At 35.5% G+C, this 72,089-nt stretch overlaps 1 protein-coding gene and 1 long non-coding RNA gene across 2 annotated transcripts; both read left to right on the forward strand.

The window, feature by feature from the left end:
* The first annotated feature begins 35,605 nt into the window (after window positions 1-35,605).
* Window positions 35,606-36,067, forward strand: LOC128169823 (uncharacterized). The gene has a single exon (XM_052835882.1). It carries the CDS (start codon window positions 35,606-35,608, stop codon window positions 36,065-36,067), a length of 462 nt encoding a protein of 153 aa, XP_052691842.1.
* A 5,890-nt stretch (window positions 36,068-41,957) lies between these two features.
* Window positions 41,958-44,436, forward strand: LOC128169821 (uncharacterized). Its single transcript, XR_008241604.1, has 3 exons — window positions 41,958-42,084; window positions 42,422-42,554; window positions 44,226-44,436. It is a non-coding gene; the product is annotated as an uncharacterized LOC128169821 (long non-coding RNA).
* Window positions 44,437-72,089: the final 27,653 nt, after the last annotated feature.

Below are 72,089 nucleotides of genomic sequence, written 5' to 3' on the forward strand. Positions count from 1 at the left end.
GGTAGAATTACAAAAAATAGGTCTTTGAACCATCCACCCCACTCCCAGAAAACAAATTCAAATATGATGCATCCCATATATACTCTCTCTCTCTCTCTCTCTCTCTCTCTCTCTCTCTCTCTCTCTCTCTCTCTCTCTCTCTCTCTCTGCAACCACTATTGAAATAATTATTTCCATTACAGATGAAAATGAATTTCATTATAAGTATCACTTTTGAACCACTATTCATAGGTGCTAGGCCTCCGACCGTTACTGCAGTAGCCGTCATTCAATATGGCGATGACCACAAAAAGCATAACATTTTCAAGACGATAACTTGCTAAGCAGAAATATTAGAACACGTTTTTCGCCGTTGACGAATTGAAAATATGAAGTGATGACAGGTCATTAGTACTTACATATTGAGTTTTATCGACGTTTAAAATGTGACGATGGCAGAAACTATACCATTTGATGACGGTAACTACTGATTGATTAACAAAAGGATTGTTTGCAACTGCCTAAATGATTGTATTGATACCATTATTGTTGCAGTTGAATATATATTTTTTATTGGAGATAAAGTTACATTACATCAATTATTATTATTGATATTCAATTTCAATACGGGGAGCAATTGTGATACATCAAGTAAAATTAAGCAGACAGCCGCTATAGTAATATATTACATAAAGGAACAATAATAGAGTTCAAGTCTTATTATAAGCGCTTTTATAATAGTTTACATTTTCTTTAAACACATTAGCACACTGTATGTTTAAACCCCATCCCCCTCACCAACCAAACCGATGGAAACATTATGCATATGTATTGGAATTCAATAAATATGTTTTACATGTATGTCAATTTTTCAACTTTGAATTCAATTATGTTGAGTAAACTACTAGTATATATACTTTACACAGCAGAAATGCAACCGCCGGTATTGGGAAAAATCAAGGGCAAAAATAATAAAATGAGAGAGGAAAAGTAAATTTTATATGTTTTACATTTTTTGTCAATGAACGTTATTATTAGGAATATTGAATAACCTATTGAAGATATACCTAAATAGTATCATATAAAGGAATATAGTTTGAAGTTTCATCTAACATCCGTTACTTTATCTTTTCATTTTGCATCACTCAGACGTATATATGTTTCTCACATTAAAGTAACAATCTTTGAAATGGGTCTTTGTATGTAAGCAAATTTGCTTCAATTTCCATGCGTGCTGGGCATTCAATTTTTTTGCAGTTTTATAAAAAGTGTCCTCGGTTTTAAAAGTTTTAGCAAAAGACTGCTCTATAATTTGAAAGATATATAGAATTAGTGAATTTTTAAACTATTTATTTTTTTATTGCTGAAAAAAACCACAGCTTTTATAAGATTAACATCCGTTACTGTGATTTCACCCCCACACCCCACACCCCCAATGCAAAGAATCTGAGCTAGATTTGTAAATAAAAAAAATTATGTGGGGAATATTTTAAGAAATAGTATCATAGATGATGTTCTTTTGAAAAACCAAATTATTAAAACAATCTGGCAAACTTACTTTCTTAACAACGTAACCAGTGTAATGGAGTAGCAATTCTGAGAATGACTGTTATACGTTTTGTAAAAAAAGTGTGTCCCTTTTTGTATTTAAATTTTATCTCCCATTTCAAAAATCAGCAAGGCTTGGTCACCTTATTTAGAATCCAAATCCTCCGAGACCCGAGACAGAGTTTCAAAACCTCCTACAAGTAATGATAACATACACATTGAAACTCTTGTAACTTTATATATTATATTATATTATATGCCGATCAGGTATAATTCGCCGCATATTATTATTTTAATAAAATACAAATTACAAAAACGGCTCATTTAGATCTACATGTAAATATATAAGATGGAAACCTTTCTTGAAATATAGAAAACGGATTTTATACTCAAAGGATATAACATGAGCCATGTGTGGATTGGCGGAGAATCACATATTCAGTTTAATGAAAATAGGCCTCGCACCCTCCCGAAAAGCAAATGTAAATATTATTAGATATTATCCCTGGTTACCAACCACCCTCCTCCCGCAAATATTTCCGCATATATTCCATTCATATGTTGTTTGTATTATATTTAGACTCAAATACAAGTAAAGAAAAATGTATACATGTAGGTAGGTGTATTCAGTGAACCCATCAACTGTATCTCCCAATAACATCCAAATGCATGTACATCTAGATTTATTGTTTGTGTGCTTATTTATATCCCAAAGTACTATGACATGATGTATATATTAGTTCATCTTAGTTTTGGAAGTGCTGGTTCACAATCTACATATTTACTGTTGAGTTTATTGAGAATAAGATAGCTGGTGGGATGTCTTAAATAAAGTGGATTAAATATAAAGGTTTACTGTTGAGTTTATTGAGAATAAGATAGCTGGTGGGATGTCTTAAATAAAGTGGATTAAATATAAAGGTTTACATAATATTTTGTTCTGATATACGACGCAAAAAAGCACTTTTCCTGAATTAATGCCTAAATGTATAAACTGTTACTGCATTATTTATCTTAATGCAGTTTACATTTCTACACAGATTTGATTTGAACATATTTTATTGTGTAATTACACAAGAGGATTGGAAACAAGTTCTTACAGTTCTACTCTGCTGATTGCAACAATATAATTTTTGCTATTTCTTGTGTGATATTTTGAAACATTTTTGGTTACAGGAGGAATAATGTTGCTCAAGTACTCAGGTACTTGATTTGTTTGAATTTTAAACATGGTTATTAATTTAGCCTTATTACGTCGACTGACAAGAGGTTCCCAGCCAGTTTTTGTGTAGGGAGATTCTGTAGGTGCTAAAATGGGTAACCCAGTAACTATCCTTGAAGCACTTAACTGAACTTTTTCTAATCTCTCCATGTCAAACATATTACAACCGCCCCATACTACAGAAGAATATTCAAGAACTGGTCTAATGAATGTGATATACATTTTTTAATAAATTTGTTCTACCTTATAAAGTAAACTTTAGTTTTTTCTACACAGGAAATAAATGTCAAAGTTAAAACTCTTTGTTAAAAATATGATTGTACTTTTTATAAATGATTTTACTAATGCTTATTTACTTATTCATTAAACCTTCATTTGATTTAATTATTCAATTTATTCAAATTATAGTAGCTGACACCAGTCTTCGAAGTAACTGACATCTTTTTCTTAACTTCGTGTTAGTATTCAACATCGTCCACTTATAAACACCGCTTGCATTGGATTTAAGTTAAATGTAAGAACATGCTATCGCTTCATATTTCACTAAAAATGTGTCCTTTCTGATATATTTCATTTTATCAAATAAAATATACAACATGACTACTTCAGAATATATCAGAAAGGACAAATTTATGTACAAAAAGAACGAAAATAACTAGAAAGCAATAAAAATATCAATAACTAGCAAATTATCAACATGAGAACTTCGTGTCTTTTTGTTCATCGTCATGTTGGAAGACGGTAGCTGTAGTAACGGTCAGTCCTCAATACCAGTAACTATTAAATTTCACAACCTGTGTTGTCTATAGTTCAATTTTAAAATTCATGAGAAGTGTTTTTTTTTCTTACAAACTTACTTATTTCAGTTTGGTATAAATATCTTTATAACAAGCTAATTATTTTGTGTTAATAGAGGCTAAATATCTTTTATACAAGTTATCTATTTAGTTTTGATCAAGCACTCACTTCATGTCAGCCTAAATAACCAGTTCGGTCACACATTTGTCAATTCTTTTCCATCCTGTTTGATGACTGCCTCAAACATCTATGCTAGTCTTTTTAATTTTGAATTTTTAGTTTGTCGGTATTGTATCATATTTTGAAAGAATAATTACGAGGGTTGATCCAAAAGTAATGTCACAGATGCAATAAAATCGTGAAAAATCGACAAAAAACTTGTGCTTTAAGATATCTACCTAATTCAGTTCAGATCTAAAAAAAAAATTACTGCATTATGATAAATATTTCTGAAGCAACTAATTACTCTTTTTGTAATCGATGGGGTAATATGATGGATATTATTTAATGTGCGATCAGTTTGTCGATCTCTCTTCAAGAAGTCATGAACGAAGCTTTATGATACAGCTCATAACGTAAGAACCTAATTTTAACTTTCCTTCAGAGCGAATACCTTCTTTCTATTAACGTGACATATGCTTTTATTAAATATTGGAACCACTTTAAGGGAACCCTTTTCATTCGCTCTCAATTTTAGATTGATATGTCAGTTCCAGTACATTTTCTAATGATTTCTATCCATCGAAGCAAAGAATGCCTCGTATCACTATTCACATGTCGAGTATTTTTATTCCCTGATATAGAGACAAAGGACATTGTGTATATGTCCGAAATGGACGGTAACGGTCCTTAAATTTTTAAAACAGTTAGGAAAAGTATATGATATATCTGTTTCAAAATATTGTGTTGTTTTTGGTCTTTTTCAAATTTTGGAAGCATGTAGTTTATGCATAAATACAAACCTTAAAAAATACGTAAATTCATGACGCGTCGATGTCACGTATATATCATCCTACAAAGTGTTAAGTGTTCAATGAAATTTAATCAAAATTTTACTTTAAATCAGAATTTTGATAAGGAAAGTTTTGATGTATCATTTTATACAATACAGCGCCAGCGCGAAACGTGGTGCATAGTGTCACGGTGTGAAATTCAATCTTTCGGACTATATTGAATTATTGTGTAAATTAACTTTTTCGGACTTTGTGTTAATTGCTACAAAAACTTTTTATCTATTTCGACAACTGTTTTATAAACGTTATAAATTCCGCGCAGCATTAATCCCACCTGAGGCACAATCAGTGATGGACAGCTAATCTTTTAATTGACTTCTGTTTATGTTTATTGACACTTAAGATTCTTTCATCTTATTAATCCTTTTATGTACATGCTGCTAAAATGTCCCGAGTTACTCAATACTGTGGTTTCATCAATATTCGCTGAATACCAATTTTCGTGGATTTCGTTGTTAAGTTGATCCACGAAATTAAATGTTCATTGAAGTTGAATTTCAACTAACATTTTGTATTGATATGACCATTGGCCACGAAATTACGTATCCTTGAAACTGAAGTTTTCAGAAAATCCACGAAAATTGATACCCACGAAAATTAATGAAACCACAGTAGCTGTTTGATAATTGATTTACTTACATCTGTACTTATTATGTTAATCCTTCATTGTGTTGTTCCATTGTTCATTATATATTATTATGAATTGTAAAATATGGTCAGTTGGAATCGGACCTTCGGTGCTGATGCATACCAAACTCACGTAAAAGTATATTTCATGTAAAGTTTATATAAAAGTCTAAATCTAAAACGCGTGTTGGCTTCTCTGAGGTTTCATGAGGCAGGGTCCAACAACAAGAGAAAAAGCTCACGGTTGGCCCAGTGTTAGTCCTGTACGGGAGAGAGCGCCCCGTAATATAGCGTAGTATGACATTACTTTTGGATCAACCCTTGTTCATATGGAAATGGACGTATCATCTTATACAATACAGCGTCAGCGTGAAACGTGGTGCATAGTATGACATTACTTTTGGCTCATTTCTTGTACATATGGAAATCTATAAATATACAGAAAAAACATTCTTAAAAGTTAGCACGTCATTATGGTCTTTCATGGTAATTCACATATTTTATATCAAAGTCCAGGCTTTTTAACATCATCGATGGCTGGTTTTTCAAGAAAAGTGGATCACGTAGATTTATTACCTTGTCACATCGGTCATTTGCAAAATTGTTTTGTTTAAAACCATTCGGATTGTGTATATAAGTACTCTGAAGTGGATATTAAAAAGATGCTTGAGTTTCTGAAAGACAACATCTATGTAGTTTTTGGAAATCAAGTCTTCCAACAATCTGTTTGAATTCCCATGGGTACTAATTTCGCCCTATTGTTAGCAGACCTATTTTTGTATTCATATGAAGCAGAATTTATTCAAAAACGTGTACGTGGAAAAATAAAACACTCACCGCGGTCTTCAACTCAGCATTCAGGTATATCGACAATTAGTTGTCATATCAGTTGTTACTTCCATACTTGCATCGACTCGATATATTCCAAAGATTTTGAAACAAAAGATACCACAGAGTTTGCATCACCTGTTTCATAATTGGATATTTTACTGGAAAAGGACATTTAATTGATGGTAACCTAACAACAAAACTTAATGATAAACGTGATGTCTTCAATTTTTCTATAGTCATGCAACTTTCCTTACTTATTATGAACAGTTTCTAAGGCGAGGCAAGATACTGACAAACAAGTTGATAACACATGGCTATCAACAATCTCGTTTGAAGTCATCTTTTCGTAAGTTCTATGGTCGATACAACGACCTTGTCAGCAAATACAATCTTCCACTTGGTTGCAGGCTGACTGACGTTTTTCATACTTTTGTTAGGCCATAATTGAAAAACCTTTCAACGGATTTTTCTGTTTTTCTCGATTGCAACAAAAAGCAACCGGTGGGTGTGATCGGTCAGAAGAGGATGCTCACTCCTCCATTGTACCTGACACTACCTCTATTTTTTAAGACTTCCGTGTTTCCTCTGCTCCTGTCTTGTACTTTTCCTTTGAACTTTTGATTTTGAACATTGTTCGTTATCACCACATGTCATTTCTTAGGTATAAAGCAATGAGTCTACATTTTCAAGTATTGTTATTTATTAACGTGAAAATAACATGTTTTCCATATATATGGTGTTTATTTGTTCATGTTTTGGACAGTGAGTGGTTCGCATGCCATAAACACAGCTTGGAAAAAATATGACCTAACAATTTATTAACGATCCTAACTTTTCCTACACGATCTATGCAGCCGGCATGGACAATACAAGGTCCAGTCTCCAACTGATGATGAATGTGAATAACGACCACTTTATAGGCAAGACATACATGAGTGAATAAAGAGAGTTACTCTTGCCATAATAGATAATTAATTAAAAGGATTACTAAGGATTTAGTATTGCTTTCACAACAGGTGGCACGTTAATGTCTGGCGGTCAAGGTCTAAGTGATCAAGATGAAACTTTTCAATCACCAATTATTAAACATCATCAAAACGACTTCCTCCAAATCATATACCACATTCCAATCAACACTATATAGCTGAAAGGTCTTTTCATTTCTAAAGAACAACAGTTTTGTTGAATTTCACAAATCAATAACAAAAAGGTCCTGTTTTCAACACATTGAATTGTGTGTTAAGGTCGGTCGCGCGTTTGAAATGTTGAGCCCCCTACGCAGGATATTGCTCATTACTGTCGTAAAACGCAATAGCAGAGTAAAGTGTGCAAATATACGGTTATCATGCAACGTTTTTATTTTAAAAAGATTGCTTATCATAATTTTTTTTTAGTGAAATGAATCCTTAGAATAATGTTCAGGGTCCGGTTTTTCGAAAGGTAGTTAAATTTAACACTGTGTGAAGGATAACAACGTGATAAATCCTAATCAAATGATTAGCTATCGCAGTGGTTAAATTCTGTTGATCAAAAGAAATTTAACGCATTGGTTAGCTAACGCTGTGTTAACTGAGTTAACCACTTGGCAATCACTTGGTTACCCATCATTCAATTTTACTGCCTATATATGAAGAAAAAGATTTTGCTTTGGGATTTCAATAAGTTTGAATTTAGTGAAATATTATTAATATAATTATATGTTGAACATCTATATCATTTCAGGGTTCCATCCTATAAAGTCTGCAATTTTCCAAATCCTTTCTTTTCTTGTTGTCTATATAACACTGTTAAAGTACAATGTAATAGCTTCAAAATACCATTATAAATTCCTTTCAATATGTAAATTAATAATTAAGGTACAAGTATCATAAAACACAGTCCAAGGCTAAAAAAATGTTTCTGATAAATTTATAGGTTTTACCTTACACTAACATTCTATGAAAAGACATCCTGTCTCAGAATAAGAAAGCTTATGCAATTCTTAAAAAAAGTATACCCCATATTGCCAATTCCATTGAGGTTTAAGAAATATATATATGGTCATTTAAGTGAATCCACCATTTCCACTTTACTCTATTTAACGTAGATTCATATTGTTCTTCTTTAGCAAAACATATTTACTTAATCTTTTAGAGGTCAATTGTTGTTCAATCTCTTGTAATAAGAAACCTTATTCAGTACTGCATGTATCTACATGATATTTTCATTATAAAAGCACCACATCACTTAGAAATACCTTTGCATGTATACCATTCCTTCCATGTATTGTTTTTCATTAAAAGCAGTGGGTTGACATCTTTCACCTAATATTATGAAACTTGTGGCAAATTCCTTGTGTCAGTTCTCAGACATATCTAAAAACAATTATCACAGACACTAAAAATTGACCTATTTTGATAAATTGGATGAATTGAAGCATTTTTAGTGACAAATATACATGCCGATCTGCATGTAATTTCTTGTTTTTATAAAAAATTAAGCTTAACAATCATATTTCATGAAAATCTTATCTAATATTCTGGTTTCTAATTCTCCTCCCTTTTCAGCCATTAAAAAAAAATTAAGACTTACCAGTGTGATGCCTGCCTTTAATAAAAAAAAAATCAAACACACCGGGGTAGCTGGAGACGGATAAGAAATCAACGAAAAATGTTAAAATTTTACATGTTTTCCTACTTATTTGATGCATAAATACAATACAAAGGTAAAAATAGTGTTGCTTCTTGTTCATTTCAAAAGTAGTTAATTTAGCAGATGTTATTTTAATTTATGTAAAATGTACATTACATATCCTACATATAATGTAAATTGAGACAATTGGAAGGAGTGGGTGATTTTTCAACTATGTAAATATATATATAAAATTTCATTTGGACAGGAAGGAGCTAAAAAATTGGATTTTTTTTTTTTTTTTTTTTTTACATTTTTGTATTATAACAGAGGCTTACTAGTATTAATGCAAATTTTTATACAAGGACATTATAGACAAAACATAAAAAATAAATGTATTAAATATTTAATCTAACATGGGTAATTAAAGACTACTCTTTGTTGTTAAAAAAACCACAACAATATAACATTTACACCTAAAACTGTGATAAACAAAAATTGAGTCATCTATATGTAACATTCTGTATATACTTTAGTTTATTTATTGAGTATTTCATATTTGGATGAAAATCTCAACTTTTATATTATAAAAGTACAAATATAAACTAACCAACAAACAAGACAGAGAGAGAGAGAGAGAGAGAGAGAGAGAGAGAGAGAGAGAGAGTGTGTGCAAAGGCGTATATTCGTATTGTTTTACATACTTTAATGATTATCATTTCCAGTTTATGGTACTTTAAACAATTTCATAATAAGAACATGTTAGACATGTTAATAGCCCACTTTCTTTTGCAAAGTTAGACCTAACCATTAGGCACATAGCGTTAGGGAGGGTCCAACCCCCCAACCCCGCCCCCCCCCCCTCCACCCCCACTTTTTCTTGCAGCAAACAAATTGTTCCTAAATTAACCTTAAGGTATCTCACTCCTCATATTTTGATTTCATTGCGCAGATGATCATTATATTTAAAATGAATATGATTTTATTTATTTAATCATCACAGATAGATTATTTTTTCATAATTACACAACATTCATAAAGAAAATCCATTTGAATTCAAGAAACAAACAAGTTTTTTGGGAAACTATTTTTTCGTGCAGAAGGTTTTTTAGACGAAAATGACAGAAACAAGCAATTTTATGAATTTTCAATATACTTTTCTTTTTATTATACTTTAATCATTATTCACATTTTTAACATTTGATAGGTTTGTAACATATTTTATAGGTTCTGTGTGACATGTACAAAATCAAATCTTGAGAATGTGATAGCCGTTTAGCATAAAATCATGCATATATATAGAACATGTCTGAATTTTTTTAGGCCAAATTTTGCGAGAATTTTACCTTTGAAGCCCTATATCTAAAATTTGACATCACTGACCCCCATGTTATATTATGTCAAAATGATACTGAATACATATTTAGGCAAACTGGATTAATCTTATAAAATTCTTGATATTCAAAAAGTTTTTATTTCAAATCCAATTGTAACTATTAAAGAAATTGTCTATTTTAAGTGCAAAAAGGTCACAAAAAAATTAATTCAGCTTATTACAATTTTTTTTCTCGTAATCCCTCTATTCAGTGTGACCATTGTGCATAATTAAAAACAATATTTGAAGAAATAAGTTTGCTTAATCAAAAATACTGACAACAACTCCTAATCAGGCTGAAATTGCATTTTAGGTGCAAAAAGGTCAAATTAAATGGGCCATAACTCAGAGGGGTGGATATTGATCCCCAATTATCTTTGTATTTTTAAAGTTTGTTTTGTCTACAGATTTCAATGATATACTTCTCAAGAAAATCTTGATACAACAACAGTGAGGAGTGGGATACCTTAAAAGATTGAAATATTAATCATTTATATACCAGCTCCCCTTCCCCCTCCCTGGATTTGGGGGGAATTTTACAGGTGAGATTTTTTTTTTATTTTTAGAGTACTAGGCATACTGGCCCCCCCCCCCCCCCCCCACCCACCCACCACCACCACCACACATACACACACGGATTAGGATTTTCATAATTTTGGGAAATAGGTGTCTTTGTTTTTTTTTTTTTTTTTTTTTTTTTTTTGCTTGTCAAGATTTTTGATGATTAGTCTAGCCCCCCCCCCCCTCCCCCCTTTCAATTTGTTTCCCTTTTAAGTTAACCTTTTACTGGAAAAAATATAGGACAAGGTATAATTGAAACATTCTCCCTGAGACTAACGATTAACTACCCTATTGATGTGTTCCATTCCATAAACACATCTTAAAAAAATATCTCATACACTGCCAGTTTCCATGTACTATCCGTGTCCTCCTCATAAGCAGATGGGAGTTTAGACTTAGAGGGAAAATGTTAAAATCCTATCTGATTCAAATTAAATTTTAAGTTTTTTGGTCAATTTTCATTTCTAATAAGCACAATTTCTCTGCATTGGAAAAGTGATCAAGATGACCTTACTTTACATTACCAACTATTACACATCATCAAAATTTATTCCTCAAAAAAGACATCACATTCCAATCAACACTAGATAGCTGGCAGGTCTCTTCATTAATCCTAAAAGGAACTGTGTCTATCAAATTATACAATTTAATCATTACAAACTCATCTGATTAAGATGAATAACACAAATCGACTATCAAATATCATTATATTATATCACATTGAATTGTATGTTAAGGACCATTTAATTAATGGCTTTTTTCTTATAAATGGCATGCAAAATCCCATTTTGAATTTATATTGGTTTACAGGCGATTCACACACAGAGTGTTGCATTCTTTTAATGAACACATTTTGGAAACTATATCATACACTGCCTATTGCCATGCACTAGCCATGTGCGCACGTGCAGATGGGAGCTTGGAGGGAAAATAAACGTTTAAGTCCCATCAGATTCAACGTTTTCAGTTTTTTTAGTCAAATCTTTCAGATTCTTTATTTCTTATAAGCACAATTTCTCTGCATTGGAAATGTGATGAAGATGACATTTTACATTTACCAATCATTACACATCATCAAAATTTCTTCTTCTAAACCAGATACCAAAGAAAATTGTGTCTATAATGTTATAACGAAGATTTAATCATTACAAACTCATCAGAATAAGATGAATTTCACAATGTGACTATAAAAATATCATATTTTATCACATTGGATCATTCTCTCCTGTTTTTTTTTCTTCATAAAAATGACATGCAAAATCCCATTTTGTGTTCATGTTTTAGTGATGAATGGTTTTCAGGCGATTAACTATACCCAGAGTGATTAATTCCATGAACACATCTTGGTGGAAACTACATGTATCTCATACACTGATTTTTTAAATGCTATATCTGTGTGCTCATGTGCAGATGGGAGTTTGCAGGAAAAATGATTAAGTCCTTTAGAGTTTTGGGGTAATTCTTTCATATTCCTTATTTCTAATAAGCACTATTCCTCTGCTATTGCAAAAGTGATCAAGAACACTTTACATTCATCAATCATTACACATCATCGAAATTTATTCTTTAAAATCACATACCACATTGTGATCAACACTAAATAGCTGGCATGTCTCTTCATTAATCCTAAAGGGAACTGTGTCTATCAAATTATGGGATTTAATCATTACAAACCCATAACAATAAGATGAATTTTTCAAATCACCAATAAAAAAAGTCATGTTTTAACACATAAGATTGAGTGTTAAGGATCAATTTCTAATATGTTTTTTCATATATGGAATGGCATAACAGATCCCATCTTGAATTCATATTTTAACAATGAGTAGTTTTGGGCTATTAACTACCCTAAGTGCATTCCATTCCATAAACACATCATAGAAAATATCTCATACACTGCCTGTTTCCATGCACTATCCATGCATGTGCTCAGAGAGAGAGAGAGAGAGAGAGAGAGAGAGAGAGAGAGAGAGAGAGAGAGAGATAGAACACGAGAGAGAGAGAGAGAGAGATACATGCACTTATATTTATAAAAATAATGAGATATATAAACAGTGATAAATTAGGTTATATTTTGATTCTGTTTAGGTGTGTTAATAAACCTGAATGGTACGTCTTTATTTTTTTAGTTTCTTGTTCTTAATGATATATTAATCCGAGATTCCATATGACCTTGATTGCTAATTTAATTCAGTCAGGATAAATCAAATGCAGATTAATTAATGGTTATATATACACATGTATTTATTCATTTTCATTAAATAATATATGTACTACATCATTATTTTTTTTAACTTGATCCTTTGTCATATTTTACAATAGTTTTCTTTGAACTTTCATTTCATTTTGAACAGATCTATTTTATAATGTAACATGAAATTTCTTTATGTAATAGCTAGCTGAATAAATTCGGAGAAGGGGGGGGGGGGGGTGGTCCATGAACTCTCTGGTGTGATAGCAAGCCTAGTTGGGGAGTTAAAACCACATTGGAATGTCATGCCAGAGCTGAGTCAGATTAGAAATATGATACTCCAGTGAAACACATATGCAGCATTTATCAAGCCTGGGACAGAGAAACAAGTGAAGAAAAGGGGCCCAAGAGAGGATGAGGTTAAATTAAAAATCACATGAAATGAAAAAATATAAAGAGAGAGAGATCAAATCAGACAGAATAAATTTTAAAAAAGTCATTTAAAGCTTTTTTTACACAGGGTTAAGACATTATACAGACATGTACTGAGAGAGATAGAGAGAGAGAGAGAGATAAAGACATGTAAATAAAAAAGAGATATATATATATATATATATATAAATACAGAGTGAGATAGAGAGAGAATGAGAATTTTAAAGAAAGGGGAATAAAATAAGTGATAAAAAGTTAAAAGATACAGATAAATAACATTGACAGAAACATCTGTCAAAGAAAAAGATATGATAAACTGTCAGATTAACAGACATTTAGCAAGAAAACAATGGAGAGAGAGAGAGAGAGAGAGAGAGAGAGAGAGAGAGAGAGAGAGAGAGAGAGAGAATGAGAATGAGAGATATTGATTGGAGACCAAAAAAAGCTCATGCAGAAGCTCAGAAAGAGAGATAGAGTGATAGAGAATGAAACACAGAGATAAAGAGAGAGAGAGAAAGCGAATAAGAGAGAGAAAGAGAGAGAAGTTATAAAAATAGAAAAAAATATGAAAGTCAGAGAGACAGAAAGATCAGACAGATGAAAAGCAGATAGAGAGCGGTTTTTATATGTATATACATAAGGAGAGAGAGAGAGAGAGAGAGACAGACAGACAGACAGACAATGAGAGAGACAGAAAATTAGAGATTGATTGGAGACCAAAAAAAGCAGATACAGGGCCCATGAGAGAGAATGAAAGAGAGAGATAGAAAAAGAGAGAGAGAGAGAGAGAGAGAGAGAGAGAGAGAGAGATATTATAGAAATAGGAAAAATATGAAAAACATAGAGACAGAAAGATCAAACAAAAGCAGAGCAGTATTAAAAAATAGAGAGAGAGGTTTTGAGATAAATGTATATAAATTAGTAGAGGAGAGACAGCTTTTCATTACAGACAGGGGGACTTGAACCAATTCATGCCTAATTTTAATCAAAATTAAATTTACATCCTGTGGTATTGAATACATCAATATACTTATGAAATAATTAAAAAAACAAGTCTGGATAGATGCATTTAAAGCATGGGTTGACCTGCATAATACAATAGAGTCTGGTGTACCTGCAGACTCACCTTTATTTTATTTAACCCTTTGATCCATATTGGAGGGAAATCTTTTTTTAATAAACAACTACTATTTGACAATAATATTAGTTTAGATATATATCAATGATATCATTGAAGAAGATGGTACTTTTTTAGTTTTGATAAGTTTTGTGATATTTATACAGATGTAAAGGTCAACTTTTTAGAATAGAAAATTGGGCAAAAACCAAACTTTAAGAAAATTAGCAAACCCGCTTATTAGAGAAAACAATATATATACAGTTATGAAATGTAAAAAGTCAAAGTTCTTCTATCATGATATTTTACACAGTAATATCTCTGTGACAACAGGTAAAAGAAGGTGCCTGGAATGAATTATTGGATATAAAGGACATGGATTGGAAAATAATCAATAAACTACTACATCTGTACCTTTCACAACAACAAAAGACTGTAAACTTCAATGGTTCCAAAACAGAATAATTAACAAAATTTTAGCAACAAACTCTTTTTTTCAAAATTAAAAAAGTTAACTCTAAAATGGGTACCTTTTGTCACCTGAAGAAGAGGAAACATATAATACATATATTGTATAATCGTGATTGTGTTCAATCTTTTTTAGAGAATTTTAAACATTATTTAGAAGAAAAAATCAATTTTCAGGAGTGACATTTACCCCAAAAAACTTTTATTCTAGGCATCCTTGGTAAAAGCAAAAATATCCTTAATATCATTTTTCTTTGGTTAAAGTACTATATTTACAAAACAAGGTGTGCTGAGAAACAGTTGAGTGTTTCTTATGCATATTGTCATCTTCAAAGCACTTCTATGAAAAACAGAAATTTATTTTTTTATAAAAATGGTAAAAATGAGATTTTTGATACTCATTGGAACATCTGGAATCCAATTTTTACTCTTCTCTCTCTCTCTCTCTCTCTCATAAATATGCATTGTATCTCAGAGAGAGAGAGAGAGAGAGAGAGAGAGATAGATTTTATTTTATGTAATGATTGGTTGAGTGGTCACCTCATTTGAAATTCGTGAAAAAAAATATGTTTTAGACTACACAATAGATATAAAAAATATTACATTCACATTGATAATGACAAGTTTTTTGGTATGAAACTTTAATTAGATCGGGCTCGTAAACCGGAAGTCTTCAAGAAATCCGTGTCGATGGCGGGGAAGCTGAACGTAGACCATGGTAGACGTCGTATACTATTGGGCCTATTGAATCGAAAAGTAATCCAAGCTAAGGCATTGAAGGTAATAAGTATTTCGTAGGCACTACTATGCATGCTTGTATTTATTTTTTGTTGGTATGGTTCATAAGGTTTCATTTATCGATCGAATTTTGCATCTTCAAGTTGATTTCTTCATTGACGCCACCGGTGGACATGCAGTCTGATATGAGAACCTATTCCGAATCCGATCACTATTCCATCGTGTTTTGGGTTGCATATTACGAACTTCTTGACAAATTATTTTGGCAAGATGGTGAAGGGTTGAATTTGAGCTGTGATCTTATTGACATGATAACTTTACATTTGAGTTGTGATCTTATTCATAATTGACATGATGACTTTATCACCTGGGTTTTACACTAACTTGATTTTTTTGCTAGCCATGTGGGCTACTAATCTTCATCATTCCAGGGACCCACATCAAAATTTACTTGCCCACACTTTTATTTTAAAAAAAGAAAGAAAAATATTTTTAATCTCATTTAATTATCACCGAGTACCCAAACTCCGTCACCATAAGCAGAAAACATTTTGCGTTTCTCTGCAAATTATTTTTTGCGGTTTTTAGCTCACCTGAGCTGAAAGCTCAAGTGAGCTATTCTGATCACATTTTGTCCGTCGTCCGTCTGTCCGTCTGTCTGTCTGTCCGTCTGTAAACTTTTTACATTTTGAACTTCTTCTCTAAAACCGCTTATCCAATTTCAACCAAATTTGGCACAAAGCATCCTTATGTGAGGGCGAATATAAATTGCAAAAATAAAAGTCCGATCTGTATTCAAAGCGGAGAAAACCTTGAAACTGTAGAAAAAGGGGGGTGCATTTTTAAAAATCTTCTTCTCAAGAACTACTGATTCCAATTCAACGTAGTTTAGCATAAATTATCCTTATGGGAAGGAAAATATAAATTGCAAAAATTAAGTGCTAATTCTGTGTCAAATTTGAGTTATTACGAAAATAATAATAAAGGAAATGGGTGTTTCAATCAGTTTAATAGCTTCGGGCTCGGCATCCGGTAATCCGGCATCCGGTAAAATGGGTAGGCAAGACTTGGTCTGGGCAAAACAAAGATTGGCAGATATTAATCTGCCAATCTCATTAAAATATCAGGATATTTGATGGACTAGTATATTTGTATTCGCTGTAAATATTGCTGCAAAATAATGCGTATTTGGAATTGACGATTGTCGATCTGCCTTGGCTTTTATTTTGCCACGGCCCGGGTTTGCATACCCATTTTACCTAGACTCGTATTCCATACATCTAAAACGAGGTTCTTTGTTTAAAGCAGCCATGACATTATAAGAAAAAGGGTCGATCTGACTATGATGAATTTGCTTGTTGTGCAACAGTTCGCGTTTGAAACATGCAAAATATATCGTTGCCGATTTTGTGAAGTAAATTGAGGCTAAATATTTCAATGCGTTGACAGTTTTCACACATGACGTTGGTGTTAGCTTGTTCCGATTTTCGTTTCGTTTTCATTATTTCTGCTTGTAACCTGGGAACAATCGTCTGTATTATTTCGTGATTTTTACGTATCAAATCAAACAGAGACTTTATCTTTTGCGTAATGGTAGATTAATGCAATAGGTTTTGTTGCGATGCTCGGCATTTTCTCGAGTTTATTCAATTTAAATAAAGTTTGACATTGCTGACGGAAATATGTAGGTATATACATGTATCTATATGATTCATTTCGAAAAAATAAATTGTGTTCTTTATTTGTTATAGTGAATGTTTCTTGTGTTTAATTGTTTTCAATTTCTAATAACTAACCATATTTGAGTGTTAAGCTTCAAATTATAAGCAAGATACAGAGATTTGCTCACAATTCTATGTTTGTACACAGATCTTAAAAACTAAAGATTAAAAAAGTAAAAAATTTGTCAATATTTATTGAGAAAATTTTCAAAGTCTGTTCGTTCAGAAACCAACTTTAACATCTTATTGTATTGTAAACTTAACATTTTTTCGTCATTATTACTCCTACTGTACATGTGATCCTTCACTGTGTTTGTGTACATTTGTATAAACTGATTTTGAACCTCAAATACCAGTGAACTGGTATTGAGTGAATAAAAGAATATAAAATCTTAGGCCATTCTTTTTTTCCATTTTAAATGCTGAATAGGAAATACCAAGTTAAAAATCATAAGCTGAATGTAATAAACTCATGTGAACAAAATATGAATCAAACCTAGGCGAACTGTGAGCTCTGTATCTTGCTTATAATTCTACAATTGACGCTGAAATTTTGGTTGAACATTAGAAAATCTCTATGAATTAGAGTATGTTAAATACTTGTACAAACAAAATAAAATAATGATACTGTGAAATCATTAGATTTCGTGGTGGCTCATTTTTCGTGGAATTCTTGGGTACCTCTCATCCACGAAATAACATCCTTCACGAATTGATGAATTAGGGTAATAAAGTCATATTCCCTTTTGTAGATATATATGAAAACACGAAATTACGTCCCCACGAATCTGTAAAATTTAAGTCATCCACGAAAATTGGCCCCCACGAAATTTAATGATTCCACAGTATTCTGTATATATCTACTTTCCCTCTCTTTATACAATAAATAATGTGAAATCTACATCAATTTTGATAGTTTTTCAGACACGAGTAAATAAAAACGACATCTTTAAAACAGTTTCCATATTTCTGACACATTTCTGTTGCGGGGATAAAGTAATTATCGCTATTCCTAAGAATATCACAGCGGAAAATTATCCTGGTTTGTACGCGAAGTAAATAACAGTCATTTAATTGTAATGGAGAAGACAAATAAAATGTTTGAATGTTTTTAATTTGAGAAATTGAGCACATTGAGGTACAATTTTCTTCTTCACATCTATACATGTAGGGTTTTTAAAATAAAAAACAATAACTATTATTTTTTTCTTTAAACAATAACTAGTAAGTACTGAGTAGTTGATGAAAAAAATGTAACTATATGCACTCATATATTTTGATCGCTTTACAAAGTGGGGGGGGGGGGGGGCAGAACGAAAATATAGGGATTTGGAAGTTAACAACTTAACAGTATACCTCTACCAAATGTTTAGTTTTATATCTTGCGTAGAATTTTCTTATTCTGGTAAAAAATAGTATTTCATGAAGGTACAATGTCAAAGATTACATGTATACAAAAAAAGTGTAAAATTCGAATACTTTACAATATTTATTTTTTGTTTTTCTACCGAGGGACCATATGGCACAATATCTTTTGAACGCCCATTGTTGCTCAGGTGAGCGATGTGGCCCCATGGGCCTCTTGTTATCATTTGCAATCACTAAATATAACCTGAAACGTTATAATTTATAAAAATTATTAACAAAAATATTTTTATTATTATTCAAATAAGCCCTCTGAATACAACGTTTATCACACATGCTATCATAACTTATGAACCTAACTCCGTCACCCACATGATCTAAGATACGCCAGGGAATGAAGACACATTAACAATTTAGTTTAAACTCAACTTGTATCTAGGCCAAGTTATAATAAGTAAAATTGGTGTATACAATTTAAATTGTATATCATTTCACAGTGAAATGATCGCCAGAAAAAAAAAAATTGGCCCTTGTAACAAAAATCGCAATGACCTTTTCAGAATGTATGGATGCCTTTTGATTTCTGTCCTTACATATTTCAAATATATCATATCAATAATGAGTATATTAATGATTATATTATTTATTTATTACATTTTTAATAAATGTAGCATATTCTCAATACCGACATGCCGTATATATCTGTAACCCTGTATAAGGCAAAAATTACGGCATGAGCGATTTGACGTTATCATCAAGTGTAGTGCATAAACGATATTGCGGACTGAAAAAATGTATTAATAACCTTAATAAAAAATAAATTACATGTGAAATGTTTCATCTTGACCTCTCTTAAAATGACTGACCACGGTAAATAATCAAAAAGGCCCCGCGTGTCAGAAATATCATTATTTTAGTGCACCCGTGAAAAGGTGTTAGCTGATTTCACGCAATTATTGTTACATAAAATGAACAAGGTGTAATTTTGTTATGTTTTAACACACTCTTAATTTTAACCGTTGTAAATTGTTGACATTTGAGTGAAGATTTTTGACATACAAAAAATGACGTCATAATCGCACTTGATTTCAAACGGCGAGGAGTTTCCCGAAAGTGATGGAGTTAGGGTAGTGACGGAGTTAGGGGGCTATGCGATACATGTATATATAAATTAAAATTCAATTTCTATTTTTCTTAGATTTTCAAACACTTCATTTTCTAAAATCTAATAACTCAGATCAACCACATCTCTTGTTGTTCCTTTACAGCTGTTTTATTTGATCTATCTCTATTCTCTTTTGAGAAGTGGACAGGCATAGCCTACATCCACTCCCTCATATTTTGATTCTGGAAAATGTGTTAATGTTGGAACCGAAGACGTTCTACGCTTCTCCCCATGTTTCGACTCCAGTTTCCCTGAATTTTTGAACAGACCTATTATTTCTACATTTTAACATTATTGCAGCCATATATCACAAATAATCAACACTTACCCACTGTCAAATCATTTTCGCAACTTTAATTAACACTTAGGCTGCTGCTTTAATTTTCGCCAAGATGGCCGCCACTGCTGAATTACAATTCATGGTAATTGACCATCGAGTTTTAAAATAATGTATCTCAGCAACTATTTATTCAACAGTTACCAAACTTATATTTCATGCAAGAGAAAATGTTGAAGATTTCAATGCAAAGCTCATTCATTTTCCTCATTTTACTTGACGTATTTATCAATCTAGGTACGTTCAAATGTGAAAATCAATTAAAACTAGTACTAGACTAATTGTTCACGGAACAATTAGAGGCATTTCCACCTTTCAAGATGATTTTAAAAAATTCCAGAAAATGTTGATAATTAGAGAAAAATCAATATCCGAGAATTTAAAAAAAAAAAAAAATTGGTTCCGCACATCGGTATCGATCTGAGAACCCTAAGAATAATAGGCGAGAGTGTTACCACTACGCTATGTCGCTTGTTTCTTGAGTGAAGGTAAAAATTGTTGAGTTGTGTAGTCAATTTGGATGATGATAGAAAGAAGAGATGGAGCATTCTTCTGTCCATCTGAAGTTGATACCCAATGTAGGGAAACCTTTAGAATAGAGAGGGGCTTAGCAATTGGTTGAGAGGACAGTATTTGTTCATCAGTTTATTAATAAAAATCAGTGCTGCTTGTTAACAGTGTGACCAGACACAGTACAGGTCACAAGTATCCCGACACCCACCACGTAAAAAACACGGTAAAAAACGGTCTGTGTCACCATGTATGTGTATTGGAAAATTCAAGAAAATGTACCGTGTCACACCGTGGCCGCGCATGTAACTCCGTGGCCAATGTGTCACCCTGTGGATATTGTTACCCGAGATGTTGATGGAAACAGCGTATGTTTAGAAATAAATAGGTTATGGCTAAACAATGGTTGAAACATATATCTTTTTGAAATTAAAAAAAAGGAATGTCGACTTAATTACGCGGACCCAGAAATTGTCAGGGCTTTCAAAATGAAGTTAATTTTTTGTGATCTGAAAACTCAACGTGAATCGGTATCTTTTAATTCATTTGCTTTTAAATAAATTAAAAAAAAATCATCAAATATATTTATTAATCATTTGATATATAATCAAAATTCAAATCAATTAAAATCATCGTTTTTTTTTTTCTAAACACACGTGATGTTGTTACTGACGATCCGATTAAAATGTCAGGAGCTTAAACGTCTTATTTTCTGTTATCTGAAAACTCTGTCGTATTAATTAATTTACAACCTTACTTTAAACCAATAAGAAATGAGAAACTAGACACGATCTCGTTGCGAGCAACGAGTGGGTCTTCCGTCCGATTTTTTAATAGATTAGATTAAACTTATCACTTCAAAGATAAAATCGTAGATCTAAGCGAAAAATAGTAAAAAAAAAATTTGCGGCAATCGGGGCTTAAACCCGGGTCACCTGGGCCATGTCCACGACTCTATCGACTGAGCTACTCAGACTCTCACTTCAGAACTTTGACGCTTAATTTCTGGAGAATGCCTGAATTACCTGAAAGCACCTTGTTGCGAGCAACAAGTGGGTCTTTCGTTTGTTTTGAATTGATAGGGTTAGATTAAACTGTTGACATTTGGTACGATTTAGTATCATATTAACTTCCTTTTAAACTAATTTTTCAACCTACACTGCGAAATGCAGATTTTGGAAAACGTCATTTTTAAACTTCAATATCTCTGCAATGCGTTGTTCGATTTTAAAACGGTTTTTAGTTTTGTATTCAGTACAAAAATGTCAACAAAACGCATATGCTTTCAAATTCCAAAAATCGAAATATTAGAATCACTTCCGGTGACGACCGGAAGTGACGGACGACCTGCTCATATTAAAATTTGATAAGTTTAAAACATATTCTGATGGGAAAAAAATTGTAGATTATTTGATTTAAAAAATTTTTAAAACACAATTTTCCAAAAATGCTGTTTGAGCGGACCGGACGTGACGGACGATCGTAGTTTTACCTGATATGCCCTAGAAATTCAAAAATCTATCATTCCTGAAACTTTCAATTTTCTATCTTTAATCGTTTTTGCGAAAAAGGGAGGACAGGATCACTTTTTACAAAAAGAAAAACGAATATAACGGCCGACCGGAAGTGACGTCATCAACAAAAATGTACATGATAAAAGACCTTGATATTATGTATTATTCGTGAAATTTTCAATTTTTGAGTTTTAAGAAAAATGTTAAGAAAAAAAAGAATAATAATAGTGAAAAATAGAGAAAAAGAAACCTAACAAAAACAATAGGGTCTTCCGTTGGAAACGGAAGACCCTAATAAAAACATTTCGGATGATTTTTTTTAAAAAATTCATGTGGATGTGCTGTAGTAAGTGACAACCCTATATTACCGGTGACTCGAATGATTAGTACTTTGATATGCTACATGTATTAAATTATGTAGCAATAAATAAACAAAAAATCCCTTTTATATGATAGATTATAGATAAATACATGTACAAACTCTTGTTAAATTATATTCAAGCATTGTACATGTACTAAAAATATACCCGGATTTCATAAAATAACTTTCAACTTTATTTCCCGTAAAGCTGGTAATGGCGCCATGATTTCGCATGAACAAAAAATCATTCATGCAATACACCTATACGGAAGCTGATCCAATACACAGCATTGTCATTGTATTTTTCCGACGATTAGTTTTTTAGCTCACCTGAGCTGAAAGCTCAAGTGAGCTATTCTGATCACATTTTGTCCGTCGTCCGTCTGTCCGTCCGTCTGTCCGTCTGTCTGTCTGTCTGTCCGTCTGTCCGTCTGTAAACTTTTTACATTTTGAACTTCTTCTCTAAAACCGCTTATCCAATTTCAACCAAATTTGGCACAAAGCATCCTTATGGGAGGGCGAATATAAATTGCAGAAATAAAAGTCCGATCTGTATTCAAAGCGGAAAAAACCTTGAAACTGTAGAAAAAGGGGGGTGCATTTTTAAAAATCTTCTTCTCAAGAACTACCGAGTTAATCTTAACGTAATTTAGCATAAATCATCCTTAGGGAAAGGAAAATATAAATTGCAAAAATTATAGGCGATTTCTGTTCCAAATTTGAGATAATTGCGAAAATACTTATAAAGAATGGCTCGTTATTCCATATATCGTAGACTGGCAATTCATTGCGATAGATTGGTCTTATGACAGGCATCGCCAGTCTACCGCATCTCGAAAACGAGGTTTCTTCGTTTGAAGCTGGCAGTTTGTTGTGCAACAGTTCACGTGCGAATATAATCTATGAAACATGGAAATAACATTGGTGCCGATTATTGTGAAGTAAATTGAGGTTAAATATTTCAACGCGTTGTCATTCGTTTCATTTTGCTTTTTAACTTGGGAAACAATCGCCTTGTATTTGGAACATAGACTTCGGTAAATGTTTACCTGCGAAAATGATAAAATCTGATGCATTAACAACGTACTAAAGTGCATTTCCCTCTGTTTTTATTGTTTATTAATTAATTTTCTAATTGTTCCAACAAGGATCAAACAAGTGTGTTGGTGTTAGCTTGTTCGGATTTTCGTTTCATTTTCATTATTTACGCTTTTAAACCTGGAAACTACCGTCTACAGGTATTTCGTGATTTTTACGTATCAATTCAAACAGATACTTCGGTAAATCAAACAGTTAACTGTTTACCTGCGCAAATTAAGCAAAATCTGATGTAGGGGTACTGAAATACAATTCCTTCTATCGGTAATTCGGCATTTTCTTTTGCGTAAAGGTAGATTAATGCAATAGATTTTGTTGAGATGCTCGACATTTTCTCGAGTTTATTCAGTTTAAATAGAGTTTGATATCGCTGACGGAAATATGTAGGTATATACATGTATATATATATATATGATTCATTTCGAAAAAAATAAATTGTGTTCTTTATTTGTTATAGTGCATGTTTCTTGTGTTTAATTGTTTACAATTTCCATTTACTAACCATATTTGAGTGTTAAGCTTCGAATTATAAGCAAGATACAAAGATTTGCTCACAATTCTATGTTTGTACACAGATCTTAAAAACTAAAGATGAAAAAAGTAAAAAAATTGTCAATATTTATTAAGAAAATGTTCAAAGTCTGTTCTTCCAGAAACCAACTTTAACAACTTATTGTATAGTAAACTTAATCTTTTTAGCTCACCTGAGGGTGGGGCCACAATGGGGGGGGGGGGTCGAAGTTTTACATAGGAATATATACAGTATATCTTTAAAAATCTTCTTCTCAGAAACTAATCAGCCAGGAAAGCTGACACTTGTGTGGATGCATCCTCAGGTAGTGTAGATTCATAGTTATGAAAATCATGACCCCCTGGGGTAGGGTGGGGCCACAATGGGGGATCGAAGTTTTACATAGGAATATATACAGTATATCTTTAAAAATCTGCTTCTCAGAAACAAATCGGCCAGGAAAGCTGACACTTGTGTGGATGCATCCTCAGGTAGTGTAGATTCAAAGTTGTGAAAATCATGACCCCCGGGGGTAGGGTGGGGCCACAATGGGGGATCGAAGTTTAACATATGAATATATAGAGTAAATCTTTAAAAATCTTCTTCTCAGAAACTAATCAGCCGGCAAAGCTGAAACTTGTGTGGAAGCATCCTCAGGTAGTGTAGATTGAAAGTTGTGAAAATAATAACCCCTGGGGGAAGGTTGGGGCCACAATGGGGGATCGAAGTTTAACATATGATTATATAGAGTAAATCTTTAAAAATCTTCTTCTCAGAAACTAATTAGCCAGGAAAGCTGGCACTTGTGTGGAAGCATCCTCAAGTAGTGTAGATTCAAATTTGTGAAAATTATGACCCCTGGGGATAGGTTTGGGCCACAATGAGAGGTCGATGTTTTACATAGGAATAAACAGAGTAAATATTTAAAAATCTTCTTCTCAAAAACTAATCAGCCAGGAAAGCTGAAACTTGTGTGAAAGCATCCTCAGGTTGTGTAGATTCAAGGTTGTGAAAATCATGATCCTCAGGGGTAGGGTGGGGCCACAATGGGGGGTCAAAGTTTAACAAAGGAATATATATGGTAAATCTTTAAAAATCTTCTCAGAAACTAATCAGCCAGATGATTCTTTATAATTATTAAGACTTTGGCCCCAGGACAATTCTTTGGCCTCACGAGAAGGTTCAGAGTTTGATGTACGTTTATATCCGATATATAAACTATTGTTAAGGATCTTTTTGAGAACTGCAATACTCAACATATGATATGACTATAAAATCATCCTGTCAGAAAGGGGACTAATGATTATAAACATAAGAATATCCAGGGGAAAATGGATTTTATTTATACAGGATCTACATGTATTATTGTACATTGTCCAGATAGTTTGTATTATGACTCCATTAAGCTGATTTTATCATACCTATTGTTCCTCAGGTGAGCGATGTGGCCCATGGGCCTCTTGTTTAGCTCACCTGAGCCAAAGGCTCAAGTGAGCTTTTCTGATCACAATTTGTCCGTTGTCTGTCGTTGTCGTCGTCGTTGTTGTCGTCGTTGTAAACTTTTTACATTTTCATCTTCTTCTCACGAACCACTGGGCAGATTTCAACCAAATTTGGCACAAAGCACCACTAGGTGAAGGGGATTCAAGTTTGTTCAAATGAAGTTCCATGCCCTCTTTAAAGGGGAGATAATTGAGAATTTTTGTAAATTTGTTGGTATTTTTCAAAAATCTTCTTCTCAAAAACTATTCGGCCTGAAAAGCTTAAACTTGTGTAGAGGCATCATCAGGCAGTGTAGATTCAAGGTTGTTCAAATCATGGTCCCCGGGGGAAGAGAGGGGCCACAAGAGGGGATCAAGTTTTACATAGGAATATATAGAGAAAATCTTTAAAAATCTTCTTCTCAAAAACTATTGGGCCAGAAAAGCTCAAATTAAAATGGGAGCATCCTCAGGTAGTGTAGATTCAAGTTTGTTCAAATCATGGTCCCCGGGGGTAGGGTGGGGCCACAATGGGGGGATCAAGTTTTACATAGGAATACATAGAGAAAATCTTTAAAAATCTTCTTCTCAAAAATTATTAGGCCAGGAAAGCTCAAATTTGAGTGGAAGCATCCTCAGATAGTGTAGATTCAAGTTTGTTCAAATAATGATCCCTGGAGGTAGGATATGGCCACAATTGGGGGATTTAGTTTTACATTGGAATATATAGAGAAAATCTTTAAAAATCTTCTTCTCAAAAACTATTAGGCCAGGAAAGCTCAAATTAAAATGGAAGCATCCTCAGATAGTGTAGATTCAAGTTTGTTCAAATCATGGTTCCCGGGGGTAGGGCGGGGCCACAATTGGGGGATTTAGTTTTACATAGGAATATATAGAGAAAATCTTTAAAAATCTTCTTCTCATAAACTATTAGGCCAGGAAAGCTCAAATTTGAGTGGAAGCATCCTCAGATAGTGTAGATTCAAGTTTGTTCAAATCATGGTCCCCGGGGGTAGGGTGGGGCCACAATTGGGGGATAAATTTTTATATAGGAATTTATAGAGAAAATCTAAAAATCTTCTTCTCAAAAACTATTTTAGCCAAGAAAACTCAAATTGGCGTGTAACCATCCTCAGATAATGTAGATTCAAATTTGTTCAAATCATGTTCCCTGGGGGTAGGGCGGGGCCACAATGGGGGATAAATTTTTTTATATAGAGAAAATATTTAAAAGTCTTCTTTTCAAAACTATTTTCTCTGAAGCAGAGCACCGGACTTATCATCGACTTGTCTAAGGCTTGAGGTCAGAAAATTGTTTAAAAAAAGCATTAGTGACGGGCCGATTATCGCCGACAATCGAAAGTCGGTCGCTAAATGACTCCCGATGTTGATGATCGATTAAGATTTTCATAATCGATTGTTTAAAAATTTGTTGGCATTCTTTAAAATCTTCTCAAAAATCATTTGGCCAATGTGTAGAAGCATCCTTAAGTAGCGTAGACTCAAGTTTGTTCAACTTATGGGGGGGGGGGGGGTGAATTTTTACATAGAAATAAAAAGAAAAAATTCAAAATGTTCGAAGAAAAAAAAAAACCTGACGTTTAACATGTGCAGAAAATTTTAAAGATCTTTTTTAAACAAGAATTACTTCACTAACTTGTCAAGATACAGTGTTCTAATTTCATCAGAGTTATGGCTACAGTTGATTAGGTGAGCCATAAGGCCCTCAGGCCTCTTGTTTGCATAACTGAATGCTTTGGTAATATTTTATTATATGGTAGGAAAGATCATGATGCTAAATGTACATGTATTCATTTAGTGCGAAAAAAACAGTTGACTTCTTCCTTGATGTTAAATTTTCATTCAAATAATTTAATGATTAAGATACCAAAATATATTATGATAATCATGGTTATTATTACTCATACCAGTTATAAATAGTATTCTAATATAAATGATCATGACATCCTTTGCCATCTTCTTTTTCTTTAATGAATTACAAAAAAATGCATAAAGATGAGAATGCTGAAATTAATTAATTTTTAAAATCAAGTGTATATATATATATATATGTAAAAATATAATCATGCAAATGTACTTGTAAGAAATAATCCATGTGTTGATTACATGTATACTATGTTTATGAATGCTTGCATATTTCCTAGCTGCAAAATAAAAATAAAAATAAAAGTACTTCTGAAATATAAATATGCTGGTCAGAATCCCAATTGTTGTAGTTTCCATTGCTTAAAATGCCAACAACTTAAATTTTTAATTCATGGATGAACCCAAATGCTTATAACCATGCAGTTTGAAGAACAGTTTAAAGAATTCTTAAAAATTTATCTGGAAACTGTTACTCAGCATACAAGGTTATTTTTCAGTTACCAGATATACACTTTTTATACCAAATAAGTCCTTGTAACAGAACTGTATTTGAAACACTCTATTCCCCTTAGATCAATGTATTACATGGCTGCTAATTTCATTCCATATTTCCTGTTTAACTGTAATCAAGGATCAGGAATTTTCAAATCATCTTCTTTAAATCTTTACAATCTATATTATACAGGTACCCGATATGATGTTATAGCTATTAATTTAAATGCATTATTTACAAAAATACAATTCCTGCAATTTAACAATGCAGAGAATTTTTAAACATGTTCATCCAAATAGCAAGTTGGTATTTAAAGTTATGTTTACATTCCTAATGCATAATATATCATTCCTTTCATTGTTTCATACCAATTAACAGTTTTGGTTGAATCAGAATGGCTCATTATTTAATATATAGAAATCAGCATAGGAGTTATGCATGAAATATAATTTCTCAGCAGAAAAAAATATTACTTTCATCAAGTAAGCTATAAATTCATTACTTATCCCAAATGTCATAAAATTTGATGCTGATTTCAAAAGTTTATAATATTAATTATAAATCTTATGGTATATGAACTTCAATAGATAATAAAAGTAAATTCAGGTAACAATGGACCCCACAATACATTTTAAGAAACATGATTTTTAAGTGTTGTCTTGGGTAGGCGGGATTCAATGTCATTTTTTAGTTCTCTTTATGGTAATTCTAAATACAACAGGGGAATTCAGTGACCCTGACTCCCGACACCCCAATAGATCAGTGCGTGTAATGGCAAATTATTTATACTCAAATTTTGAAGAAATAAAAAGTTAAAAGATCTGCGAATCTTGATATTTACAGTCCTATTCCTATATCCCAATGACAATTACTGGCATATAGACCAGTAAACACAAGCCTATTTTAAACAATACCTATCAATACAATTATACCTACATGCATTTTTATTCATTGATGTGAGTATGCTTGAAAAAATAATCCCCTCAAACAGTATAAAAGTTAGTTTGGTAACATGTTTCAACTTTCTTAATAGCTAGCAGGAAACTTATAAAAGTAACAAAATTCTCTACCAAAAAATTTAGAAACTACCTCTGACTGTTGATTGTATCCCCTACATATATGAATGGATCCTACATAAATGTACATGCAACAAACAGTTGTAATACATGTATTTTAAAAATGAATACATGTATTTTAAAAATGAATACATGTACATATTAGCATATGTGAAAAGTGTTTTTTTTTTTTACAATAAATTTTCTAACTTTCAAATGATACATATGTGATTTTGTGTGTATTTTCCAAGCTTTTGTGGTGAGGGAGGGGATAATTTTCATATTAATAATAGAATACCAGAATATGTAATATGGTAGTAGCTGTATCTTTGCACACAATTTTTTTTTTTTTTTTCGCTTACAGATTTAATAAGTTTGAATTTCTTGTGTGTGTGGTGTTTGTGGAATAGTTTCCCGTACGGGCTATCTAATAGCCCGTGACGTCACATGGTTGGAACCCCTGCGCAAGCTAAAAGGGATTTGGACCCAATCGCCTTTCTAGCAGTTGACAGCAACGGATAGAGATGCACAGGTGAGTTCGGGGTAACCCACGGTTAATATCATAGGCAGTGTTAGGTATATAAACACCATATTGGCGCCCAACTCACTGCCCTGAACTCATGGTATATATAAGACAGGAAAAAAAATTTTCCCGCAAAGTGTCAAAGCTGTTTATTAAGCGTTTTTTCTGTAGATATACGGGTGTAGCCGCCATTTTGGGGGCCACCACGTGGTTAGGATTGTAGGGTTAATTCATGAATTTATTTTCACCTCTGCATATTTTGTGCATAGTTTTCCCATTTAAAGTTTTCATTCCATTGTTGATAGGTATTGTTTGCTGCATTTAGCACATATTTTTGCATTTTCTCGCATAGTCTGTGTTGATTATGACTTTGAACTTTTTGTGTATTGTACCATTCCCTCATCATGAATGTTTCATTTGAAGAGGCTTTGCAAGCCTTGGGGTTAGACGACACTTTAACACCCGATGAGGAGTTTGAGTATATTAGTGGCAGACATCTTGGCCCAGATACAGTAGGTGTTAGAACTCCGGGCAATATTGGTTACTGTGTTCCTAGCACTTGTAGGGTAGGTCAGGCTGCCGGCCAATCCCGCATTCCAGGGGGGCAGGCAGACTATCCCCAGTGTGGGAGGGGGGTTTGGCAGGGTACAGTAAGGAAGCCAGAGGTCAAGGTGGCACACTCTGTTGTGCCTGGGCCAGCCAGTAGTATTCAGCCAGGGGTGTCCCCCGGCTCTTCAGTAAGATGCAGTTCACAAGTTTGTTATAGGGAATTTGTCCCGCCTAGCGATTATGTAGGGGTCCCCATGTCACGTCTTTCCCATGTGACCCTTACCCGTAAGTGTGACCCAACTGTTAGGGATGTTCCTGTCAACCGAGGGCCTTAGGATACCATTGGAGTCACCCCGCTGCATCCGCCTAATGTTCAAGGGGACTTGAGACCCCACCTGCTAGACCTTGATCCTCCCATCACCCCGTCCCCCTCCAACCCCCATGCCCGGTGGGCATGTCAGGCCCACATACCAGCCCACACCCCAGCCCTGTAGCTATTGCCCTACTAGTTCAACTTACCAACCCCAGGACCCTGCTAGTATAAACCAAGGGCAGCTTGTTGATTTGCCACATGCATCTCAAATTGTTGATTCTCAACCCCAAGCTTCACTTGCTCAGCCTAGCCCTGCCCCAGGGAATAGTAACTCCATGCCAGGTAGTAGGCCCCCTCATTGGGTGCCTCGCCATCCTTCCCCTGGGGGGGAGTACCTTGCCACTAGGGTCCAGGAGTCCTTGGTCCATACCTCACAGGGATCCTTTGGTCTGCGTATGTGCACTGCTGTAACCCAGCTGGTCGCACCCAGCTGTTATTACCCCACACCCCAGCCCCGGGATGATCAGTATGTTACTATGCAGGGGGGACAATGTTGGGCAGCACCAGTATTTTACAGGTTATGCGGTCCCAACGCCTGAGCCCTCCCCCCAGCCTTACATTCCTGAGGGAGAGGGAAGTAGAATAGCACAAGTCCAGCCACAATATCATGAGCCCTTGTCTGGGGAACCCTATCTCCCGGGTGACCATTCATACATCCCAGTACCCCATGTATATGAGCCCCCCGCTAGAGATGTACCTCCCCATACAAGTCACGCGCAGACTCCCGCTGCGCCTTGCAGTCCCCCTGAAAATGCGCGGATATCCGCAGCATCTCACCATACCCATGAAGATGTGCCGTTATCCGCAGCGCCTCATCATCCCCATGAACACGCGTGGTTATCCGCAGCGTCTCATTATCCCCTTGAACACGCGGGGTTATTTGCAGCGCCTCATCATCCCCATGAGCATGCGCGGTTATCCGCAGGGTCTCGCCATGCCCCAGAGTTGCGACCTATGGCTCACCTGGAGATGTGCAGCTGCCTGTGGTGCAGTACAATCCTCAAGACTATGCTGCACTACCAGCCAGTTCCAGCCACCCGACCGTCTGGAATAGACCTAGATATAAGGATCTCCGCTACGATGGCAAGTCGAACTGGAAAGCCTTCCTTCATAAATTTGTTCACCTTTCGTGACACACAGTGGAATGAGACCGAGCAACATGATCAATTCTGTTTCTTCCTGGAGGGCCCGGCCAGTGAGTATTACACTTTGATGCTGGAGACTACCCCCTGCCTGAGGTTCAGCGAAATACTCAGGAAGTTTGACAAGCGCTTTTGCTCATCAGCACACGACCTCACTCATCAACTTAATTTCCAATCGGCGACTCAGAATAGTGGTGAATCCCTGCGACAGTGGTCTGACTGAGTGCTCACCTTGGCTACTCGTGCATTCCCCCAGCTACCGGATGTTCATGCCTAGGCTTAACCACGTCTGTGTTATGGAGCGGAGGACCGGGAGGCGGGTTTGTATGCTTTGGATGGCCAACCCAAGACTGTGGAGGAAGCTGTCAACCGCATGCAGTACTTCCAGCATTCGCGTCAGAGCAGACCCCCAAAGCCTAAGCGGGAGGTGGTTAGGGCCATGGCGGATAAGGAAAAGGTATCTGTAGATAGCCAGAAGGATGGTGAAGGGGAGAGTGAGATTAAGGAACTCAAGAGCCGCATACAGCAGTTTGAGAATTGAGGGAGAGTGGCAGGGCCCCAGCAGACCCGATGTCTCCGTCGCTGCCACCTCCTCCACAAGGAGGGCCGGGGGCACCCAGAGCTAGCCAATGTTTTAAATGTGGTGAGACCGGGCACTTCTGGAGGAAGTGCCCCACCAATGTAGGGAGGAGGACTGAAGCAGGTGCTGGTGTGGGTGGGGACTGCCCCCTCAATACCGTGGTGGATGTCGAGAGGATATGGGTCATGGAGGATCCAGATCTAGCTTCAGGGAAGGGAGAGACAACCAGCCACCAAGGACTGTGCGTACACCGACGCCAGACCAAGATGTTGGGTTGGAGAGACAGAGAACAAATGACAATCAAGAGGACCTGCAGAGTGTGAAGCCAGAGTTTGGTTAGTCAGGGGAAACCCGTTGCTCCTGTCTTAAGCATTCCAAGCAGCGTGGTGGATTTGGAGTGCGTTTCAGGAATCAGCCCATACCTGAACCGTTTTCTGAGGAGAAGCTGCTGACTGAGGAGGAACCTCTGGTTCCTAGTGATGAGATCCTGACTCCAGTAGACCACAGTCTGGAGCTGCAGGAGCCACCGAGGGTGGATACGACCTCAGAGTCTGGGCCCCTGGAAACAGCGAGAATGGAAGTCGGATGCCTTTGAACCCACAAGCAGTCCCTACGGAGGGGGAGTTGTGTGTCACAGTAAGCCAGCATTGCCCACGGACTGCATTTACCATAAAGCTGATGATCCAGGGAGCCCCCATTAAAGCTGTGGTGGATATCGGGGCAGAAGTGAGTGTACTTGGGAGGAAGTTCTATGACAATTTGGAGTCAAAGCCCCCCATTAAGAGACACGTCACTTTGCTGCAAGCCGGAAGTGGAGCCCATCTCCAGGGATTTGTTGCCGGCCCATTTGACCTTGGTGTAGGCCAGCACACTCATCAAGTGGATCTCTATGTGGCCCCTCTTAAGGACAGGATGTTGTTGGTAGTGATGTTCCAATCATCGATTATGATCGAAAATCGATTGATTGTTATCGCATTCTAAGCGCTCGATCATAAAAGGTTTCATTACGATTAATCGGTTAAGGTTTTTTCCCTTTCAACGAGCACATATCATAAACAGAATATTCCAGACGTGAACTATCTAAACCCTAAAAAGGCGCGCGGTCTGAAAATAGCTGACATGACAGACAAGCTCGATATTCTTACTCGGGAAATATAGCACATTCTAGATTTTGGACGCATATTGGTTTCAAGAAAATTAATGTTGGACTGCTTACAAAGGAAAATCTTTTGAATATAGTTTTTTTATCGCTAAACATAATAAGTAAATCAAATTGCGAAAGCCTAGTAATGAGTCTGTTCATTGTAACTTGTTTATTTACATTTATTTAGCACTACACTATAAAATATAAAAATTTCTGATTATAATCGATAATTAGTTGTTGTCAGAATTTCAGGATGTATTTGCCTGGAGCGAGTTTGGAGAGGGTGCGGCATACACCAGCATTCTATTTGGATGAAGAAGAGGCGCATCTCAAGAAAATGCTGGATGCTGGGGTGATTCAGCCCTCTATGTCTGATTGGGCGTCAGCGCTGGTGCTCATCGGTAAGAAGGATTGACAAGTTCGATGGTGCCTGGACTACCGCAGGCTGAACAACGTTACAAGGAAGGATGTATTCCCTCTCCCATTGATCGACGAGTGTTTGGACACTTTGTCAGGGATAATTTGGTTCTCTAAGCTGGATGCGAACTCCGCCTTCCATCAAGTTATGATAAGCCCTTAGGACCGGAAAAAGACTGCCTTCGTCACCCAATATGGCCTGTTCGAGTTCCGGCAAGCCTTTTGTATGAGGACCAGAGCAGCGGACTGGTTTTAAGGCCCTCCGGAAAGCTCTCACTTCACCCCCAATCTTAGCCCTCCCAACTGCCGAGGGCGAGTTTGTACTGGACACTGACGCGTCAGTGGAGGCGATAGGTGCTGAGCTCTCACAGATCCAGGAGGGGCAAGAAAAGCTGATAGCCTACAGTAGTCTCAGCCTGTCAGCAGAACAGAGGAGGAATTGCACTACCCGGAAGGAGCTCCTAACAGTTGTCAGATTCTCGCACATGTACAGACATTACTTGCTTGGCCTTAAATTTGTCGTTCGCACGGATCACCATAGCCGTATTTAGTTGCTCAACTTCAAGTACCCTCAAGATCAGCTTGCTCGCTGGCTCGAGGAGCTTAGTCAGTACGATATGGTGATCCAGCATAGACCAGGAAGGCACCACGCTGATGCACTGTACAGACCGCCACCCCCATCCAGGTGTAGGGGGGTGGATTTCACAGTTAACCTTAGTGATTTGCCTTGTGGTGGCTGCATTAAGTGTACTAGAGCCCACCAGTCCTGGATTGCTTTTGCGGATGAAGTTGACAATGTGGCCCCTCTAGCTAGGCCTGGTAGTTGGACATATTCCCCCTTGTTGGGGGAAGAATCTAGCCTTACGGAGGATCAGAGCCCCATCATCGTTGACCGAGAAGAAGCCTGGCCCTCAATCAGCGAGGCAGCTCTGGGCTATGTCTCCAAGAAGCTTATGGGCCGGATCCGTGAAAACGACTGTGAGGGTCAGAGCAGTCCAAATGGCCCATGCCAGTCTCAGATCCAAATAAGTCATTACCCCCAGTTTCGCCTGTATCATGGGAATTTCCTCAGAAGGCTTGGTTGGCCCGCCTTCCTTGGTGGGCCTTACCCCCGAGGAGATGAGCCATAGCCAGTTAAATGACCCAGAGCTTAGTCTAATCTTGGAATGACTGCAGGGAGATGTGGAGCCGGAGGAAGACAAATTGTTCCTAGCCAGTCCAGCTGTCAAACATGACTATATCAACAGGATTTTGTTGCAGTTTGACAACGACGGGGTCCTTTGGAATGAGACAGAGGAGGGGGGAGAGAAAAGGAAAGTTCTCGTCGTCCCCATAGAGCTGAGGAGAGAGGTTCTGCCACTCTGCTACGATGTACCGGCGGCTGGACATCAAGGGATCGAGTGCACCAAGGCCATGATGAGAGAGCATTTGAATTGGTACGGGATGATGTGGGGGGCCGGATGATGTGGGGGGCCGAGAGGTTTGTTAGCACTTGTGGCCCCTGCAGTAGAAAAAAGCGCCCACAGTGCCACGCCAGGGCAGAAATGATTAAGTACTGTGGAATCATTAGATTTCGTGGTGGCTCAATTTTCGTGGAATTCGTGGGTACCTCTTATCCACGAATTTACATCCTCCACGAATTAATAAATTGAAGTAATAAAGTCATGTTTCCTATTGTAGATATAAGAGAATACACGAAATTACGTCCCCACGAGTCTGTAAAATTCTAGCAATCCACGAAAATTGACCCCCACGAAAATTAATGATTCCACAGTATCATGCCGGGGCACCCATGGAGAGGGTGCACCTTGACTTCCTGGGACCGCGCCTCGCCCTAAGACTCCAAAGGGGAATGAGTATGTCCTAGTCATGGTGGACCAGTTTACTAAGTGGGTGGATTGTGTCCCCCTCCCCTCCCAGACAGCTGAGGTTACTGCCACAGCGGCAGTGGACAAATTCTTTGTTAGGTTCGGCTGCCCCCTTGAGATATTTACAGATCAGGGGCGCAACTTTGAAAGTAAGTTGTTTACTGCCGCGTGCGACCTCCTCGAAATACATAAGGCCCCCACCACCCCCTACTGTCCGTCTGCCAATGGACAGGTGGAGCGCTACAATAGAACCCTTATGGATGCGGTAAGGTGTTATATTGATAAGGCCCAAGACTGTTGGGACGAGCATCTGGCCCAGATAGCGGGGGCCTTCCGCTCTGCAGTCAATCGTAATTCAAGGTTCACCGCCAACAAACTCATGCTTTGTAGAGAGGTCAATATGCCAGCTAGCCTGATGTACAGGTCCCCCCTGCAGGAGGGCCCTGCAGATATGGAGACGTGAGGGACCTTGAAGACAAAATACTGACTGTTCACAGGACAGCCAGGAGGCGCCTGCACACCCCCTAGGAGGGATGAAAAGAGATTATGACATCAAGGCCACTACCCGCCCCTTTGAGGAAGGAGATGTTGTGTATGTGCTGGACACCGCGACGGTGAAGGGAAAGTGTTGCAAGCGTAGGCTGTCCTGGAAGGGCCCAGGTATCATAGTCAAGAAGCTGACCCCCCACCTGTACCAAGAAAAGACCAAGTCGGCAGTCATGGTGGCAAATCACGACCGCTTGAAGAAGTGTGTTGACAGGGACATCCCCCCATGGCTCATTCGGTTTAGGGAGAACTTTGAGAACTCTGAGAGTGCCAAGCAGGAGACCGGGAGCGTCTTGGCTTCCAGCCCCCCTGCAGGGGCAGCGGGTGCCTGCAAGCTTCCCGAATCCCCCTCAGGCAGCAGCCACGCCGAGGTCGCCCCCCAAAACACTCTCCTGCTGCCAGAGGGCCTCCTGACAGTTCTCCCAAGCCCCCCCCCAGACATCAGGGGCGTCCCATGGCATGGCAGGCGTGCCCCCTAAAGGGCCACCATTGTGGCACGAAGGCAGCGCTGGGGTGCCTACCGAGCAGGCCGGCGGAGACAGAGGAGACCCGATGGCTGGCCCCCACAGCAGGAGGAGACAATTGCCACTCTCTTCCTGCCCCTTTCCCAATTGTGCCGAGAGGACGAACAAGTTGAGGGATCATGTGACGCTCTCCCACCTTCACCCTGTGTTTAGGAGGTCCATGCCCTTGGGGGACTAGTTGAGGGATCATGTGACGCTCTCCCACCTTCACCCTGTGTTTAGGAGGTCCATGCCCTTGGGGGATGACGCCACGGCTATGCGACTAAGAGTGTGCGAGTGGTTGACTGACCAACTCCTTCAAAGTTTGGCCACGTTGACAGACCTGATCCAGAGTGTTCCCACCTTCAGGGAACCTGGCGCAGGTATCCCAGGCGACTTGCGAAGGCCAGTCTTTCAAATCTATTGTTTAGCTAATTAAATGTCAGCTTTTGCTTAAGTAACTATAATAGATAAGTTTCCCTTTTTTTTCATACGGAACATACAAAGAAGTTACCATATGTTATGATATGGTACAAAAGAAAATTACATAATGGAGCAGGTGCCCTCTGATGATTATATCTTAGTTATTACTGGTCCTTACTTTAGTTTCTGTTCATTTTCTTTTCATAGGTTGCAATGAAATTTGGTATACAGAAGTATCATAATATCTCGGTCAAGTTTGATTTTGGGTACGATTGAGCAATTTTTGACAGAGTTATGTCCCCATACTTCGGGCCTGCAGCCTCAGGCTGTATGGAATACAACCCAGGATAAATCCTCATACCCCTTGTTTGGACCTGGATACTATAATAACATTGATTTGGTACTATACACTTTAATAAGTTCAAATGATGTATAAATGGGGCGCGAGATAATTCAGAATTATAAAAAAAATTGTTGGTATTTTAAAAAATCTTCTCCTCAAAAAATCCTTGGGTAGTGTAGATTTAAGTTTTTCAAATCATGGTCCCCGATGGTAGGATGGGGCCACCATGGGGGGATCAAATTTTACATGGGAATATATAGAGAAAATCTTTAAAAATCTCTTTCTTAAAAACTATTTGGCCAGAAAAGCTAAAACTTGTGTGGACGCATTCTCAGGTTGTTTAATCATGAACTTGTTGTTTCTGGTTGTAAAGTTATCGTCTACTATAAATCTCAGCGAGAGTCGTCAGGGCTGAAAAAATTAGACGGAAGTCTCTTTAAGGTGTTACACAAGGATTTAGCCAATCAAACTGTGTACTTAATCAATTGTAGTTCCATTCATATAGAGACAATTTCTTTTCTTTTATTTCTTTTTTGGCACAATTTTTTTTAGGCCTACAGTATTAAATTTGGACTCATTATTACTTGAGTGGAATTGTCACACTTAATTAAATGGAACTGTTATTTATGGTAGATGTGTATGATGCAACTTCCTGAATGGTGCCGAGTCTGTTTGTCAACATGTGGGTATATCCCTTTAACTATTTTTAGAATGTGTGTAGGACAACAAAGTAGTGCTTTGTGTATGTACATTTATTGGGACATTTTAAATCAGAATGCGTGACACATGTAAGAAAAGAGTATTTGCAATTTTAAAAGCAAGTGTCAAAATTGAATTATTATTATCATTTGAAGGAAGGAATTGAAATTGTTTGATGTACACCCTTTCCCAAACTGTAAAATTCCCTACTTTTACTTTCATTTTCAGAGTTTTTCAATACACATGCATTTTGCCGGAAAATGAATCTGACTTCACACCACGAAATTTTAACAGGAAAGAGACAATTTGATGAGCTTTCATTCCAGAGGTCTGTCGTTGCGGAACGAAAATTCAGGCTGGAACATAAACATTACCACCTATGGAAAATGAAGCTCCATGCTGGTAGGGCATATTCGTTGTTTACTTGCAACTATAATGATAAACGTGTGTTTCTCTTTCGTACATCTTCTCATTTATGTGAACAAACTAAATTTCCAACAAGTTTCATCATTTAGATAACAACTTCTATAGAAAAAAAAATCATCACTTGTTCATGTAAACCAAAAGTTTCTATCATTATTAGGGAATAAATATTATCATTATTTATAAAGAAGTTAACTATTTTTATTCAAGTAAATTGATGAAATGACCCTATAAGGCATTGATTTAGATGAAATTCAAAATTACTGATAAGATTGTAGTGTTTTTGCAATTTTAAAATTGTTTGTACTATTAAATTTTCTTTTTTACATATTTTTACATAGTATGGTAATTATGATAATGTTTTGAGAGTTTTTTAAATTTAACAAGCTCATCAAAGAAAATCATAGTCCAATGGGATCAATTTTCTGATATGGAGTTCCATTGTACCATAAGAGAAAGTGAGGAAAATTTGAAACAACTGATTGCATCTGTTTCAGGTGCTGGAGTAGGTTAAGGTTTTTAGCTCACTTGAGCTGAAAGCTCTAGTGAGCTTTCCTGATCACTTTTTTTCCGGCGTCTGTCTGTCTGTCCGTCCGTCCACCTGTCTGTCTGTAAACTTTTTACATTTTCGACTTCTTCTCCGAAACCACTGGGCCAGTTTTAACCAAACTAGCCACAAAGCATCATCATTGGGTGAAGGGGATTCAAGTTTGTTAAAATCTGGGGCCCTGCTCTCTTTCAATGGGAGATCATTAGGATTTAATGAAATTTTGTTGATATTTTTCAAAAATCTTCTCAGAAACCATTTGGCCAGGAATCTGAAACTTGTGTGGAAGCATCCTCAGATAGTGTAGATTCAAGTTTGTTCAAATCATTGTCCCTGGTGGTAAGGTGGGGCCACAATGGGAGGTGGGGGGTTTGGAGTTTTACATACAATATATAGAATGAATCTTTAAAATACTTCTTCTCAGCAACCAATCAGCCAGGAAATGTGAAACTTGTGTGAAAGCTTCCTCATGTAGTGTAGATTTAAAGTAGTGAAAATCATGACCCTCAGGGGTAGGGTGAGGCCACAATGGAGGGTCGTACTTTTACATAAGAATATAGTGTAAATATTTGAAATTTTCTTCTCAAAAATCATTTATTTAAAATTTACATAGCATAGGATTATAAAAATAGAAAAAAATTTAAATTATCTATGTCTAAAAACCACTTGCTTAGAAAAGCTGTATCTTTACTGAAAGCACCCTCGGATAATGTAGATTTTAATTCTTTCCAATAAAAATCTTGAGGAGTAGGGTGGGGCCACATTGGAATTCCAATTTCTTTGGAAATTGGATTTCTGAAAGTAAGGAACGGGGTGGGTCAGATGAATTTGATCGTATGTGAATTGGTAGAGTTTTAATTATAAAATATTTTAATATGTTTTACGGTGCGACCGTTGGGGCGAGCACAGCATGTGATCAAACAATGAATTATAATAAATTAATAAAATAAAATTAACAACGTGAAATTTGAATGCCAAAAAATAAAACATACCTATTTTTCAGTAAATTTTCATTATTCATAGTTTATAAGATTTGTTATAATTTATTTATTTATATGTAGAACAATAGTTTAACCTCAGATGCAATGTTGTTAAATAATAAAGATTTTAATATATAAATATTCATTGCACTGCATCTCCTCTTTTAAAGTGATTGTGATTATGATTGATTGATTGATTTCCCCCCTTTTTTTTGCAGTAGACATTTTTTCTTAAACTTAAATATAAAACTTGACTCATCATAGAGCTCCCCCCATGCTAAATTTTTTTTTCATTTTTGTCAATTTATACATAGAAAATCGACTTACCATGGATTTGACCCTCCACTTAAAAAAAAAATAATTAATGTTTAATTTTATTTTTAATTTACGCTTAAAAATATTTGCTTATCATGTTAAAAGAACATGGTGTTGTCCCCCCCCCCCCCCCCCCTTGCATGTAATAAATGGAAGTGAAAATAAAGAAACCATTGAACTGCTAAAGGGCTGAAGGATTAGAATTTTCATGATTTATTTTTCTTTTTGCTTGCAAAGATTTTTTGGATGAGGCTGCCATCCACCCACCCACCCCCTTTAAAAAAAAGGCGCTGCTACGTATAACGTTACGTTTCAGGAAATTACCGTAATTATAGTGAATAAAATATTTGTGAGCATTCATCCAAATTAGTGCAATTTACAACTGTTTCCTGTATCTGAAGAAATGTCCTTATTCGTCAGCTGTTCTTTATCTTAGCCTTTGCAAGATTTTGAGAGGATTTTGGTCATTTCAGCAGATTTACAATAATTTCAATTAGAGTAATTTCCCCTTATCATTGCTTATTGTGACGTCAAAGCTGACGTTGGTTAAGTGTCGTCTTACTCTTTAAAACTCCCCTGAGAAATAAAAGTATGCGAAGTATACTGTTTTATTTACTTAAAAAGCATGATATTCTTAAAATTACACATCTTATAAGCTTTTCAAAGGTTTTACTTTGATTCTCGGGAGAACGTGATGTTGGAACGTGAGGTTGGAAACCATTGGTACTATGAATTGTGGGTCAAAATTTACTGACTCCGAAAAAATATATCGGATCAATGTGTAAACGTTTGTGACGTCACACGATTATTTTTGATTGAAAGTGTACTGAGGTGAACTTTAGAGGTAACATTGACTGTATGTCGCTTACATCGTTATTGTTTTTACTGTCTAAATTTGTCTTGCTGATTCTCGTGAGAGTGTGAAGTGATAAAAATTGCCATGATAACAGGGAACTACTGGGACGATTAAAACGATGCATTACTGGTCCGATTTACTGACGCCAAAAAATCCGTTGAATGAATGTGCAACTAGTCCGAATTTTCTATTCACACACGCCTTGCCGGTAGAGCTCGCTTCGCGCCGGCGCTGCGCGCCGGCGAGCTACGCTCGCTAAAATATATACTGTATTGACAATAATTTTGCAAAATTAATTAGCTGCTATATGGTAAACAGTACATTTTCACAAGTGGCTGTAAAGGTGTATTATACCAGTAATAGCTCTCTGGAAAATTTTAATCAACCAACTTCAATAAGTGCTTCTGTATTGAACCGACATTCAGGATGTCATAAAGATGTATTTTATCATTAGGAATACAAAAACTTATGAAAATAATTTTTATACCATATAGATTTTCTAGAATTATAATTTTTATAGAATAAAAGCAAAGGGGGACAACTCTTCAAGAAAAGGGAACGGTCATTAATAAGGACATGTTCCACTGTTACATGTTGATACTTATATATGAAAATAATGTCCAAGTATACTAATTACCATATTAAGTCCATACATATCTGTTATGATCCCAGATTCATTGAATCTGGGGCTATTATGGATCGAATACCTTAAATGAATGACAACTCTTGCAGGAAAGTGCACAAGGCCTCCAAATCCAAAATATGACTATGGAAGTTTTATTGCCCAGACATGTGATTGTCTAGAACCAATTGGATGATGCGTTATATAGAATATTCATATTGAGGTAAAATAATATATATGAAGGTATAATAATATATGATATTGTGTCAAACCACACATTAATATATGATATAATGATAAAGATTAAAAACTATGATTTTCATAGAATATGATGAGAGTGATCTCGTAAAGGTATTGCCCCATCTCAGTGAGTTCTATGTTTTGTACTGATGTTGATACAACCACTTTGGTCCCTATTTGCATTTCACGCGCAAAATCGTCGTTTATGCAAATTCTCCCCCTTAGCCAAGTTGGTTAGGGGGAGTTTCTCCCACATAGCAGCAGTGAAAGGTTAACAGGTATATAGTTTGTAAACTTTCATCCTGTTTATTATATTTTAGAGCTGCCATGTCTTCTAAGAGAAACTCCATTCTTTGATGACTGATGGAAAAGCCTCATCACTTCCTTTGCTAAAGAACTTGTTATCTTAATCACTAGCCATTAATCAGTGACCACCGTTATCAAAGCTTCCAGGTACATTATGGAAGTCTCTTCTGGCACCATTTTTTTTTGCAGTCCCTGACTTTGTCTTAGAATTGAAATTATTAACTTTTGCTATTTAATTCCTTTAGTAAACTTCTTGTTTCATATTTAATTCTATTAATTAATGTTGAATTGGTACTCATAAGTTCAAACATTTCAGATTTGATTTAATTTAATTTTTTTTCTCAACATTTCACTGATTCAATTTTACTGGACATTAAATTATTTACTATACAGAAGATGAATTTTAAAAGACATTTTCTCCAGAGTTCAGCAATATCTTAATAGAAGATCAGAATACTTTTTCATCCCTTAGAGCCAGAAGTAGATTTCTTACACTAGCATACTGTAAATTCCTAATTAAATGTGAGAAATTGATATCTGCATAAAATCGGGAGGAGCACATCTTGCGGAATTTAAAATTTCATTTTCATTTTTCGGATGAACTTAGATAATTAGAAATCGGGATACAAATTTGCTATTTCATATTCTCGTGTCTTAAATAAAAAACAATTGAATCGCAGAATGAAGTACTTGCATAAAATATGGAATCTACAGTATGACATTTATAAATAATTGATAAATATTTTCTGCAAATTTCATTTAATTTCATAAAATTTTAGTTGACTTCTTAAAGGGCTTTAGCAAGGAAATAGCCAATCAAAATAAACTTTGTTTATTACAGTTATTAGTCATTCCATATATATGTATTTAGTCACAATTTCTTCGTATATCTTACCTTCTGCTGAATTGTAAAGAAATCATTGGCTAACAGCAGTCACGTGGAGACCGTGTATATTCCATACACAGTCAGTACAAAATATACCGGGGTATCTTCCCTTTGAGCATTATGACATCATTCTTAGAGTATTGTGACATCAGGTTTCGTACCCAGATTGAAACTTGTAACTTTGTTATAAGACGCTTGATTTTCATTGTTTAATTAATTTTATGTCATTAACACAAAGGCAGTCGGTAAGATATAATCATTACATAGTCATGTAGTGACCGGGTATGGGATGATACCTGGTAAGTAAATTTGCCTCACTAGGTATGAAATTTACTAACCACGTATTATCCCGTTCCTGGTCACTATATGACTATTAACTAATAATACCCCCGCTCGGAAGGAGAGGGGGTAAACTGTTTACCCTTGTGTGTCTATCTGTCCTTCTCTGTGTATGTCCATATTATTAACAATTTTTTTTATCGCAGATGCTTGAAATTTTAACACACTTTTTGTTTAGGCATGCCTTATGGTGGGATTCATTTTTGTACTAATGAGATGTCAACTTCCTGTTAAATGACACCTTTATTTTTTTGTAGCCTTACTTTTCAAACAAATAGTCATCAGAGATTTCTCAGCAACTATTCATCAGAGCTGCTTGAAATTTTATAACAATCTTTGTTTAGACATGCTATATGGTATGATTTGGTTTTTTTTTTTACAAAACAGACATCAACCTCCTGTTAAATGATGACCTTGCCTTTATGTATTTTCACATTAGAGTCGGGTATCACTAGCGGTTATCACAGATATCTCGTTTCCTTTTATGGTATCTTATCTTAGGCCTATAGTATTGATTCTGGAATCATTTGTTAGGAAAACTATCACTTTAGTGGAATGATCACATTGAATTAAATGGAACTATTTTTTTTTAGACACGCATAATGATACAGCTTCCTGGATCGTGTTGAGTTTGTTTTTCAACCTGTGAAACCCATTTGTTTTTAGGGGTGGGTATGCTTATATTTAATTTTCTCTCTTAGAAACCAAGCAAGTCATTATTTTCCTGGTCTCAAGTTAGTCTCAAAGCATTTAACAATAATTTCTATTTCATTTATAATATACTGAGAGTTTAGTTAATGAACTAAGGCCACATAAAGTTGAAATAATGGTTCTCGGGTCAAATTTTCTAGAAATGGATGTGAGAGGGAAGCATTTTTGCCCTTTTTATTGTTGAGGAAATAGATGAGGGAGGCTTTTTTTAATAATCATCGCCCATCTTGGGTTCCAAAAGCGTATGTTTTATAAAACTGTTAAAATACAGGTTTCGTTGATGCCACTTATTCGTTTTCATCACGATGTAGCTCATTTGTGGTCTTGCCTAAGTCTACAGAGACCGGAATACTTAGAGTATATATCCAACCTTTTTTTATGATTTCATGTCTTTGTAAAGGTGTAAGAAATTATAACCCTCCAATTACCCTCCCTTCATTTTCATCGATGGGAAAATCACTCAACGAAACCGGGTCTAATTTGTTCTGTCCTAGCTTTTTTAATGAAACTTCTTATCTGAATTTCTACTACTTATACCTCATCTCAAAGTTTGTTAATTTTAAACATAAAATTCTATAGGATTTGAAATTTGATTTGGTTTGAAATGTGTCAATTTTGCAAATTTTTTTCAATTTTTTTTACTTTCTGCCCTAGGGAATTTTTTTCTGCTCCACATATAAAAGTTATCGCTAAAAGGCATCAAATGGTCGAATAAAAAAAGACCTTTTACCTCTTGGTTTGTTCCAGGGGTCTTATCAAAGTTTATATTTCATGCCCAGTTGATGAATACCAGTGATATAGCTGTAAAGTTGCTCTCAGTGGACTATAGCAATTGACCAGTTCATATTAATAAATATAATGTTGCTCCCATATTGACAGTTTCAATATCCTGAGTACAGGTACATAGCTGTTGGGTTGCTCTCAGTGGAAAAATTAAATTGTGTCGGGTATGAATGAATGACTGTTTTGTTGCTCTTAGTATACCATAACATAATATGGTTTTTTGAGGTGAACATATGTTTAACCTACTGTACTAAGGTGCAATGGTTATGTTCTTACCAGAAGGTTTATGAATAGACAAGTTATATTAATGTATAGATGTTGTGTTGCTCTCAGAAGACTACCAATTGCCTTAGGTACCACTATTGATGTTAAGTTTCTCTCAGTGACATTATCAATAGACAAAAAATACTAATGTGTAGCTGGTTTATTTCACTCAGTAGACAGTATTCATAGGTCAGTGTACTGAATAATACCAGGTAAATAGGTGCTAAGTTGTTGGGTTGCTCTCAGTGGAAAGTTTGAATTGTGTCGGGTACGAATGTTTGACTGTTTTATTGTTCTTAGTAGACCGTACCAATAGCATTGGATACTTGGTATCAACTGCATCATCATTTGCCTTGAGTACTGTTATGAAACTGGATTGTACAACTGTACAGTAGCTTTTAGTATAGCTACCAATTGGTTTTGTTCTTTAGAATAATGTGTTGCTCTCAGTTGACCATATGGATGGCTTAGGGTTCTGATGTATTACTATTATGTTGCTCTCAAAGGACAGTGTGAATCGTATTGTGTAACATACGTGTAACTTGCATGTTGCTCTGATTAGACGGTATCAATTGCCTGAGTTACTGTTGTACAATTGGTAGCCCTTCCAATGACATTTGATCAAAAGGCTAGATTACTTATTGAAAACTGTTGTGTTAATCCTAGTGAACTGTATCATTGCCTAAGATGTTATTATGAAATGCCATGTTGGTCTCATTGGATGATAGAAATTTGTTCTTAGTGATTCACACCAATAGCCTACTGTACTATTTTAGAATTATTATGTTTCTCTCAGAGGACCTTATCAATAAGCTAGGGTATAATGCATAACATAATATGGTTTTTTTAGGTGAACATATGTTTAGTCTTACCAGAAGGTTTATGAATAGACAAGTTATATTAATGTATAGATGTTGTGTTGCTCTCAGAAGACTACCAATTGCCTAAGGTACCACTATTGATGTTAAGTTTCTCTCAGTGACATTATCAATAGACAAAAAATACTAATGTGTAGCTGTTTTATTTCACTCAATAGACAGTATTCATAGGTCAGTGTACTGAATAATACCAGGTAAATAGGTGCTAAGTTGTTGGGTTGCTCTCAGTGGAAAGTTTGAATTGTGTCGGGTACTAATGTATGACTGTTTTGTTGTTCTTAGTAGACCGTACCAATAGCATTGGATACTTGGTATGAACTGCATCATCATTTGCCTTGAGTACTATTATGAAACTGGATTGTACAACTGTTCAGTTGCTTTTAGTATAGCTACCAATTGGTTTGGTTCTTTAGAATAATGTTGTGTTGCTCTCAGTTGACCATATCGATGGCTTAGGGTTCTGATGTATTACTATTATGTTGCTCTCAAAGGACAGTGTGAATCGTATTGTGTAACCTATGTGTAACTTACGTGTTTCCCTGATTAGACGGTATCAATTGCCTGAGTTACTGTTGTACAATTGGTAGCTCTTCCAATGACATTTGATCAAAAGGCTAGATTACTTATTGAAAACTGTTGTGTTAATCCTAGTGAACTGTATCATTGCCTAAGATGTTATTATGAAATGCCATGTTGGTCTCATTGGATGATAGGAATTTGTTCTTAGTGATTCACATCAATAGCCTAGTTTACTATTTTACAATTATTATGTTTCTCTCAGAGGACCTTATCAATAAGCTAGGGTTTCATGCATAAGATAATATGGTTTTCTTAGGTGAACATATGTTTAGCCTACTGTACTAAGGTGCAATGGTTATGTTCTTACCAGAAGGTTTATGAATAGACAAGTTATACTAATGTATAGATGCTGTGTTGCTCTCAGAAGACTACCAATTGCCTTAGGTACCACTATTGATGTTAAGTTTCTCTCAGTGACATTATCAATAGACAAATACTACTAATGTGTAGCTGTTTTATTTCACTCAATAGACAGTATTCATAGGTCAGTTAACTGAATAATACCAGGTAAATAGGTGCTAAGTTGTTGGGTTGCTCTCAGTGGAAAGTTTGAATTGTGTCGGGTACGAATGTATGACTGTTTTGTTGTTATTAGTAGACAGTACCATTAGCATTGGATACTTGGTATCAACTGCATCATCATTTGCCTTGAGTACTGTTATAAAACTGGATTGTACAACTGTTCAGTTGCTTTCATTATAGCTACCAATTGGTTTGGTTCTTTAGAATAATGTTGTGTTGCTCTCAGTTGACCATATCGATGACTTAGGGTTCTGATGTATTACTATTATGTTGCTCTCAAAGGACAGTGTGAATCGTATTGTGTAACATATTTGTACGGTAACTTACGTGTTTCTCTGATTAGACGGTATCAATTGCCTGAGTTACTGTTGTACAATTGGTAGCTCTTCCAATGACATTTGATCAAAAGGCTAGATTACTTATTGAAAACTGTTGTGTTAATCCTAGTGAACTGTATCATTGCCTAAGATGTTATTATGAAATGCCATGTTGGTCTCATTGGATGATAGGAATTTGTTCTTAGTGATTCACATCAATAGCCTAGTGTACTATTGTACAATTATTATGTTTCTCTCAGAGGACCTTATCAATAAGCTAGCTTATCATGCATAAGATAATATGGTTTTCTTAGGTGAACATATGTTTAGCCTACTGTACTAAGGTGCAATGGTTATGTTCTTACCAGAAGGTTTATGAATAGACAAGTTATATTAATGTATAGATGTTGTGTTGCTCTCAGAAGATTACCAGTTGCCTTAGGTACCACTATTGATGTTAAGTTTCTCTCAGTGACATTATCAATGGACAAAAAATACTAATGTGTAGCTGTTTTATTTCACTCAGTAGACAGTATTCATAGGTCAGTGTACTGAATAATACCAGGTAAATAGGTGCTAAGTTTTTGGGTTGCTCTCAGTGGAAAGTTTGAATTGTGTCGGATACGAATGTATGACTGTTTTGTTGTTCTTAGTAGACAGTACCATTAGCATTGGATACTTGATATGAACTGCATCATCATTTGCCTTGAGTACTATTATGAAACTGGATTGTACAACTGTTCAGTTGCTTTCAGTATAGCTACCAATTGGTTTGGTTCTTTAGAATAATGTTGTGTTGCTCCGAGTTGACCATATGGATGGTTTAGCGTTCTGATGTATTACTATTATGTTGCTCTCAAAGGACAGTGTGAATCGTATTGTGTAACCTATGTGTAACTTACGTGTTGCTCTGATTAGACGGTATCAATTGCCTGAGTTACTGTTGTACAATTGGTAGCTCTTCCAATGACATTTGATCAAAAGGCTAGATTACTTATTGAAAACTGTTGTGTTAATCCTAGTGAACTGTATCATTGCCTAAGATGTTATTATGAAATGCCATGTTGGTCTCATTGGATGATAGGAATTTGTTCTTAGTGATTCACATCAATAGCCTAGTGTACTTTTGTACAATTATTATGTTTCTCTCAGAGGACCTTATCAATAAGCTAGGATATCATGTATAAGATAATATGGTTTTCTTAGGTGAACATATGTTTAGCCTACTGTACTAAGGTGCAATGGTTATGTTCTTACCAGAAGGTTTATGAATAGACAAGTTATATTAATGTATAGTTGTTGTGTTGCTCTCAGAAGACTACCAATTGCCTTAGGTACCACTATTGATTTTAAGTTTCTCTCAGTGACATTATCAATAGACAAAAAATACTAATGTGTAGCTGTTTTATTTCACTCAATAGACAGTATTCATAGGTCAGTGTACTGAATAATACCAGGTAAATAGGTGCTAAGTTGTTGGGTTGCTCTCAGTGGAAAGTTTGAATTGTGTCGGGTACTAATGTATGACTGTTTTGTTGTTCTTAGTAGACCGTACCAATAGCATTGGATACTTGGTATCAACTGCATCATCATTTGCTTTGAGTACTGTTATAAAACTGGATTGTACAACTGTTCAGTTGCTTTTAGTATAGCTACCAATTGGTTTGGTTCTTTAGAATAATGTTGTGTTGCTCTCAGTTGACCATATGGATGACTTAGGGTTCTGATGTATTACTATTATGTTGCTCTCAAAGGACAGTGTGAATCGTATTGTGTAACGTATGTGTAACTTACGTGTTGCTCTGATTAGACGGTATCAATTGCCTGAGTTACTGTTGTACAATTGGTAGCTCTTCCAATGACATTTGATCAAAAGGCTAGATTACTTATTGAAAACTGTTGTGTTAATCCTAGTGAACTGTATCATTGCTTAAGATGTTATTATGAAATGCCATGTTGGTCTCATTGGATGATAGGAATTTGTTCTTAGTGATTCACATCAATAGCCTAGTGTACAATTGTACAATTATTATGTTTCTCTCAGAGGACCTTATCAATAAGCTAGGGTATCATGCATAACATAATATGGATTTCTTAGGTGAACATATGTTTAGCCTACTGTACTAAGGTGCAATGGTTATGTTCTTACCAGAAAGTTTATGAATAGACAAGTTATATTAATGTATAGATGTTGTGTTTCTCTCAGAAGACTACCAATTGCCTTAGGTACCACTATTGATGTTTAGTTTCTTTCAGTGACATTATCAATAGACAAAAAATACTAATGTGTAGCTGTTTTATTTCACTCAATAGACAGTATTCATAGGTCAGTGTACTGAATAATACCAGGTAAATAGGTGCTAAGTTGTTGGGTTGCTCTCAGTGGAAAGTTTGAATTGTGTCGGGTACGAATGTATGACTGTTTTGTTGTTCTTAGTAGACCGTACCAATAGCATTGGATACTTGGTATGAACTGCATCATCATTTGCCTTGAGTACTATTATGAAACTGGATTGTACAACTGTTCGGTTGCTTTTAGTATAGCTACCAATTGGTTTGGTTCTTTAGAATAATGTTGTGTTGCTCTCAGTTGACCATATGGATGGCTTAGGGTTCTGATGTATTACTATTATGTTGCTCTCAAAGGACAGTGTGAATCGTATTTTGTAACATATGTGTAACTTACGTGTTTCCCTGATTAGACGGTATCAATTGCCTGAGTTACTGTTGTACAATTGGTAGCTCTTCCAATAACATTTGATCAAAAGGCTAGATTACTTATTGAAAACTGTTGTGTTAATCCTAGTGAACTGTATCATTGCCTAGTGATTCACATCAATAGCCTAGTGTACTATTGTACAATTATTATGTTTCTCTCAGAGGACCTTATCAATAAGCTAGGGTATCATGCATAAAATAATATGGTGTTCCTAGGTGAACATATGTTTAGCCTACTGTATTAAGGTGCAATGGTTATGTTCTTACCAGAAGGTTTATGAATAGACAAGTTATATTAATGTATAGATGTTGTGTTGCTCTCAGAAGACTACCAATTGCCTTAGGTACCACTATTGATGTTAAGTTTCTCTCAGTGACATTATCAATAGACAAAAAATACTAATGTGTAGCTGTTTTATTTCACTCAATACAGTATTTAGAGGTCAGTGTACTGAATAATACCAAGTAAATAGGTGCTAAGTTGTTGGATTGCTCTCAGTGGAAAGTTTGAATTGTGTCGGGTACGAATGTTTGACTGTTTTATTGTTCTTAGTAGACTGTACCAATAGAATTGGATACTTGGTATCAACTGCATCATCATTTGCCTTGAGTACTGTTATGAAACTGGATTGTACAACTGTTCGGTTGCTTTTAGTATAGCTACCAATTGGTTTGGTTCTTTAGAATAATGTTGTGTTGCTCCCAGTTGACCATATCGATGGCTTAGGGTTCTGATGTATTACTATTATGTTGCTCTCAAAGGACAGTGTGAATCGTATTGTGTAACCTATGTGTAACTTACGTGTTGCTCTGATTAGACGGTATCAATTGCCTGAGTTACTGTTGTACAATTGGTAGCTCTTCCAATGACATTTGATCAAAAGGCTAGATTACTTATTGAAAACTGTTGTGTTAATCCTAGTGAACTGTATCATTGCCTAAGATGTTATTATGAAATGCCATGTTAGTCTCATTGGATGATAGGAATTTGTTCTTAGTGATTCACACCAATAGCCTAGTGTGCAATTGTACAATTATTATGTTTCTCTCAGAGGACCTTATCAATAAGCTAGGGTATCATGCATAACATAATATGGTTTTCTTAGGTGAACATATGTTTAGCCTACTGTACTAAGGTGCAATGGTTATGTTCTTACCAGAAGGTTTATGAATAGACAAGTTATATTAATGTATAGATGTTGTGTTTCTCTCAGAAGACTACCAATTGCTTTTGGTACCATTATTGATGTTAAGTTTCTCTCAGTGACATTATCAATAGACAAAAAATACTAATGTGTAGCTGGTTTATTTCACTCAATAGACAGTATTCATAGGTCAGTGTACTGAATAATACCAGGTAAATAGGTGCTAAGTTGTTGGGTTGCTCTCAGTGGAAAGTTTGAATTGTGTCGGGTACGAATGTATGACTGTATTGTTGTTCTAAGTAGACCGTACCAATAGCATTGGATACTTGGTATCAACTGCATCATCATTTGCCTTGAGTACTGTTATGAAACTGGATTGTACAACTGTTCGGTTGCTTTTAGTATAGCTACCAATTGGTTTGGTTCTATAGAATAATGTTGTGTTGCTCTCAGTTGACCATATCGATGGCTTTGGGTTCTGATGTATTACTATTATGTTGCTCTCAAAGGACAGTGTGAATCGTATTGTGTAACATATGTGTACGGTAACTTACGTGTTTCTCTGATTAGACGGTATCAATTGCCTGAGTTACTGTTGTACAATTGGTAGCTCTTCTAATGACATTTGATCAAAAGGCTTGATTACTTATTGAAAACTGTTGTGTTAATCCTAGTGACCTGTATCATTGCCTAAGATGTTATTATGAAATGCCATGTAGGTCTCATTGGATGATAGGAATTTGTTCTTAGTGATTCACACCAATAGCCTAGTGTGCAATTGTACAATTATTATGTTTCTCTCAGAGGACCTTATCAATAAGCTAGGGTATCATGCATAACATAATATGGTTTTCTTAGGTGAACATATGTTTAGCCTACTGTACTAAGGTGCAATGGTTATGTTCTTACCAGAAGGTTTATGAATAGACAAGTTATATTAATGTATAGATGTTGTGTTGCTCTCAGAAGACTACCAATTGCCTTAGGTACCACTATTGATGTTAAGTTTCTCTCAGTGACATTATCAGTAGACAAAAAATACTAATATGTAGCTGTTTTATTTCACTCAATAGACAGTATTCATAGGTCAGTGTACTGAATAATACCAGGTAAATAGGTGCTAAGTTGTTGGGTTGCTCTCAGTGGAAAGTTTGAATTGTGTCGGGTACGAATGTTTGACTGTTTTATTGTTCTTAGTAGACCGTACCAATAGCATTGGATACTTGGTATCAACTGCATCATCATTTGCCTTGAGTACTGTTATGAAACTGGATTGTACAACTGTTCGGTTGCTTTTAGTATAGCTACCAATTGGTTTGGTTCTATAGAATAATGTTGTGTTGCTCTCAGTTGACCATATCGATGGCTTTGGGTTGTGATGTATTACTATTTTGTTGCTCTCAAAGGACAGTGTGAATCGTATTGTGTAACATATGTGTAACTTACGTGTTTCTCTGATTAGACGGTATCAATTGCCTGAGTTACTGTTGTACAATTGGTAGCTCTTCCAATGACATTTGATCAAAAGGCTAGATTACTTATTGAAAACTGTTGTGTTAATCCTAGTGAACTGTATCATTGCCTAAGATGTTATTATGAAATGCCATGTTGGTCTCATTGGATGATAGGAATTTGTTCTTAGTGATTCACATCAATAGCCTAGTGTACAATTGTACAATTATTATGTTTCTCTCAGAGGACCTTATCAATAAGCTAGGGTATCATGCATAACATAATATGGATTTCTTAGGTGAACATATGTTAAGCCTACTGTACTAAGGTGCAATGGTTATGTTCTTACCAGAAGGTTTATGAATAGACAAGTTATATTAATGTATAGATGTTGTGTTTCTCTCAGAAGACTACCAATTGCCTTAGGTACCACTATTGATGTTTAGTTTCTTTCAGTGACATTATCAATAGACAAAAAATACTAATGTGTAGCTGTTTTATTTCACTCAATAGACAGTATTCATAGGTCAGTGTACTGAATAATACCAGGTAAATAGGTGCTAAGTTGTTGGGTTGCTCTCAGTGGAAAGTTTGAATTGTGTCGGGTACGAATGTATGACTGTTTTGTTGTTCTTAGTAGACCGTACCAATAGCACTGGATACTTGGTATCAACTGCATCATCATTTGCCTTGAGTACTATTATGAAACTGGATTGTTCAACTGTTCGGTTGCTTTTAGTATAGCTACCAATTGGTTTGGTTCTTTAGAATAATGTTGTGTTGCTCTCAGTTGACCATGTGGATGGCTTAGGGTTCTGATGTATTACTATTATGTTGCTCTCAAAGGACAGTGTGAATCGTATTGTGTAACATATGTGTAACTTACGTGTTTCCCTGATTAGACGGTATCAATTGCCTGAGTTACTGTTGTACAATTGGTAGCTCTTCCAATAACATTTGATCAAAAGGCTAGATTACTTATTGAAAACTGTTGTGTTAATCCTAGTGAACTGTATCATTGCCTAGTGATTCACATCAATAGCCTAGTGTACTATTGTACAATTATTATGTTTCTCTCAGAGGACCTTATCAATAAGCTAGGGTATCATGCATAAAATAATATGGTGTTCCTAGGTGAACATATGTTTAGCCTACTGTATTAAGTTGCAATGGTTATGTTCTTACCAGAAGGTTTATGAATAGACAAGTTATATTAATGTATAGATGTTGTGTTGCTCTCAGAAGACTACCAATTGCCTTAGGTACAACTATTGATGTTAAGTTTCTCTCAGTGACATTATCAATAGACAAAAAATACTAATGTGTAGCTGTTTTATTTCACTCAATAGACAGTATTTAGAGGTCAGTGTACTGAATAATACCAGGTAAATAGGTGCTAAGTTGTTGGGTTGCTCTCAGTGGAAAGTTTGAATTGTGTCGTGTACGAATGTTTGACTGTTTTATTGTTCTTAGTAGACTGTACCAATAGAATTGGATACTTGGTATCAACTGCATCATCATTTGCCTTGAGTACTGTTATGAAACTGGATTGTACAACTGTTCGGTTGCTTTTAGTATAGCTACCAATTGGTTTGGTTCTATAGAATAATGTTGTGTTGCTCTCAGTTGACCATATCGATGGCTTAGGGTTCTGATGTATTACTAGTATGTTGCTCTCAAAGGACAGTGTGAATCGTATTGTGTAACCTATGTGTAACTTAAGTGTTGCTCTGATTAGACGGTATCAATTGCCTGAGTTACTGTTGTACAATTGGTAGCTCTTCCAATGACATTTGATCAAAAGGCTAGATTACTTATTGAAAACTGTTGTGTTAATCCTAGTGAACTGTATCATTGCCTAAGATGTTATTATGAAATGCCATGTTGGTCTCATTGGATGATAGGAATTTGTTCTTAGTGATTCACATCAATAGCCTAGTGTACTATTGTACAATTATTATGTTTCTCTCAGAGGACCTTATCAATAAGCTAGGATATCATTCATAAGATAATATGGTTTTCTTAGGTGAACATATGTTTAGCCTACTGTACTAAGGTGCAATGGTTATGTTCTTACCAGAAGGTTTATGAATAAACAAGATATATTAATGTATAGATGTTGTGTTTCTCTCAGAAGACTACCAATTGCCTTAGGTACCACTATTGATGTTTAGTTTCTTTCAGTGACATTATCAATAGACAAAAAATACTAATGTGTAGCTGTTTTATTTCACTCAATAGACAGTATTCATAGGTCAGTGTACTGAATAATACCAGGTAAATAGGTGCTAAGTTGTTGGGTTGCTCTCAGTGGAAAGTTTGAATTGTGTCGGGTACGAATGTATGACTGTTTTGTTGTTCTTAGTAGACCGTACCAATAGCATTGGATACTTGGTATGAACTGCATCATCATTTGCCTTGAGTACTATTATGAAACTGGATTGTACAACTGTTCGGTTGCTTTTAGTATAGCTACCAATTGGTTTGGTTCTTTAGAATAATGTTGTGTTGCTCTCAGTTGACCATATGGATGACTTAGGGTTCTGATGTATTACTATTATGTTGCTCTCAAAGGACAGTGTGAATCGTATTGTGTAACATATGTGTAACTTACGTGTTTCCCTGATTAGACGGTATCAATTGCCTGAGTTACTGTTGTACAATTGGTAGCTCTTCCAATAACATTTGATCAAAAGGCTAGATTACTTATTGAAAACTGTTGTGTTAATCCTAGTGAACTGTATCATTGCCTAGTGATTCACATCAATAGCCTAGTGTACTATTGTACAATTATTATGTTTCTCTCAGAGGACCTTATCAATAAGCTAGGGTATCATGCATAAAATAATATGGTGTTCCTAGGTGAACATATGTTTAGCCTACTGTATTAAGGTGCAATGGTTATGTTCTTACCAGAAGGTTTATGAATAGACAAGTTATATTAATGTATAGATGTTGTGTTGCTCTCAGAAGACTACCAATTGCCTTAGGTACCACTATTGATGTTAAGTTTCTCTCAGTGACATTATCAATAGACAACAAATATTAATGTGTAGCTGTTTTATTTCACTCAATAGACAGTATTTAGAGGTCAGTGTACTGAATAATACCAAGTAAATAGGTGCTAAGTTGTTGGATTGCTCTCAGTGGAAAGTTTGAATTGTGTCGGGTACGAATGTTTGACTGTTTTATTGTTCTTAGTAGACTGTACCAATAGAATTGGATACTTGGTATCAACTGCATCATCATTTGCCTTGAGTACTGTTATGAAACTGGATTGTACAACTGTTCGGTTGCTTTTAGTATAGCTACCAATTGGTTTGGTTCTTTAGAATAATGTTGTGTTGCTCTCAGTTGACCATATCGATGGCTTAGGGTTCTGATGTATTACTAGTATGTTGCTCTCAAAGGACAGTGTGAATCGTATTGTGTAACCTATGTGTAACTTACGTGTTGCTCTGATTAGACGGTATCAATTGCCTGAGTTACTGTTGTACAATTGGTAGCTCTTCCAATGACATTTGATCAAAAGGCTAGATTACTTATTGAAAACTGTTGTGTTAATCCTAGTGAACTGTATCATTGCCTAAGATGTTATTATGAAATGCCATGTTGGTCTCATTGGATGATAGGAATTTGTTCTTAGTGATTCACATCAATAGCCTAGTGTACTATTGTACAATTATTATGTTTCTCTCAGAGGACCTTATCAATAAGCTAGGATATCATTCATAAGATAATATGGTTTTCTTAGGTGAACATATGTTTAGCCTACTGTACTAAGGTGCAATGGTTATGTTCTTACCAGAAGGTTTATGAATAAACAAGTTATATTAATGTATAGATGTTGTGTTTCTCTCAGAAGACTACCAATTGCCTTAGGTACCACTATTGATGTTTAGTTTCTTTCAGTGACATTATCAATAGACAAAAAATACTAATGTGTAGCTGATTTATTTCACTCAATAGACAGTATTCATAGGTCAGTGTACTGAATAATACCAGGTAAATAGGTGCTAAGTTGTTGGGTTGCTCTCAGTGGAAAGTTTGAATTGTGTCGGGTACGAATGTATGACTGTTTTGTTGTTCTTAGTAGACCGTACCAATAGCATTGGATACTTGGTATGAACTGCATCATCATTTGCCTTGAGTACTATTATGAAACTGGATTGTACAACTGTTCGGTTGCTTTTAGTATAGCTACCAATTGGTTTGGTTCTTTAGAATAATGTTGTGTTGCTCTCAGTTGACCATATGGATGACTTAGGGTTCTGATGTATTACTATTATGTTGCTCTCAAAGGACAGTGTGAATCGTATTGTGTAACATATGTGTAACTTACGTGTTTCCCTGATTAGACGGTATCAATTGCCTGAGTTACTGTTGTACAATTGGTAGCTCTTCCAATAACATTTGATCAAAAGGCTAGATTACTTATTGAAAACTGTTGTGTTAATCCTAGTGAACTGTATCATTGCCTAGTGATTCACATCAATAGCCTAGTGTACTATTGTACAATTATTATGTTTCTCTCAGAGGACCTTATCAATAAGCTAGGGTATCATGCATAAAATAATATGGTGTTCCTAGGTGAACATATGTTTAGCCTACTGTATTAAGGTGCAATGGTTATGTTCTTACCAGAAGGTTTATGAATAGACAAGTTATATTAATGTATAGATGTTGTGTTGCTCTCAGAAGACTACCAATTGCCTTAGGTACCACTATTGATGTTAAGTTTCTCTCAGTGACATTATCAATAGACAACAAATATTAATGTGTAGCTGTTTTATTTCACTCAATAGACAGTATTTAGAGGTCAGTGTACTGAATAATACCAAGTAAATAGGTGCTAAGTTGTTGGATTGCTCTCAGTGGAAAGTTTGAATTGTGTCGGGTACGAATGTTTGACTGTTTTATTGTTCTTAGTAGACTGTACCAATAGAATTGGATACTTGGTATCAACTGCATCATCATTTGCCTTGAGTACTGTTATGAAACTGGATTGTACAACTGTTCGGTTGCTTTTAGTATAGCTACCAATTGGTTTGGTTCTTTAGAATAATGTTGTGTTGCTCTCAGTTGACCATATCGATGGCTTAGGGTTCTGATGTATTACTAGTATGTTGCTCTCAAAGGACAGTGTGAATCGTATTGTGTAACCTATGTGTAACTTACGTGTTGCTCTGATTAGACGGTATCAATTGCCTGAGTTACTGTTGTACAATTGGTAGCTCTTCCAATGACATTTGATCAAAAGGCTAGATTACTTATTGAAAACTGTTGTGTTAATCCTAGTGAACTGTATCATTGCCTAAGATGTTATTATGAAATGCCATGTTGGTCTCATTGGATGATAGGAATTTGTTCTTAGTGATTCACATCAATAGCCTAGTGTACTATTGTACAATTATTATGTTTCTCTCAGAGGACCTTATCAATAAGCTAGGATATCATTCATAAGATAATATGGTTTTCTTAGGTGAACATATGTTTAGCCTACTGTACTAAGGTGCAATGGTTATGTTCTTACCAGAAGGTTTATGAATAAACAAGTTATATTAATGTATAGATGTTGTGTTTCTCTCAGAAGACTACCAATTGCCTTAGGTACCACTATTGATGTTTAGTTTCTTTCAGTGACATTATCAATAGACAAAAAATACTAATGTGTAGCTGATTTATTTCACTCAATAGACAGTATTCATAGGTCAGTGTACTGAATAATACCAGGTAAATAGGTGCTAAGTTGTTGGGTTGCTCTCAGTGGAAAGTTTGAATTGTGTCGGGTACGAATGTATGACTGTTTTGTTGTTCTTAGTAGACCGTACCAATAGCATTGGATACTTGGTATGAACTGCATCATCATTTGCCTTGAGTACTATTATGAAACTGGATTGTACAACTGTTCGGTTGCTTTTAGTATAGCTACCAATTGGTTTGGTTCTTTAGAATAATGTTGTGTTGCTCTCAGTTGACCATATGGATGACTTAGGGTTCTGATGTATTACTATTATGTTGCTCTCAAAGGACAGTGTGAATCGTATTGTGTAACATATGTGTAACTTACGTGTTTCCCTGATTAGACGGTATCAATTGCCTGAGTTACTGTTGTACAATTGGTAGCTCTTCCAATAACATTTGATCAAAAGGCTAGATTACTTATTGAAAACTGTTGTGTTAATCCTAGTGAACTGTATCATTGCCTAGTGATTCACATCAATAGCCTAGTGTACTATTGTACAATTATTATGTTTCTCTCAGAGGACCTTATCAATAAGCTAGGGTATCATGCATAAAATAATATGGTGTTCCTAGGTGAACATATGTTTAGCCTACTGTATTAAGGTGCAATGGTTATGTTCTTACCAGAAGGTTTATGAATAGACAAGTTATATTAATGTATAGATGTTGTGTTGCTCTCAGAAGACTACCAATTGCCTTAGGTACCACTATTGATGTTAAGTTTCTCTCAGTGACATTATCAATAGACAAAAAATACTAATGTGTAGCTGTTTTATTTCACTCAATAGACAGTATTTAGAGGTCAGTGTACTGAATAATACCAAGTAAATAGGTGCTAAGTTGTTGGATTGCTCTCAGTGGAAAGTTTGAATTGTGTCGGGTACGAATGTTTGACTGTTTTATTGTTCTTAGTAGACTGTACCAATAGAATTGGATACTTGGTATCAACTGCATCATCATTTGCCTTGAGTACTGTTATGAAACTGGATTGTACAACTGTTCGGTTGCTTTTAGTATAGCTACCAATTGGTTTGGTTCTTTAGAATAATGTTGTGTTGCTCTCAGTTGACCATATCGATGGCTTAGGGTTCTGATGTATTACTAGTATGTTGCTCTCAAAGGACAGTGTGAATCGTATTGTGTAACCTATGTGTAACTTACGTGTTGCTCTGATTAGACGGTATCAATTGCCTGAGTTACTGTTGTACAATTGGTAGCTCTTCCAATGACATTTGATCAAAAGGCTAGATTACTTATTGAAAACTGTTGTGTTAATCCTAGTGAACTGTATCATTGCCTAAGATGTTATTATGAAATGCCATGTTGGTCTCATTGGATGATAGGAATTTGTTCTTAGTGATTCACACCAATAGCCTAGTGTGCAATTGTACATTTATTTTGTTTCTCTCAGAGGACCTTATCAATAAGCTAGGGTATCATGCATAACATAATATGGTTTTCTTAGGTGAACATATGTTTAGCCTACTGTACTAAGGTGCAATGGTTATGTTCTTACCAGAAGGTTTATGAATAGACAAGTTATATTAATGTATAGATGTTGTGTTGCTCTCAGAAGACTACCAATTGCCTTAGGTACCACTATTGATGTTAAGTTTCTCTCAGTGACATTATCAAAAGACAAAAAATACTAATGTGTAGCTGGTTTATTTCACTCAATAGACAGTATTCATAGGTCAGTGTACTGAATAATACCAGGTAAATAGGTGCTAAGTTGTTGGGTTGCTCTCAGTGGAAAGTTTGAATTGTGTCGGGTACGAATGTATGACTGTATTGTTGTTCTAAGTAGACCGTACCAATAGCATTGGATACTTGGTATCAACTGCATCATCATTTGCCTTGAGTACTGTTATGAAACTGGATTGTACAACTGTTCGGTTGCTTTTAGTATAGCTACCAATTGGTTTGGTTCTATAGAATAATGTTGTGTTGCTCTCAGTTGACCATATGGATGGCTTTGGGTTCTGATGTATTACTATTATGTTGCTCTCAAAGGACAGTGTGAATCGTATTGTGTAACATATGTGTACGGTAACTTACGTGTTTCTCTGATTAGACGGTATCAATTGCCTGAGTTACTGTTGTACAATTGGTAGCTCTTCTAATGACATTTGATCAAAAGGCTTGATTACTTATTGAAAACTGTTGTGTTAATCCTAGTGACCTGTATCATTGCCTAAGATGTTATTATGAAATGCCATGTTGGTCTCATTGGATGATAGGAATTTGTTCTTAGTGATTCACACCAATAGCCTAGTGTGCAATTGTACAATTATTATGTTTCTCTCAGAGGACCTTATCAATAAGCTAGGGTATCATGCATAACATAATATGGTTTTCTTAGGTGAACATATGTTTAGCCTACTGTACTAAGGTGCAATGGTTATGTTCTTACCAGAAGGTTTATGAATAGACAAGTTATATTAATGTATAGATGTTGTGTTTCTCTCAGAAGACTACCAATTGCCTTAGGTACCACTATTGATGTTTAGTTTCTTTCAGTGACATTATCAATAGACAAAAAATACTAATGTGTAGCTGTTTTATTTCACTCAATAGACAGTATTCATAGGTCAGTGTACTGAATAATACCAGGTAAATAGGTGCTAAGTTGTTGGGTTGCTCTCAGTGGAAAGTTTGAATTGTGTCGGGTAAGAATGTATGACTGTTTTGTTGCTCTTAGTAGACCGTACCAATAGCATTGGATACTTGGTATCAACTGCATATTCATCATTTGCCTTGAGTACTATTATGAAACTGGATTGTAGAACTGTTCAGTTGCTTTTAGTATAGCTACCAATTGGTTTGGTTCTTTAGAATAATGTTGTGTTGCTCTCAGTTGACCATGTGGATGGCTTAGGGTTCTGATGTATTACTATTATGTTGCTCTCAAAGGACAGTGTGAATCGTATTGTGTAACATATGTGTAACTTACGTGTTTCCCTGATTAGACGGTATCAATTGCCTGAGTTACTGTTGTACAATTGGTAGCTCTTCCAATAACATTTGATCAAAAGGCTAGATTACTTATTGAAAACTGTTGTGTTAATCCTAGTGAACTGTATCATTGCCTAGTGATTCACATCAATAGCCTAGTGTACTATTGTACAATTATTATGTTTCTCTCAGAGGACCTTATCAATAAGCTAGGGTATCATGCATAAAATAATATGGTGTTCCTAGGTGAACATATGTTTAGCCTACTGTATTAAGTTGCAATGGTTATGTTCTTACCAGAAGGTTTATGAATAGACAAGTTATATTAATGTATAGATGTTGTGTTGCTCTCAGAAGACTACCAATTGCCTTAGGTACAACTATTGATGTTAAGTTTCTCTCAGTGACATTATCAATAGACAAAAAATACTAATGTGTAGCTGTTTTATTTCACTCAATAGACAGTATTTAGAGGTCAGTGTACTGAATAATACCAGGTAAATAGGTGCTAAGTTGTTGGGTTGCTCTCAGTGGAAAGTTTGAATTGTGTCGTGTACGAATGTTTGACTGTTTTATTGTTCTTAGTAGACTGTACCAATAGAATTGGATACTTGGTATCAACTGCATCATCATTTGCCTTGAGTACTGTTATGAAACTGGATTGTACAACTGTTCGGTTGCTTTTAGTATAGCTACCAATTGGTTTGGTTCTATAGAATAATGTTGTGTTGCTCTCAGTTGACCATATCGATGGCTTAGGGTTCTGATGTATTACTAGTATGTTGCTCTCAAAGGACAGTGTGAATCGTATTGTGTAACCTATGTGTAACTTAAGTGTTGCTCTGATTAGACGGTATCAATTGCCTGAGTTACTGTTGTACAATTGGTAGCTCTTCCAATGACATTTGATCAAAAGGCTAGATTACTTATTGAAAACTGTTGTGTTAATCCTAGTGAACTGTATCATTGCCTAAGATGTTATTATGAAATGCCATGTTGGTCTCATTGGATGATAGGAATTTGTTCTTAGTGATTCACATCAATAGCCTAGTGTACTATTGTACAATTATTATGTTTCTCTCAGAGGACCTTATCAATAAGCTAGGATATCATTCATAAGATAATATGGTTTTCTTAGGTGAACATATGTTTAGCCTACTGTACTAAGGTGCAATGGTTATGTTCTTACCAGAAGGTTTATGAATAAACAAGATATATTAATGTATAGATGTTGTGTTTCTCTCAGAAGACTACCAATTGCCTTAGGTACCACTATTGATGTTTAGTTTCTTTCAGTGACATTATCAATAGACAAAAAATACTAATGTGTAGCTGTTTTATTTCACTCAATAGACAGTATTCATAGGTCAGTGTACTGAATAATACCAGGTAAATAGGTGCTAAGTTGTTGGGTTGCTCTCAGTGGAAAGTTTGAATTGTGTCGGGTACGAATGTATGACTGTTTTGTTGTTCTTAGTAGACCGTACCAATAGCATTGGATACTTGGTATGAACTGCATCATCATTTGCCTTGAGTACTATTATGAAACTGGATTGTACAACTGTTCGGTTGCTTTTAGTATAGCTACCAATTGGTTTGGTTCTTTAGAATAATGTTGTGTTGCTCTCAGTTGACCATATGGATGACTTAGGGTTCTGATGTATTACTATTATGTTGCTCTCAAAGGACAGTGTGAATCGTATTGTGTAACATATGTGTAACTTACGTGTTTCCCTGATTAGACGGTATCAATTGCCTGAGTTACTGTTGTACAATTGGTAGCTCTTCCAATAACATTTGATCAAAAGGCTAGATTACTTATTGAAAACTGTTGTGTTAATCCTAGTGAACTGTATCATTGCCTAGTGATTCACATCAATAGCCTAGTGTACTATTGTACAATTATTATGTTTCTCTCAGAGGACCTTATCAATAAGCTAGGGTATCATGCATAAAATAATATGGTGTTCCTAGGTGAACATATGTTTAGCCTACTGTATTAAGGTGCAATGGTTATGTTCTTACCAGAAGGTTTATGAATAGACAAGTTATATTAATGTATAGATGTTGTGTTGCTCTCAGAAGACTACCAATTGCCTTAGGTACCACTATTGATGTTAAGTTTCTCTCAGTGACATTATCAATAGACAACAAATATTAATGTGTAGCTGTTTTATTTCACTCAATAGACAGTATTTAGAGGTCAGTGTACTGAATAATACCAAGTAAATAGGTGCTAAGTTGTTGGATTGCTCTCAGTGGAAAGTTTGAATTGTGTCGGGTACGAATGTTTGACTGTTTTATTGTTCTTAGTAGACTGTACCAATAGAATTGGATACTTGGTATCAACTGCATCATCATTTGCCTTGAGTACTGTTATGAAACTGGATTGTACAACTGTTCGGTTGCTTTTAGTATAGCTACCAATTGGTTTGGTTCTTTAGAATAATGTTGTGTTGCTCTCAGTTGACCATATCGATGGCTTAGGGTTCTGATGTATTACTAGTATGTTGCTCTCAAAGGACAGTGTGAATCGTATTGTGTAACCTATGTGTAACTTACGTGTTGCTCTGATTAGACGGTATCAATTGCCTGAGTTACTGTTGTACAATTGGTAGCTCTTCCAATGACATTTGATCAAAAGGCTAGATTACTTATTGAAAACTGTTGTGTTAATCCTAGTGAACTGTATCATTGCCTAAGATGTTATTATGAAATGCCATGTTGGTCTCATTGGATGATAGGAATTTGTTCTTAGTGATTCACATCAATAGCCTAGTGTACTATTGTACAATTATTATGTTTCTCTCAGAGGACCTTATCAATAAGCTAGGATATCATTCATAAGATAATATGGTTTTCTTAGGTGAACATATGTTTAGCCTACTGTACTAAGGTGCAATGGTTATGTTCTTACCAGAAGGTTTATGAATAAACAAGTTATATTAATGTATAGATGTTGTGTTTCTCTCAGAAGACTACCAATTGCCTTAGGTACCACTATTGATGTTTAGTTTCTTTCAGTGACATTATCAATAGACAAAAAATACTAATGTGTAGCTGATTTATTTCACTCAATAGACAGTATTCATAGGTCAGTGTACTGAATAATACCAGGTAAATAGGTGCTAAGTTGTTGGGTTGCTCTCAGTGGAAAGTTTGAATTGTGTCGGGTACGAATGTATGACTGTTTTGTTGTTCTTAGTAGACCGTACCAATAGCATTGGATACTTGGTATGAACTGCATCATCATTTGCCTTGAGTACTATTATGAAACTGGATTGTACAACTGTTCGGTTGCTTTTAGTATAGCTACCAATTGGTTTGGTTCTTTAGAATAATGTTGTGTTGCTCTCAGTTGACCATATGGATGACTTAGGGTTCTGATGTATTACTATTATGTTGCTCTCAAAGGACAGTGTGAATCGTATTGTGTAACATATGTGTAACTTACGTGTTTCCCTGATTAGACGGTATCAATTGCCTGAGTTACTGTTGTACAATTGGTAGCTCTTCCAATAACATTTGATCAAAAGGCTAGATTACTTATTGAAAACTGTTGTGTTAATCCTAGTGAACTGTATCATTGCCTAGTGATTCACATCAATAGCCTAGTGTACTATTGTACAATTATTATGTTTCTCTCAGAGGACCTTATCAATAAGCTAGGGTATCATGCATAAAATAATATGGTGTTCCTAGGTGAACATATGTTAAGCCTACTGTATTAAGGTGCAATGGTTATGTTCTTACCAGAAGGTTTATGAATAGACAAGTTATATTAATGTATAGATGTTGTGTTGCTCTCAGAAGACTACCAATTGCCTTAGGTACCACTATTGATGTTAAGTTTCTCTCAGTGACATTATCAATAGACAACAAATATTAATGTGTAGCTGTTTTATTTCACTCAATAGACAGTATTTAGAGGTCAGTGTACTGAATAATACCAAGTAAATAGGTGCTAAGTTGTTGGATTGCTCTCAGTGGAAAGTTTGAATTGTGTCGGGTACGAATGTTTGACTGTTTTATTGTTCTTAGTAGACTGTACCAATAGAATTGGATACTTGGTATCAACTGCATCATCATTTGCCTTGAGTACTGTTATGAAACTGGATTGTACAACTGTTCGGTTGCTTTTAGTATAGCTACCAATTGGTTTGGTTCTTTAGAATAATGTTGTGTTGCTCTCAGTTGACCATATCGATGGCTTAGGGTTCTGATGTATTACTAGTATGTTGCTCTCAAAGGACAGTGTGAATCGTATTGTGTAACCTATGTGTAACTTACGTGTTGCTCTGATTAGACGGTATCAATTGCCTGAGTTACTGTTGTACAATTGGTAGCTCTTCCAATGACATTTGATCAAAAGGCTAGATTACTTATTGAAAACTGTTGTGTTAATCCTAGTGAACTGTATCATTGCCTAAGATGTTATTATGAAATGCCATGTTGGTCTCATTGGATGATAGGAATTTGTTCTTAGTGATTCACATCAATAGCCTAGTGTACTATTGTACAATTATTATGTTTCTCTCAGAGGACCTTATCAATAAGCTAGGATATCATTCATAAGATAATATGGTTTTCTTAGGTGAACATATGTTTAGCCTACTGTACTAAGGTGCAATGGTTATGTTCTTACCAGAAGGTTTATGAATAAACAAGTTATATTAATGTATAGATGTTGTGTTTCTCTCAGAAGACTACCAATTGCCTTAGGTACCACTATTGATGTTTAGTTTCTTTCAGTGACATTATCAATAGACAAAAAATACTAATGTGTAGCTGATTTATTTCACTCAATAGACAGTATTCATAGGTCAGTGTACTGAATAATACCAGGTAAATAGGTGCTAAGTTGTTGGGTTGCTCTCAGTGGAAAGTTTGAATTGTGTCGGGTACGAATGTATGACTGTTTTGTTGTTCTTAGTAGACCGTACCAATAGCATTGGATACTTGGTATGAACTGCATCATCATTTGCCTTGAGTACTATTATGAAACTGGATTGTACAACTGTTCGGTTGCTTTTAGTATAGCTACCAATTGGTTTGGTTCTTTAGAATAATGTTGTGTTGCTCTCAGTTGACCATATGGATGACTTAGGGTTCTGATGTATTACTATTATGTTGCTCTCAAAGGACAGTGTGAATCGTATTGTGTAACATATGTGTAACTTACGTGTTTCCCTGATTAGACGGTATCAATTGCCTGAGTTACTGTTGTACAATTGGTAGCTCTTCCAATAACATTTGATCAAAAGGCTAGATTACTTATTGAAAACTGTTGTGTTAATCCTAGTGAACTGTATCATTGCCTAGTGATTCACATCAATAGCCTAGTGTACTATTGTACAATTATTATGTTTCTCTCAGAGGACCTTATCAATAAGCTAGGGTATCATGCATAAAATAATATGGTGTTCCTAGGTGAACATATGTTTAGCCTACTGTATTAAGGTGCAATGGTTATGTTCTTACCAGAAGGTTTATGAATAGACAAGTTATATTAATGTATAGATGTTGTGTTGCTCTCAGAAGACTACCAATTGCCTTAGGTACCACTATTGATGTTAAGTTTCTCTCAGTGACATTATCAATAGACAAAAAATACTAATGTGTAGCTGTTTTATTTCACTCAATAGACAGTATTTAGAGGTCAGTGTACTGAATAATACCAAGTAAATAGGTGCTAAGTTGTTGGATTGCTCTCAGTGGAAAGTTTGAATTGTGTCGGGTACGAATGTTTGACTGTTTTATTGTTCTTAGTAGACTGTACCAATAGAATTGGATACTTGGTATCAACTGCATCATCATTTGCCTTGAGTACTGTTATGAAACTGGATTGTACAACTGTTCGGTTGCTTTTAGTATAGCTACCAATTGGTTTGGTTCTTTAGAATAATGTTGTGTTGCTCTCAGTTGACCATATCGATGGCTTAGGGTTCTGATGTATTACTATTATGTTGCTCTCAAAGGACAGTGTGAATCGTATTGTGTAACCTATGTGTAACTTACGTGTTGCTCTGATTAGACGGTATCAATTGCCTGAGTTACTGTTGTACAATTGGTAGCTCTTCCAATGACATTTGATCAAAAGGCTAGATTACTTATTGAAAACTGTTGTGTTAATCCTAGTGAACTGTATCATTGCCTAAGATGTTATTATGAAATGCCATGTTGGTCTCATTGGATGATAGGAATTTGTTCTTAGTGATTCACACCAATAGCCTAGTGTGCAATTGTACATTTATTTTGTTTCTCTCAGAGGACCTTATCAATAAGCTAGGGTATCATGCATAACATAATATGGTTTTCTTAGGTGAACATATGTTTAGCCTACTGTACTAAGGTGCAATGGTTATGTTCTTACCAGAAGGTTTATGAATAGACAAGTTATATTAATGTATAGATGTTGTGTTGCTCTCAGAAGACTACCAATTGCCTTAGGTACCACTATTGATGTTAAGTTTCTCTCAGTGACATTATCAAAAGACAAAAAATACTAATGTGTAGCTGGTTTATTTCACTCAATAGACAGTATTCATAGGTCAGTGTACTGAATAATACCAGGTAAATAGGTGCTAAGTTGTTGGGTTGCTCTCAGTGGAAAGTTTGAATTGTGTCGGGTACGAATGTATGACTGTATTGTTGTTCTAAGTAGACCGTACCAATAGCATTGGATACTTGGTATCAACTGCATCATCATTTGCCTTGAGTACTGTTATGAAACTGGATTGTACAACTGTTCGGTTGCTTTTAGTATAGCTACCAATTGGTTTGGTTCTATAGAATAATGTTGTGTTGCTCTCAGTTGACCATATGGATGGCTTTGGGTTCTGATGTATTACTATTATGTTGCTCTCAAAGGACAGTGTGAATCGTATTGTGTAACATATGTGTACGGTAACTTACGTGTTTCTCTGATTAGACGGTATCAATTGCCTGAGTTACTGTTGTACAATTGGTAGCTCTTCTAATGACATTTGATCAAAAGGCTTGATTACTTATTGAAAACTGTTGTGTTAATCCTAGTGACCTGTATCATTGCCTAAGATGTTATTATGAAATGCCATGTTGGTCTCATTGGATGATAGGAATTTGTTCTTAGTGATTCACACCAATAGCCTAGTGTGCAATTGTACAATTATTATGTTTCTCTCAGAGGACCTTATCAATAAGCTAGGGTATCATGCATAACATAATATGGTTTTCTTAGGTGAACATATGTTTAGCCTACTGTACTAAGGTGCAATGGTTATGTTCTTACCAGAAGGTTTATGAATAGACAAGTTATATTAATGTATAGATGTTGTGTTTCTCTCAGAAGACTACCAATTGCCTTAGGTACCACTATTGATGTTTAGTTTCTTTCAGTGACATTATCAATAGACAAAAAATACTAATGTGTAGCTGTTTTATTTCACTCAATAGACAGTATTCATAGGTCAGTGTACTGAATAATACCAGGTAAATAGGTGCTAAGTTGTTGGGTTGCTCTCAGTGGAAAGTTTGAATTGTGTCGGGTAAGAATGTATGACTGTTTTGTTGCTCTTAGTAGACCGTACCAATAGCATTGGATACTTGGTATCAACTGCATATTCATCATTTGCCTTGAGTACTATTATGAAACTGGATTGTAGAACTGTTCAGTTGCTTTTAGTATAGCTACCAATTGGTTTGGTTCTTTAGAATAATGTTGTGTTGCTCTCAGTTGACCATATCGATGGCTTAGGGTTCTGATGTATTACTATTATGTTGCTCTCAAAGGACAGTGTGAATCGTATTGTGTAACATATGTGTAACTTACGTGTTTCCCTGATTAGACGGTATCAATTGCCTGAGTTACTGTTGTACAATTGGTAGCTCTTCCAATGACATTTGATCAAAAGGCTAGATTACTTATTGAAAACTGTTGTGTTAATCCTAGTGAACTGTATCATTGCCTAAGATGTTATTATGAAATGCCATGTTGATCTCATTGGATGATAGGAATTTGTTCTTAGTGATTCACATCAATAGCCTAGTGTACAATTGTACAATTATTATGTTTCTCTCAGAGGACCTTATCAATAAGCTAGGGTATCATGCATAACATAATATGGATTTCTTAGGTGAACATATGTTAAGCCTACTGTACTAAGGTGCAATGGTTATGTTCTTACCAGAAGGTTTATGAATAGACAAGTTATATTAATGTATAGATGTTGTGTTTCTCTCTGAAGACTACCAATTGCCTTAGGTACCACTATTGATGTTTAGTTTCTTTCAGTGACATTATCAATAGACAAAAAATACTAATGTGTAGCTGTTTTATTTCACTCAATAGACAGTATTCATAGGTCAGTGTACTGAATAATACCAGGTAAATAGGTGCTAAGTTGTTGGGTTGCTCTCAGTGGAAAGTTTGAATTGTGTCGGGTACGAATGTATGACTGTTTTGTTGTTCTTAGTAGACCGTACCAATAGCACTGGATACTTGGTATCAACTGCATCATCATTTGCCTTGAGTACTGTTATGAAACTGGATTGTTCAACTGTTCGGTTGCTTTTAGTATAGCTACCAATTGGTTTGGTTCTTTAGAATAATGTTGTGTTGCTCTCAGTTGACCATATGGATGGCTTAGGGTTCTGATGTATTACTATTATGTTGCTCTCAAAGGACAGTGTGAATCGTATTGTGTAACATATGTGTAACTTACGTGTTTCCCTGATTAGACGGTATCAATTGCCTGAGTTACTGTTGTACAATTGGTAGCTCTTCCAATAACATTTGATCAAAAGGCTAGATTACTTATTGAAAACTGTTGTGTTAATCCTAGTGAACTGTATCATTGCCTAGTGATTCACATCAATAGCCTAATGTACTATTGTACAATTATTATGTTTCTCTCAGAGGACCTTATCAATAAGCTAGGGTATCATGCATAAAATAATATGGTGTTCCTAGGTGAACATATGTTTAGCCTACTGTATTAAGGTGCAATGGTTATGTTCTTACCAGAAGGTTTATGAATAGACAAGTTATATTAATGTATAGATGTTGTGTTGCTCTCAGAAGACTACCAATTGCCTTAGGTACAACTATTGATGTTAAGTTTCTCTCAGTGACATTATCAATAGACAAAAAATACTAATGTGTAGCTGTTTTATTTCACTCAATAGACAGTATTCATAGGTCAGTGTACTGAATAATACCAGGTAAATAGGTGCTAAGTTGTTGGGTTGCTCTCAGTGGAAAGTTTGAATTGTGTCGTGTACGAATGTTTGACTGTTTTATTGTTCTTAGTAGACTGTACCAATAGAATTGGATACTTGGTATCAACTGCATCATCATTTGCCTTGAGTACTGTTATGAAACTGGATTGTACAACTGTTCGGTTGCTTTTAGTATAGCTACCAATTGGTTTGGTTCTTTAGAATAATGTTGTGTTGCTCTCAGTTGACCATATCGATGGCTTAGGGTTCTGATGTATTACTAGTATGTTGCTCTCAAAGGACAGTGTGAATCGTATTGTGTAACCTATGTGTAACTTACGTGTTGCTCTGATTAGACGGTATCAATTGCCTGAGTTACTGTTGTACAATTGGTAGCTCTTCCAATGACATTTGATCAAAAGGCTAGATTACTTATTGAAAACTGTTGTGTTAATCCTAGTGAACTGTATCATTGCCTAAGATGTTATTATGAAATGCCATGTTGGTCTCATTGGATGATAGGAATTTGTTCTTAGTGATTCACATCAATAGCCTAGTGTACTATTGTACAATTATTATGTTTCTCTCAGAGGACCTTATCAATAAGCTAGGATATCATTCATAAGATAATATGGTTTTCTTAGGTGAACATATGTTTAGCCTACTGTACTAAGGTGCAATGGTTATGTTCTTACCAGAAGGTTTATGAATAAACAAGTTATATTAATGTATAGATGTTGTGTTTCTCTCAGAAGACTACCAATTGCCTTAGGTACCACTATTGATGTTTAGTTTCTTTCAGTGACATTATCAATAGACAAAAAATACTAATGTGTAGCTGTTTTATTTCACTCAATAGACAGTATTCATAGGTCAGTGTACTGAATAATACCAGGTAAATAGGTGCTAAGTTGTTGGGTTGCTCTCAGTGGAAAGTTTGAATTGTGTCGGGTACGAATGTATGACTGTTTTGTTGTTCTTAGTAGACCGTACCAATAGCATTGGATACTTGGTATGAACTGCATCATCATTTGCCTTGAGTACTATTATGAAACTGGTTTGTACAACTGTTCGGTTGCTTTTAGTATAGCTACCAATTGGTTTGGTTCTTTAGAATAATGTTGTGTTGCTCTCAGTTGACCATATGGATGACTTAGGGTTCTGATGTATTACTATTATGTTGCTCTCAA

The sequence above is a fragment of the Crassostrea angulata genome, unplaced genomic scaffold (genome assembly GCF_025612915.1).
Source record: "Crassostrea angulata isolate pt1a10 unplaced genomic scaffold, ASM2561291v2 HiC_scaffold_227, whole genome shotgun sequence".
NCBI classification, from domain to species: Eukaryota; Metazoa; Mollusca; class Bivalvia; order Ostreida; family Ostreidae; genus Magallana; species Magallana angulata.

Bases quoted from the DNA above. Each gene is read 5' to 3' on its own strand.
- LOC128169823 (XM_052835882.1), top strand. From the start codon at position 35,606: ATGGTGGACCAGTTTACTAAGTGGGTGGATTGTGTCCCCCTCCCCTCC.